This window comes from Dendropsophus ebraccatus, chromosome 10 (assembly GCF_027789765.1).
Source record: "Dendropsophus ebraccatus isolate aDenEbr1 chromosome 10, aDenEbr1.pat, whole genome shotgun sequence".
Lineage (NCBI taxonomy): Eukaryota > Metazoa > Chordata > Amphibia > Anura > Hylidae > Dendropsophus > Dendropsophus ebraccatus.
This window is the reverse complement of record NC_091463.1, coordinates 86,395,100-86,467,188: the sequence shown is the minus strand read 5'-3', so window position 1 is coordinate 86,467,188 and position 72,089 is coordinate 86,395,100. Positions and strand designations below refer to the sequence as shown.

Here is a 72,089-nt window from a genome sequence, read left to right as displayed (position 1 = left end):
ACTTTCTGTTGGTCTTCTGGGGGAATGTTGACCCAATGGGCACTAACAGACATGTACTGCCTGTCAGCAACGGCAACACAACCAGACAGTGGGCCCTGATCTGATCCCACCCACTGTCCCTGCCTAATTGCCTCAGTCGACCCTAGGCGGTCGCGGACAACCACGAAGACGTTCCCTGCACTGAACACGTGGAACACAAAACACGACAGACGGACAAAACACAATAAAGAGAAGTCGACAAGCCAGGTCAAACCACACGGGCAACGCAGTACACAATCGGCAAGCAAAGAATAGTCACAGGTCAGGCGGAGGGTCAAGAACACGAGAAGTCAAGCAGAATGGGATATAGGGCAGGGAACGCTGGGACGGAGCAGGGGAGCTGGGACTAGAAGAACTAATAGCCAGCAATTACCAGCTGGCTTTCACATTACTTTATACTGGACCAGGAGCCCGGACCAGACACTGATTGGTCCGGTCTCCTGATCCAGCAATTACTGCAGCTGCGGTGCTGCAGACCAAGTGGCAGAGCGACCTGCCACTCAGCCTGCACGAGCCGCATCAGCTGCAAGACTAGTCAGCTGACTGACTGTCACGTGAGACCGCGGCGTCCCCGGTTACTAGGGACGCCGTCGGGTCTCCGTGACGTCACTCTGCTCCGGCGGGCGGAGCTCCGGCGCGTTCTCGAGCCGGCCGCCGGAGCAGAGGCCCGGGGAAGACGCCGCAGGAGCCAGGTCAGGTGAGTTCCTGACATTACCCCCCCTCTTATGAGGGGCCTCAGGACCCTTATCCACTGGACCGGGTTTAGACGGATTCTGGGTATGAAATCGTCGGATTAACTGAGGAGCGTGTATATCTCTAACTGCCACCCATGTACGCTCCTCAGGTCCAAAACCCTTCCAGTGGACTAGGTATTGTAATGAACCCTGCACCCACCGAGAGTTTAGAATTCTCTCTACCTCATACTCCAGTTCACCCTGGACGACTAGCGGAGCAGGAGGAGGTGACGGAAACACTGGCGGTACATATTTTTTCAGCAAGGCTTTATGAAAAACCGAATGAATTCTTAAAGATGTAGGCAGTTTAAGTCTAAAAGTAACAGGATTAATGATTTCCAGAATGGTATATGGCCCGATGTATTTGGGTGCTAGTTTCCCGGACTGTACTCTTAGTTTAAGATTCTTGGTAGAGAGCCAGACTTTATCACCCACTACATATTGGTGGCCAGATATGCGTCTTTTGTTAGCATACTTTCGGTAAGATTCTTGGGCTTTAACCAAGCTCTGATGAGCTTGGGCCCAAACTGTGCACAGTTTCGAAAAAATAGCCTCAGCAGAGGGGTTTACAGACTCAGCGGAGTGAACGGATGAGTATCTGGGGTTAAAACCATAATTACAAAAAAATGGCGACATTTTGATAGAATGTTGCTCATGGTTATTGATAGCAAATTCGGCGAGGGAAATGAAATCACGCCATTTGTCTTGAGTATCTGACACAAAACACCTTAGAAATTGTTCTAGTGACTGGTTAACCCTCTCAGTCTGTCCATTGGTCTGGGGATGAAAGGCAGAAGAGAAGGACAACGAGGTACCCAATTTACCACAAAATTCTCTCCAAAACCTAGCAACAAACTGGACCCCTCTGTCGGAAACAATGTTCTCCGGTACCCCATGCAAGCGCAGAACATGATTGACAAACAGCGTGGCTAGTAAACGAGCACTAGGGAGTTTACGTAGTGGGATGAGGTGGCACATTTTAGAGAAACGGTCCACCACCACCCAAATGACTGTCTTACCCCTAGACACCGGCAAATCTGTAATGAAATCCATGGATAAATGCGTCCAGGGTCTCGTAGGAACCGGCAGGGGATGTAATAGACCCTCCGGTGGTCTACGGGGAACCTTGGACCTAGCACAGATTTCACAGGCTTCAACAAATGATTTAACATCACGAGCCCAGGTTGGCCACCAGAGGTGACGCGAGAGTAAGTACTTGGTACCTGCCACCCCCGGATGCCCTGCCAACACAGAACTATGGATCTCCTCCAACACTCGGAGACGAAGATTAGGCGGCACAAAGAGGAGAGATTCAGGTGTGTTATGGGGGGCAAGGTCTTGTGACTGCGCGATTAGTGTCACCAGGTCTGGTTGCAGGACAGACACCACCACCCCAGGCCGTAAAATCGTATCGACCTGATTTTCGGAACTGTCTTCGGGATCAAAACTGCGGGAGAGGGCGTCAGCCTTGATGTTGCGAGAACCAGGTCGATAGGTGATCTCAAAGTTGAATCTAGCAAAGAATAAGGCCCACCGGGCCTGACGTGGAGAAAGACGTTTGGCAGTATCGAGATATACTAAGTTTTTGTGGTCAGTTAATACAGTAACCTTATGCTTGGCACCTTCTAAGAAGTGCCTCCACTCATCAAATGCCATCTTAATGGCTAGTAACTCCCGATTACCAATATCGTAGTTGCGTTCTGCTTGCGAGAATTTCCTCGAGAAGTACGCAACTGGCCTGAGGTTGGTAAGGGTGTTCGATCCCTGCGACAAAACTGCTCCTACCCCTACCTCGGATGCGTCCACTTCAACAATGAATGGGCGCTCAAAATCTGGCTGAATTAACACTGGAGCCTCTGAGAAACAGTGACGAAGTGTGTCGAAGGCCTTGATAGCCTCTGTGGACCACTGTGCCAGATCCGCCCCCTTTTTGGTCAAATCAGTGAGAGGTTTGGCTATGATAGAAAAACCCTTGATGAATTTTCTATAATAATTAGCAAAACCTAAAAACCTTTGTAAGGCCTTCAGGTTGCAAGGTCGCTCCCAATTCTCAATGGCTGCTACTTTGATGGGATCCATACTAAACGAATCCGGGGTAATATTATAACCCAGAAACGAGACCTTTTGAATACCGAACTGGCACTTCGACAACTTGGCACAGAGATTATTATGTCTCAGAAGCTCCATTACCATACGAACATGCTGCAAATGAGTCGACCAGTCTGAGGAAAAAACCAGAATATCATCAAGATATACAACAAGGAAACGACCAAGGTGTTCCCGAAAAATGTCGTTAACAAAGTGTTGGAAGACCGCTGGGGCATTACACAACCCAAAGGGCATGACGAGATATTCGAAGTGACCCTCTGGGGTGTTAAATGCGGTCTTCCATTCATCACCTTCCCTGATACGAATTAAATTATACGCCCCCCTCAGGTCGATCTTCGAAAACCATTTAGCACCCACAATCTGATTGAACAAATCGGGGATTAGAGGCAACGGATGTTGATTTTTAACAGTGATTTTATTTAGTTCCCGATAGTCAATACAGGGTCGGAGACCCCCATCTTTTTTACCCACAAAAAAGAACCCTGCCCCCATGGGGGAAGAGGAGGGACGGATATGACCCTTACGTAGACTATCTTTAACGTATTCCCGCATAGCTTCCCTCTCAGGGCATGACAAGTTAAAAATGCGACCTCGCGGGTATTTGACACCAGGAACTAAATCTATGGCGCAGTCATACGGTCTGTGGGGTGGCAACACCTCTACCGCTTTCTCATCAAAGACATCAGCATAGTCTGACAAGAATTCTGGAATTTCTCCTTCCTCAGGAGCACATCCTGAGAGAGACACAGCAATACAATGAGAATCACATCCAGGCCCCCACCGGACCAGTTCCCTGCTTGACCAATCAAACACTGGATTATGTGTCTCCAACCATGATAACCCCAGAATTACATCTGATGACAAATTATGCATAAGAAGAAAATCAAGACTTTCAACATGGACCGACCCCACCTTAACTTCCAGGCACGGGGTCACATATCGTACGTCCCCCTGGGCAAAGGGAGCAGAGTCTGCTCCAGTGACATTAACAGGACGCTGGAGCAGCAGGGGACATACCTCTAAACCAGAAAAGAACACAGGATTAATAAAATTTGCGGAGGATCCAGAATCAATCTGGGCGTACCCATTGATACTTTTACCTCCCATAGATAGAGAAATAGGTAACAGTAGCTTATTTTTGGAGGGTACCTGTGCGCCTGAGAGACCCCCTCGATAATCTCTCAGGCGCTGGAGTTTTCCGGCGGTGACCTCAGCCTAGAAGGACATTGTCGGATCTGGTGTCCAGTCTTCCCGCAGTAGAAACACAGATTATTCTGTATGCGATGGGCTCTTCGAGTTTTAGCCTCAGTAGTATCTACCTGCATGGGTTCTTCAGGTGCGGACAAGACAGGAAGGGAAGGCTTGGGGTTAGGAAACAGTGACTCAGGGTTTTTTGGTAGGTCGGGGGTACCTCTCTCTCTCTGTCGGTCCCTAAGTCGCCGGTCCACTCTGATAGCTAAAGTCATGCTCTCTTCTAAGGAGTCAGGAGGGGGGTATGCCACCAACATATCTTTCAGTCGGTCACTAAGGCCTGCCCGAAACTGAAACCGGAGGGCCGAGTCATTCCACCTGGAGAGACCACTCCACTGCCTGAATTCTGAGCAGTACTCCTCCACTGGACGTCGACCCTGTCTCAACCCAGTCAACTGACGCTCAGCATTGGCTGCACTGTCTGGGTCATCATAAAGTAACCCCAAGGCCGAAAAAAATTGGTCAGAAGTCTGCAGGTCAGGGGAGTCAGGGGGCAGGGAGAATGCCCACTCTAGCGGCGGCCCTTGAAGGAGGGATATGATGATCCCGACCTTCTGAGACTCGTCTCCTGAAGAGCGGGGGCGCAATCTAAAAAATAACTTACACCCCTCCCTGAATGCACGGAACCTGCTCCTGTCCCCCGAGAACTTATCTGGGAGCTGAACGGGTGGCTCAGGAGATGCTGGGGAAGTCACCGTGAGTTGTCGGGGTGTCGTCTCTTGGTTTTGGACCCTTACAGCAAGCTCCTGAACCATAGTGTTGAGCCGCTGCATTTGGTCCACGATATTAGACATGGCCGTCCGATTGTCCATGGCGGTAAAATCTGGCTGGCTATTCTGTCAGCAACGGCAACACAACCAGACAGTGGGCCCTGATCTGATCCCACCCACTGTCCCTGCCTAATTGCCTCAGTCGACCCTAGGCGGTCGCGGACAACCACGAAGACGTTCCCTGCACTGAACACGTGGAACACAAAACACGACAGACGGACAAAACACAATAAAGAGAAGTCGACAAGCCAGGTCAAACCACACGGGCAACGCAGTACACAATAGGCAAGCAAAGAATAGTCACAGGTCAGGCGGAGGGTCAAGAACACGAGAAGTCAAGCAGAATGGGATATAGGGCAGGGAACGCTGGGACGGAGCAGGGGAGCTGGGACTAGAAGAACTAATAGCCAGCAATTACCAGCTGGCTTTCACATTACTTTATACTGGACCAGGAGCCCGGACCAGACACTGATTGGTCCGGTCTCCTGATCCAGCAATTACTGCAGCTGCGGTGCTGCAGACCAAGTGGCAGAGCGACCTGCCACTCAGCCTGCACGAGCCGCATCAGCTGCAAGACTAGTCAGCTGACTGACTGTCACGTGAGACCGCGGCGTCCCCGGTTACTAGGGACGCCGTCGGGTCTCCGTGACGTCACTCTGCTCCGGCGGGCGGAGCTCCGGCGCGTTCTCGAGCCGGCCGCCGGAGCAGAGGCCGGGGAAGACGCCGCAGGAGCCAGGTCAGGTGAGTTCCTGACACTGCCCTTGGCCATAATTAAAGGACCAGACATCAGCACTGGTGTGCACGGTCTTGGACACCAAGAATCCCAATGAGTCGCCAACATTTTTCTACACAACTGTGCAGTGATGGGACAGCTGATGGGACAGTCGGTGGGACTTTTTTTTTCTCAGACAGTGATGGGACTTTTTTTTAAACTTTTTGTTGTTGCGGCTAAATTGGGTTCTCCTATTTTTTGAACCTTATTGTGAAGATATGAACTGATTTTCCCTTAATAAATTCGATAAGCTTGAACACTGAAGTTGCTTTCATGTGTCTTGGTTAATACTCTCAGCCAGCTGTCACATTATATTTTTGATTAGGCAGCACCCAGGTATATCTGAGGAGACTAATTTAAGGTCTCACCCTAATAGGGGTGATGTCACACATCTTGATAATCACAGAAAACCAGGATACAAGGGATTATAGGAGTAATAATCACTTGTATCCTGGTCTATTCTGAGAAAAAAAGTACAATTTTGCGTCGCTGTTGTTATTTTCACCAGATTTGTAACAAACTTTCTCAAAGTTCGGTTCGGTGCCGAACCAAACTTTTTGCAAAGTTCATACCTAATCTGGTTCATTACGATTTGGTTCGCTCATCCCTACATTTAACTTAACTTATGTTAGCCACATTGAGTACTAAACAATTATTGGCCATGGACATTGAGCATTGGTATAACTCAATAGCAGTGTACAGTGCCCAGTGAGTGAATAATATGGACTGTGTCTTCACTGGTCCCAGTGAATTCCTATAGACACCCAGTTACTTGGTAAACTGGACACTTGGTTGGCAGCTACAACAAACAATCACCCAAAATCAGTCCTCCTATCCTCTCCTCTCTGTCCCTATATCACTCTGTTAGTCTCACCCTGCTCTAACTGCCTGCTGCCATCCTGCTCTCTCCTTCACACACAGCCACCTCCGTAAACAAACCTCCTCATATAGAGAGGGAAGGGGAGGTGCTGAAATCACAGAGGGGCCTGCAGCTGACTGGACGGGAACTAGATTTTATGGTTAATCCCTTTCTCCCGCCCAGTGGTGCACCAGACAGCTTGTGCATCCGCCATTTTGTTTTTTTGTGAATTTCGTAATGAATTGACGGGAATTCACTTCACAGAATCCCTACCTACATTGATGATCTGCCCTAAACGGCAGCTTCCAACACGATGACGTTCGCCACTCTCTCTAGGTGCAGGGCACATCAGTGATTAAGCAAGTTGGCAAATTACAAATAAGAACACCAATAACAGCCAAAACAAGCCAAAGGATAAAGCAGAAGAGCACTAACAAAAACAAAATCATATGTATGTATAATAGCCCAAGATGTGATCATGGGGTCTGTCATGATTGGTCCAGTATGCTTGAATCTCTGACAGGCTTAATGGACACAAAGTCACAGGGGCCAAGCAAAGGCAGATCTCTCTGGCTGCTGCCTTGCTGCCCATCAGTGACATCAGCTGTGCAGTTATGGCAAACAAGCCCCAACTGTATAATCACAGCGGAGGGGAAGATGGGAAGCATGGAGAGGTCTCAGGCAAAATCCTAGTTTCAGTCACCAGACCAGACAAGAAAAAAAAAACATGGTTCCTGATTCTATCCTGCATTAAAATGATGTGCAAGCCCGTGAACAACATCAGGACAGGGTAGCAAGGAGGTGGTAAAGAGGACAAGTATTAGTGACTCACGAACTGGAGAAAATGGAACCGCTGCACATCCCATCTATGGCTGATACTAATGCCGCTAGGCCTATATTAAAAATCAACACCAGAGTGTCTGTATATGAATTGATCAAGCCATATTGCCCCGTGTACCACCGCGCAGGTCCTCTGGTCCACACGGGTCCCTACGCTAACTCCACACCGTGTCGGTCAGCGACCGCCAACCCCGCAAAGCGTGCACGTGCAGGGAAGGGAGGCCATGGAGGGGCCCTGCAACCCCAATGTCACAGGACCAGACCCAAAAAGCCCCACCAAAACCCAGCCAGCACCACCGGCGGGGAAGGCTGCCCCCAAACGACACAAGTATGGATATGGTATTACACTTACCATTGCTGCTCTCACAGAATGGGGAAGACATAGGGTCCAGACATGTGAGAACAGGCATCTCCTGCTAATTTTGGTCATATGGGTCTTAAAAAGGAGTGCTAGCTGTTCAGAGAGGGAGAATTGCAAAACACGAACTGGAGAAAATGGAACCGCTGCACATCCCATCTATGGCTGATACTAATGCCGCTAGGCCTATATTAAAAATCAACACCAGAGTGTCTGTATATGAATTGATCAAGCCATATTGCCCCGTGTCCACCGCGCAGGTCCTCTGGTCCACACGGGTCCCTACGCTAACTCCACACCGTGTTGGTCAGCGACCGCCAACCCCGCAAAGCGTGCACGTGCAGGGAAGGGAGGCCATGGAACGGCCCTGCAACCCCAATGTCACAGGACCAGACCCAAAAAGCCCCATTCTGTGAGAGCAGCAATGGTAAGTGTAATACCATATCCATACTTGTGTCGTTTGGGGGCAGCCTTCCCCGCCGGTGGTGCTGGCTGGGTTTTGGTGGGGCTTTTTGGGTCTGGTCCTGTGACATTGGGGTTGCAGGGCCGTTCCATGGCCTCCCTTCCCTGCACGTGCACGCTTTGCGGGGTTGGCGGTCGCTGACCGACACGGTGTGGAGTTAGCGTAGGGACCCGTGTGGACCAGAGGACCTGCGCGGTGGTACACGGGGCAATATGGCTTGATCAATTCATATACAGACACTCTGGTGTTGATTTTTAATATAGGCCTAGCGGCATTAGTATCAGCCATAGATGGGATGTGCAGCCGTTCCATTCTCTCCAGTTCGTGTTTTACAGTTCTCCCTCTCTGAACAGCTCGCACTCCTTTATAAGACCCACATGACCAAAATTGGCAGGATATGCCTGTGCTCACATGTCTGGACCCTATGTCTTCCCCATTCTGTGAGAGCAGCAATGGTAAGTGTAATATCATATCCATACTTGTGTCGTTTGGGGGCAGCCTTCCCCGCCGGTGGTGCTGGCTGGGTTTTGGTGGGGCTTTTTGGGTCTGGTCCTGTGACATTGGGGTTGCACGGCCGTTCCATGGCCTCCCTTCCCTGCACGTGCACGCTTTGCGGGGTTGGCGGTCGCTGACCGACACGGTGTGGAGTTAGCATAGGGACCCGTGTGGACCAGAGGACCTGCGTGGTGGTACATGGGGCAATATGGCTTGATCAATTCATATACAGACACTCTGGTGTTGATTTTTAATATAGGCCTAGCGGCATTAGTATCAGCCATAGATGGGATGTGCAGCCGTTCCATTCTCTCCAGTTCGTGTTTTACAGTTCTCCCTCTCTGAACAGCTAGCACTCCTTTATAAGACCCACATGACCAAAATTGGCAGGATATGCCTGTGCTCACATGTCTGGACCCTATGTCTTCCCCATTCTGTGAGAGCAGCAATGGTAAGTGTAATACCATATCCATACTTGTGTCGTTTGGGGGCAGCCTTCCCCGCCGGTGGTGCTGGCTGGGTTTTGGTGGGGCTTTTTGGGTCTGGTCCTGTGACATTGGGGTTGCAGGGCCGTTCCATGGCCTCCCTTCCCTGCACGTGCACGCTTTGCGGGGTTGGCGGTCGCTGACCGACACGGTGTGGAGTTAGCGTAGGGACCTGTGTGGACCAGAGGACCTGCGCGGTGGTACACGGGGCAATATGGCTTGATCAATTCATATACAGACACTCTGGTGTTGATTTTTAATATAGGCCTAGCGGCATTAGTATCAGCCATAGATGGGATGTGCAGCCGTTCCATTCTCTCCAGTTCAAGTATTAGTGACTGTTGTCAATAGTGACAGTGGACAATATTTTACCTCACTTCCCCTTTACTTGGTGATTTATGTCAGTGAAGGGTTAAATGAGTTTTGGGGCATTTAACATTGGTGGCCTATGGCAATCTCTAGTCTCTTTTCCATCAACAGCTTTTAATGAACTTCAGTGAACTCCGCAGTCTATAGCAGTCCCAAAGATACATGGAGGGCCATAGTCCACACATAACAGCTGATTCATTCAGATGGGAGACTTAGGATACTTGTTTGTATGATTTCTGGGGGACCCAGTGGCCATAACCCCCCCCCCCCAATGATTTCTTTACTCTTTACTCTTCCTTTATTTCCACTTCTAGGAACTATACCTTTGAAGATGGGGGAGTGGAGAGGTGCCATGTTTTTCCGGATTTTTGCGTGCGGGCTTGATCCAAAGTTATTGGATGATCTGGGTAGACAATTGTCGCCCAACATTTCATATGGTAAACTTCCAAATTGATGAAATACAAATAATAATCACCATGGAGCAGAAGGCTTGAGCCATCTTCTGCTCCCCAGACAACCCCTTTAACTTCTTGAATATGATAGACCTTCAGTGTTGTGACCATTTATACCTTTACCATCAGGTAAATCACCATTTCCCTCTTATTCTACTGACATCTAGGTCAGATAGAGTTTGTTTTAAGGCTCAGAAGTGTCTTGGGTTGCTGTGATGTATCTGGACATGTTATACAGCATTTATCTGGACAGTGTGTAGCATGGTATATCTGGCTCCTGGAAAAGCAAATATTAAGGAGGTATATGACAATTTTTGATAGTTTTGGATCCCATATTACTCAGGGAACAGTTCACAGGCCTCTAACTGTCCTATATACTAGCTATAAAGAAGAACTGTAAAGAGGCATCACTAGATGTTTATGCGGAAGATATTAATAAAATAATAACTATAAATGTTACAGCCAGATAAAAAAAAAATGAAAACAAGTGTAATGAATGGTAATAGATGATGGGATTAAGGGATTAATTATAGTCATATAATATAATATATAAGGCATCAATGCCCCCCTCCTGTTGCTGTGATATACAGTAACATCCATGGACAGAAATGGAGCACAGTTATATGGTAAGTGACTTTTTCAGTGTTTGGGACATAACATTTAGGCTATGATCACACATAGTATTTCATCAGTATTTTGGTCAGTATTTGTAGCTAAAATCAGGGGTGGACCTGACAGGGCAAAATTATAATGGAAAGTTTGCAGTTTATGTGTTTTCAACCCATTCCTGGTTTTAGATGAAAAATACTAACCATAATACTGTATGTGAGCAAAGCCATATACTATAAAAAGCTAAAGAAAAGAACGTTTTCCCAGGTGTGAATCGAAATGAATTTGGACCTTACATGTTTTGTGATATTTTACAGAAATTACTCAGTTTCATGTCCATGCCTGTTCAGACCTCAGACCGACAAAGACTGAGCTTTTGGCTATGATTCAATTCCTGAATTGTATGTTTCCTTTGCACCACCCTGAACTGTTTCTTATGCTTATACTTGCTGTGTGGTGATTAACAGGTTTCCACAGCACCAATATGGTTAATCTGTTAGAAATTGTCAGCAGAAAAAGACCAACGGGTCCATCTAGTCTGCCCTTTCAGAATTTCCTTTCTTATCATCTTAGGATAGATATATGTTTAACCCAGGTATGTTAAAATTATGTTATTGTAGATTTACCTATCTCATCTGCAGTTTAGACTAAGTGGTGATAGACAGTTCCTTTAACCACTCACCTCTACTCCCTTCCAGTCTGTGTTCTCTGTGGTCTGGATGTCAGAGGGCTGGTCCAATCACTCCCTGGACCGGCACTCTAACATCTCATAAGAAGTTCACTTGTGCTCTTGGAGTTACTTGTGATAGTCTCTTGTAGCTTCAGCTGGCTTTTTTTTTATATTGCATTGGATTGCTTGCTCTTCTGACCTCTTGTCTTTCTGACCTTCTTTTTTTGATTGTGGGCCTGTTTTTCTGACCTCCGCTTTTGCCTGCTGTTCTTGCACCGGTATGCTACGTCCAGTTTTACCTGCATCTGCCTGCATTCTTTATTGTGTTTGTGCATCTTGTCTCTGTGTTTCACTTACCCAGTATAGGGACGGCCACCCAGTTATGTCTTGTGGCCTAGCAAAAGACTGGCAAGTAGGCAGGGACAGTCTTTTGGGCTAGCGCTAGGACTCGCACTATTGTATCTATCTGTCCATGTATTCCATCCAGGTCCTGGGTTCCATATCACTAAGTTCAGAGTTCAGACTTAGTAGGGAGAATGAAAACTGCCACAATATGTTTAACATTAATAAAATAAGGGTCCATTCACACGTACAGGATCTGAAGATATGAAATTGTGTTCAGTCTTTTAGTGACTTTGATATCTGCAACATCAAATCTGCTGAAGATTCTGTATGTGTGAATAAACCCTTAAACAATAAGTAATTTTTGGATAATACATGCCCTCTAAGCAAATACAGTATCTTGGAAAAGGGTTAGGTAAGGTTCAGTAGGGAACAGTTTTTAATGAAAAATCATTATGTGGTCTTTCTATAGGAAATCTACCAGTTAGAAGAAAAAAAAAACACAAAAAAATGCTTTCAGCTTCCAGTGAAAAGTGTCAGAGTTTTTTCTGCAAGTTGTAACACAGCTATCTAACAGTGCCAGTAGTTTGTGAATTGCAGCTGACAGATTGCATTTTCTATGTTTCTGTAAGTAATATTACAGCCAGCTATGTTATAAAGGTTTTCATGGAGTGAAGCCAATATGGTGGAGGCTCTTGAGATGCCCATATACCTTAGACTAAAATCAGTTAGACCAACCATTTTTGGTAGGTTGTGCTGACTGTTTAAGTGTATGGCAGCCTTTTGACTCTCTCCGATGGAGAGAAGGGGTGGCTGGGTTACTGTCTGATCGTATATTTTTGGAGGAGATAAGCCAGTGTCAAAGGTGTCTGCTTTGGCTTACCCCTTCCCTCCTCATACAGGAATGTTAGGTCATGCTGAATGTTCAGTGTGACCTAAGGTTGGAGGTTAACAATTGGCCAAACAATTGTCCATGGTGTATAGCCACCTTTACATGATAGAGATCTTGCTGTCTAAAATTTGTTTGTTTAAGTAACTTGATATAATAGCACTTTTTATTCATACCAGTGAGAAACATGACGGGAAACCAAACAGTGACATATTTTATCATAAAGGGAATTTCTGATGTTCCTGAGCTTCAGGCTCCGATATTTGTTCTGGTTTTACTCATTTATCTCATTGTTCTTATCGGGAACACAAGTCTTCTTCTCCTGGTCTGCCTGGACTCTCATCTTCACACTCCCATGTATTTTTTCCTTGCTAATTTATCTGCAGTGGACACAACGTCTGCGAATGTCACCCTACATAAGATTCTTCTAACATTTATCACTGGAGATAACACAATGCACTTCCTAACCTGTATAACACAATTCTATATGTTTTCAGTCTTACAAGCACAGGAACTTTTCATATTGATGGCCATGAGCTATGATAGGTATGTAGCTATTTGTTGGCCCCTGAATTATAAGATTATTATGAACTATAAGATATGTCTTCTCTTAGCCTCATTTTGTTGGATATTTGGTTTTATACAATGCATTCCCCAGGCCTTGATTGTATCCAAGATCTCTTGTTTTTTCACAAATGTCATTGACCACTTCTGTTGTGACCTTATCCCGCTCATGGCAATTGCCTGTGGTGATCTCAAAATGTTGGAAATACTAACCAATACAGAAGGCCTTATCGTATATTTCATTATTCCGTTTCTTCTCATTTTAACATCTTATATCTTTATTATTAGGGCCATAATGAAGATAACTTCCAGTATTGGTAGAAGAAAAGCCTTCTACACATGTTCCTCACATCTTACAGTCATCGTATTGCTTTATACTACATTGATCTTTCAATATCTTATACCAATTAACTGCCCAGGCTCAAAGAAATGGCTTTCTTTATTTAACATGGCGATTCTCCCTGTGCTCAACCCCCTTATATACAGCCTCAGGAATAAAGACATCAAAATGGCTTTTAGGAAGAGAATCGGGAAATGTAAAATGAACACATTCTGTTATCTAGAGGGCAATGTCATCGGAGTGAAAAAGCAAACTTAACTTGATATCTGTTGTTAACCCATTTGAAGACTTGGAAATTTTCTGGTTCAATTATTTTTATTAACATTTTTACAAAGTAAATGCAAGATATTAAATACATTTATAATAATATGTATAGAATTTAAATACATTGAGGGACATTTACCAAGGAGTCTAATGTGTGCAACTATTCAAATGGGGATTGGTGTGTATTTTGTTCCAATATCTTGTGATATTAATCTTGAGATAGTAAATGTTTCTAAGCAAAAAGTTGCAAAAAAGGTCGCACAAAAAGTAGCAAAAATTGCGCAAGCATATTCACCTGGTACTGACCAGAAGAAGCTCTGCACCTGTTTGTGCGACTTTTTAATAAGTCGCAAATGATAAGTTGGGCGCTAATCCCGGATTATGCAAACTTTTGGGTGAATACTCAAAACAAGAAGATTAAAAAGAAGTTGCATCTAAAAAATATTCGCCTATAAAATACTGGTTTATAAATAGAACTTAATGCTTGTCTAAGTAAATAGACAAAGCTCGCACTTAAAACAACTTTTACAACATAACATTCAACAACAACATATTTAGTAAAAAAAAAAAAAGTAGCAAATATAATTGTGAAATTAGAATCAGGTGGAAAACAAACAAAAATGTGGTTAATTAATTTGGTCAAACGTTCCACTGATCTCCATGTTGGACCATGGCAATAAAATAAAAGATGTATAAGTGGGCCCAATATGTAAGAACGTGGGAAAAATATAGGTGTAGGTTCTTCTACTGTTCCCAGAGGGGGTACCTTTGTCTTACTGTACTAGACTCCCTTTCACTCCTAAACCTGAGTTTTCTCTTGGGTTCCATATTCTTTGGAAGGTAGAAAATGAATTATTACCCAGTGCGATAGTTTGTTCATAAACATATGAGGTATTAATTGCTGTCATTACTTGCAAGATAGAAGGGGTAGTCGCCGATTTCCAGTATCTGGCTAATACAGCTAAAATTGCAGGATAAAATTCTTATGGAAGAGTGTACATTTTTTAGCCCTATAAACAATAGAACCAGGTGGGGAGACCATGATACCCGTAGTGGTAGTATTTTTGAGATCAGTTGTCTACAATTTTCCCAATACCCCAATATAATTGGACAATACCATAAAATATGTGGGAGGGTTCCCACACAGCCTCAATTTCTCCAGCATCAGTTTCAGGCAGTGGGGGTATATTGTCGCTTGATGATCTGGGCACTACAAGACAAGTTTGTGTATATTATATGAAATGTATAAGACCAATCAGTTATAGAAACTTGTTCTTTAAGGTTGTTTTCCCAATTATATAAAGGGTAAGTTTTAACACATGTGACCAAGTCTCCCATGGATTTATAAATGGGTTTAAGACCCTCGTCCAGCGTATAAGAACAGTAATGCTCTATTGGCCAATAGATCTGAGGGGGAAATCCCCTGAATGATCTGACAAACTTTTAAATAGACGCAAAAGTCTGTCTTAGGTAAGGAATATCTACCCTGAAGATCTCTAAATGGTTGTATGACGCCGCCTAATAATATTTGACTTACTGTGGTTATTCCATTGGCAATCCATCCAGCTGAATCTAAGTTGGATGATAGATGTTGGTCAAACGAAAGTGGCAAAGAATGTTTTGACATTTGACTACAGTCCGAGCTAAATTTATGAAAGTAAAGCCAGGCCTTCAAGGAAGCCGTAACCACTGGGTTTTTAACTGGGTTGGAGGTATTTTCTAAAAGGGGGTTAATAACAAATCATGTAGAGATCATGGCATTGTAGATAGGGACTCGATTTGAATCCATGGTTTTATTATGTCATTTGTCAACCACTTACGGAGTAAAGAAACCAGTGTAGCTACATAATAGTATCACAAGTTTGGTATTCCTAGTACTCCCACTGACCTGTGTTTCGTCAAAAGGGAAAGGGATAAAGGTGGCTTTCCATAATTCCATATGATCCGAGACATTGAGAGAAAAAGGACATGGGCAAGGACATATAGGCAATACATGGAAGAGATAAAGCAATTCAGGGAGGCAAATTTTTTTAAAAGATGTTATCTTACCCACCCATGCTATTTCATATACTCATATTAAGGCAATCTTTATCTAAAGTTGAGATGAAGTGGAAATAGCTTTTGTGATACAAATTGTTAATCGGATATGCCAAGTTTATACCCAAGTATTTAACGGATTTGTCCTGCCAATCCAAGGAGTAAGATTGTTTAAGAGCATCAATAGTGGCTATAGGGAGATTTAGAGGTAATAGCTGGGATTTAGATTTATTCAGATGGTAATATGATAAAAGTCCAAAATTATTAGTAAGAAACATCACATAAGGCATGGAAATTAGTGGGTTAGTCATTGTGATGGTTTGTCTGCATAGAGACAGATAAGATGAGAATAAGAGCCTATTCGAATGCCTGAAATAAAAGGGTGGTTCCTAAAAGCCTGAGCTAAGTGTTCAATGGAAAATTAGGGGGGAAAGGAGACAGCCCTGACGTGTACCATTTGTCATGGGAAAGGGGTCGGACATGGCACCGTTAGAAAAGACCCTAGCGGAGGGGGAAAGATATAATGCTGATATAGCAGTTAGAATAAGGTCTCCAAATCCCAGCTGCTTCAACACCGAGAAGGCGTAGACCCAATTAATACGGTCAAGCGCCTTTTCAGTGTTGAGTGCCAGCGTCAATGCAGATGTTTAGGATCGTTCAATGTGATGGTACGAATTTAACAAGCGTCTAGAGTTATCGCAACCCTGATGTCCTTTATTAAATCCTGTTTGATCGGGATTGATTACTGAAAGGAGTATAGGGGCTAGGCATGCAGCAAGAAATTTGGCAAAGATTTTTAGGTCGGAATTAAGAAGGGACATAGGTCGATAATTTAGTGGGAAGTCGGGGGATTTACCTGGTTTTGGAAGTGTAATTATTAGAGCCTGTGTATTCTCTTCTGGTATAAGCCCAGTATTCATTATCTGTTGAAAGAAAAGGGTTAGGGGAGGGTTCAGAATTTGGGAGAATTTCTTATAGTTGTAGTTTGTGAACCCATCTGGGCCAGGTGCTTTATGATCAGGGAAAGTTTTACAAACAAAGCTCTTAGCTCTACTCGAAGTTAGTTGATCTGCCTGAAGACTTGGAAAGCCCCAAGGACAAGATTATCTTTTGATTTTGCCTCTTTACATTCTGGTGGTCATTTTTCAGAAATCAATAAATATCAATAGTACAAGCGATTTTAAGAAACTCAGCAAAGAAATTCAGCAAAAGAGTTTCATTCTGTACTCAAAAAGCTGTTTTCCGATCTTCCCCTTAACTTCAGAAGAAGCAGGATTTCTGTGTCCATTATGCTCTTAGAAAACAGGGACAAAAATAGGCAAATTGTCAGGAAATGGCAATCAGGGAGTCAGATGGATGTAAGTGAAGTAGGCAGAAGCTCAAAAATCAGAGACATCCATTTCCCTCTAGCTGTCAGATGCTATTGTTGGGCCGCTCGTGATTGACTCACACAGTTCTAGCAGTTTCAGGGTGGGGATGGGGGTTTAGGGTGGATTCCTATTTGCTTTAATAAATTTGCCACAGGATGTAACTAATCTGACCTGAAATTTAGAATGCAAAACCTGACCTGATTTTTAAAACACAAAAACCATCAAAAAAATTGACAATTAGGGCTGATATGGTTCCCTAAACCGCTGTATACATCTGAGCAGCCCGCGGCACGCACCAGCCGATTGAGCTGATTGGTTCCCTTTAAATTTGTTGGTTATAGCGGTTTTAATGGGAAATTTTAACTTTTGGGTTTTAAACCATAAGATGGGACGTAAGTCAGTTTTCAGAGATTTTTGTGGTGCCCAACACTAGTGGATGTGGGGAAACAAGAAACCAACAGGAAAAAACTAGTAAAAAAACATTATTCTGATCACAGAAACACGTTAGAAAATGAGGACCTAGGTCAAGTAGTAGACCATGTGACCAGACAATGTGCTTAACCCCTTAAGGACAGAGCCAATTTAAATTTTTGCGCTTTCGTTTTTTTCCTCCTTGTGCTCAAAAGTCCATACCGCTTGCATTTTTTCATCTAGAGACCCACATAAGCCCTTATTTTTGCGCCACTAATTGTACTTTGCAATGTCAGGCTTAATTTTTGCATAAAATACGCTGAAAAAAAAAAACAGAGAAAAATTATATGTGTGGTGAAATTGAAAAGAAAATAGATTTTTTTTTATTTAGGGAAGTTTTGTGTTTACGCTGTTCGCTCTAGGGTAAAACTTACTTGTTATGCTTGTTTCTCAAGTTAGTACGCTTACAAGGATATCTAACTTTTGTAACTTTTATTTTATTTGATGCCTTTTAAAAAACTAAAACCTTTTTTAAAAAATATATGTTCCTTAAAATCGCTCTATTCCGATCCGTATAACACTTTTATCCTTTGGTCTAATTGGGATGTTATTTTTTGCGCCATGATATGTTCTATCAGTATCTTGATTGCATATATGCAACTTTTTGATTACTTTTTATTACAATTTTTCTGGATTTGATATGACAAAACAACGTGCACTTTTGCACTTTGGTGGGTTTTTGCACTTAGGCCGTTTACTGGGCGAGATCAAGAATATGATAATTTAATAGTTGAATCCATAGTACCATCAGGAGCACTTGCCCGCCAACATTGTGTGATTCGGCCTGCTCGCTACATTAATTACCATTCGTCGGCTTGGAGTGATGGGGGTGGGGCAGTGCTCCTAATGGTGCCCCGGGCTGTGGATTCAACTACTAACTGCACGGGAACAACGCTGAGGAGAAAGGTAGGAGACATACCTTCCTCCTCGGTGCCCCATACGCATTAGGGGGCAATCAGATTAGATTCTTCTAACCTGCTGATAGCTCCCATTAAATGAACTTCGCTACATTCCGCAGTCTATGGCAGTTCCATAGATACATGGAAGGGAATTGCGCACACATAAACGCTGCTCTATTAAGATGCTAACATTACTTTCTTTACTATCCTAGTTCACTAGTACTGTTAGGGTCCTTTTACACGCACAGATAAATCGCTTAATCGCTTAAATGTTTTTTTTTCCTTTAAACAATAGGCATTTAGTTGAAAAGATAAATTGCTATGAAAGTCGTTAATGCGATCTGTATACATTCTGTGAATATTTGTTATTGTGTTCGTATCTGTATACAGTGATTGATGAGTGTTTACACTGAATGACTCGAGAAGGATAAACAATGATTTTGAAGTCAGCAGAAGAGATACCATCAATGACATACGAACAAATTTTCATTTGTAGTTTGATTGTTGCTGCGTTTACAACAGAAGATTATTATCTTAAATTACTATTATCTTATTATAATTATTATCTTATTACAGTGGTACCTTTGTTTAAGAGTAACTTGGTTTAAGAGCTCACACAAAATTGTGACTTAGTTAAAGAGCATTGCTTTGGTTTGAGAGCTTGCTGTATTGGGTGGGAGGGTGAATGGGGGAGGGGCATGGTCTGCATAGCGGGGTCTACAGCTCAGTACTCTGACCCAGGACGTCTCCCTCACCTTCTGTATCATAGCATATCTACTTCAGGCTGGGGCTTACATCAGAGGACAGGACTGTGGAGGTAATCTCTCCATAGCTGTAACCCCTCTCTCCCCGGACAGAGAGTGCTGCATGTATGTGCCCACATCCGCCCTGCTCATTCCCTCATGCTCCCTGCAGTCTCTGTCTGCCCTTGTGTTTCCCATCCTCTCCATTACTGTACAGTAACTTATAATATCACATATTCTGCTGTTTCTGAATGTTTGTTTTATTTGTTTCACATGTTATTCAGAATAATAAATCACTTTTTGGGGTGTGGAACCAATTGTCAGCATAACAGTGATTTCTTATGGGAAAATTTGCTTTGGTTTAAGAGTGGATTTGGATTACAAGCACGGTTTTATTTTAAATTCAAATGATTTAACAATTATTTGTTTTGCAGGATAATCAGCCAGTGTAAAAGTCCCTTTAGTATTAAGGAGTTATCTAGGAAGCAGAAGATGGCTAAAGCCTCCTGGTGCTTCCTGGGAGGGGGGAGGCACAGGTGTGCTCTGATTTATCTGGCCAAAGTATTAAACATTTATCTGGACACTATGTGGCATGGTCTATCTGGCTCCTGGGTGAGCAAATATTTGGGAGGTAAAAGATAATATTTGATGGTGTTTTGACTACCAAATTACTGTAGTAAGAACAATTCATAGACCTCTATCTGCCCCATATACTGGTTACAAAGACTACAAGGAAGGCAACATCAGATGTTTTTGCAGGAGATATTATTAACATAATAACTATAAATGTTACAGTCAAATTAGAAAAATAACTAGATTTGCATTTCCAGGGAAATACATAGTGCTTGAAAAGAGCGCCCCTTTACCAGTGACTTCCATTTAACTTTAATCCTGGGTGCCGTCCCTTTAAGAGCGACTTGGGTCCCATCCCTTTAAGAGCAACTTGGCTCCCGTCCCTTTAAGAGCGACATGGGTCCCTTTAGGAGCGACCTGGGTCACTTTAAAAACGACGTGGGTCCCTTCACTCTTGAAGGGACCCAGGTCACTCTTAACGGAAACCCAGGTCGCTCTTAAAGGGACCCAGGTCGCTCTTAAAGGTACCTAGATCACTCTTAAAGGGTCCCAGGTCGCTCTTAAAGGTACCCAGGTCGCTCTTAAAGGGACCCAGGTCTCTCTTAATGGAACCCATTTCGCTCTTAAAGGGACCCAGATCACTCTTAAAGGGACCAATTTCACTCTAAAAGGGCCCCAGGTTGCTCTTAAAGGGCCCCCGTTGCACTTAAAGGGACCCAAATGGCTTTTAAAGGGACCCAGGTCGCTCTTAAAGGGACCCATTTCGCTCTTAAAGGGACCCAGATCGCTCTTAAAGGGACCAATTTCACGCTTAAAGGGACCCATTTCACTCTTAAAGGGACCCAGTTCGCTCTTAAAAGGACCCATTTTGCTCTTAAAGGGACATATTTCGCTCTAAAAGGGACATATTTCGCTCTTAAAGGGACCCAGGTCGCTCTTAAAGGGACCCAGGTCGCTCTTAAAGGGACCCAGGTCGCTCTTAAAGGGACCCAGGTCGCTCTTAAAGGGACCAATTTCACTCTTGAAGGGACCAATTTCACGCTTAAAGGGACAAATTTCGCTCTTAAAGGGACCCAGGTCGCTCTTAAAGGGACCCATGTTGCTCTTAAAGGGACATATTTCGCTCTTAAAGGGACATATTTTGCTCTTAAAGGGACATATTTCGCTCTTAAAGGGACATATTTTGCTCTTAAAGGGACCCAGGTCGCTCTTAAAGGGACCCATTTTGCTCTAGAAGGGACCCATTTCGCTCTTAAAGGGACCCAGATCGCTCTTAAAGGGACCCATTTTGCTCTTAAAGGGACATATTTCGCTCTTAAAGGGACCCAGGTCGCTCTTAAAGGGACCCATTTTGCTCTAGAAGGGACCCATTTCGCTCTTAAAGGGACCCAGATCGCTCTTAAAGGGACCCATTTTGCTCTTAAAGGGACATATTTTGCTCTTAAAGGGACCCAGGTCGCTCTTAAAGGGATATATTTCGCTCTTAAAGGGACATATTTCGCTCTTAAAGGGACCAATTTCGCTGTTAAATGGACCAATTTCACTCTTAAAGGGACCAATTTCGCTCTTAAAGGGACCAATTTCGCTCTTAAAGGGACCCAGGTCGCTCTTAAAGGAACATATTTTGCTCTTAAAGGGACCCAGGTCGCTCTTAAAGGGACATATTTTGCTCTAGAAGGGACCCAGGTTGCTCTTAAAGGGACCAATTTCGCTCCTAAAGGGACCTTGGTCGCTCTTGAAGGGACATATTTCGCTCTTAAAAGGACCCAGGTCGCTCTTAAAAGGACCCAGGTCGCTCTTAAAAGGACCCAGGTCGTTCTTAAAAGGGACCCGGGCGCTCTTAAAGGGACCCAGGTCGCTCTAGCGACATGGGTCTCTTTAAGAGCGACATGGGTCCCATACCTTTTGGAGTGTCCCGTCCGTTTAAGAGCAACTTGGGTCCGGTCCCTTTAAGAGCGACTTGGATCCCTTTAAGAGCTACATGGGACCCTTTAAGAGCGACATAGCTCCCGTCCCTTTAAGAACAACTTGGGTCCCTTTAAGAGCGACATGGCTCCCGTCCCTTTAAGAGAGAATTGGGTCCCTTTAAGAGCGACTTGCGTTCCTTTAAGGGTGACCTGGGTCCCTTTAAGAGCGATCTGAGTACTTATAATGGTAAAGATCATTGCTCGGTTACCATGACAATCTTACTCATGTCGGGGAGACAAAATCGTTAAGGACCTTCCATATATTACATCTTCTATTGGCCAATAGTGGACATGTGACAGTGGATAGTGTGATACATTGCATGACAAGACCTTAGAGTTCCTATTGGCTGCTATATTTCAGCTATTTGCATATGTGCTGTGATAGGCTGTTAGCGGTTAGAGTGTGGCCATTATTTGCAATGGGCCATTATTTTCTATGGGAAATTTGGGGTCGTTTAACGTAAATTTCTTAAAAACGACAAATCCGATCGAAACGTCGTCATGCAAACGTATCAAGTAGTAGACCATGTGACCAGACAATGTGCTTAACCCCTTAAGGACAGAGCCAATTTAAATTTTTGCGCTTTCGTTTTTTTCCTCCTTGTGCTCAAAAGTCCATACCGCTTGCATTTTTTCATCTAGAGACCCACATAAGCCCTTATTTTTGCGCCACTAATTGTACTTTGCAATGTCAGGCTTAATTTTTGCATAAAATACGCTGAAAAAAAAAAACAGAGAAAAATTATATGTGTGGTGAAATTGATACATTGCATGACGAGACCTTAGAGTTCCTATTGGCTGCTATATTTCAGCTATTTGCATATGTGCTGTGATTGGCTGTTAGCGGTTAGAGTGTGGCCATTATTTGCAATGGGCCATTATTTTCTATGGCAAATTTGGGGTCGTTTAACGTAAATTTCTTAAAAACGACAAATCCGATCGAAACGAAAAATAGATAGCACACCACACACCGCCGAGGGCTTCGAAACACAGTTTGAACGGAGTGTGTGCACAAAGCGGTTCGGGCTGTATTACGCGCAGAAAAATGGCTGGAAGAAGAAACGGAAGAAGAAGAAGAGGAAGAAGAAGAAGAAGAATATGGATTACAATATAGTGCTTTTCAAGCACTATAAAAACTAATTTAAGGAAGGATAATGGACCATGGAAGAGCAAAGGGATTAATTATGGTCATATACTATAATATATAAGCTCCCAATATCATTGCTCCCAGTTGTTACTGTGATATAATATCCATGGACAGAAATGCAGCACAGTTGTATGGTAAGTGACTGTTTCAGTGTTTGGGACATAACATTTGTACAGTTGAAGAAGAATAAGGATTTTAAGAGTTGACTGCAACTCGAGCATGCTTGAGTGCAACCGTTTGGCATTTGAATAACGGTGGATGAAGAAGCTGGATTCAGTCCTAGGAAGTCCTGGAAATGTGGATACAATCTATGGCCGGGTTCACACTACATATAACACCAGCCGTTCTATTACCCAGTCGGGTCACAAAACAGCCGGTGTTACTGAAGATTATGTGGGCCGTTACTGCAGTACTCTTCAGATGATCTTCATTTCTTCTGAATTCGGATGTGGGTGCACCCGTGTGTGTGCCCGCATCTGAATTCATTGCTGCCCACAATGTTCTGTGCGGCTGCTATTCAATGAATAGCGGCCGCACAAAACTAACATGTCAGTTTTTCGTGCGGTCAGATGGGATCCCGGCAGGAGCGTATACTATGTGTATACGCTCCGGGCGGGATTCCTTTCATTCCAATACAATATATGTTTTGCATAAATCATGGCTGTTGAAAATTGCAACAACGGACATGATTTTTGCAAAACATACCTTGTGTGAACACCTCTAGTTTTGATGTTTGTACAGGTGTCAAGCCAAATAATTTGGGTCCCACATTTTTTGTGATATTTAGCAAAAATTACTCAGCGAGACACCCACCTTAGTTAAATGTAGATAGAAAAATGAGAGAAAACATCACCCAAAAAATCTTGAAAAATATGTTTAACATTCAAAGTTGATTAAGACTCCATTCACACCTATAAGATATTCAGTAGATTTGATGTTGTGTTCAGTCAATTAGTTAAATTGAAATCTGCAGCATCAAATCTGATACAGATCCCGTGAGTGTGAATGGACCCTGAAATAATATGTCATTTTTTATGATACATTTCCTCTAAGCATATATCGCATAAAAAGGCTTACTTTGTATTACTGAATGAAGAGAAAGGGGAGGAGACATGGCTGAAACATTTAAATATGAAAAAGGGTTAAATAGGAGAGAAGTGTTTTTAATGTGAAAGGATTATGTGGTCTTTTTTGGAATCTGTCATCTGCAATTCACTTCCCAAACAAATGGCACTGTTAGATAGCTGTTTGGATAAGGAGACACATAGTACCTTTCATATGAGTCTGTGCTTCCAGAACACAGAAAACTTTCACAGCTCCTTATTTGTTGCAAGCTGTATCACAACTATCTAACAGGGCCAGTAGTTTGAAATGTAAAATTTTATCTGACTGATTCCATTCTCTCTGTTTCTGTAAGTAATATTATGATTACAGTAATATTATAAAAGTTTGTGACAAGCTGCCAGGGATAAAGTCTGTAGAAGATTGTATGGAGTCAAGATGATGTGGTGGAGCCTTTAAAGATGCCCATACACCAAAGGGGGCATTTACACATTTCACAACTACGATCCGTGCACTGGAATCTGTGCACTGGACAGGAATTCGGAACTCACTGCATCAAGCTCTGAATTAGTTTAAATCTTCAAGCTACCATATTGATCTTCGTCAGATCCATCAATTATGGATCTAATGAGAAGGTGATTTTAAAAAGCTTATCCCGATACAACTATGCCTCCCATCATATCGTGCTGCAAGATGTTCAGCGCCTTGACATCCTGGAATCCTTGCATATTGGAACCTCCTGCGGTAATCCTCTACTGATTCTCACACCAGGTCTCCCGCAATCCAGGATGGGCAGCAGATGGCTACTTTATCCTAACACTTGGCGGTGTCGGGCTCGGAGCATGACCGCCAGAGGTAATCCCATTTATTCTTATAGCTTGCGGTCTCACGCGATGTGCACTTGTCGGTGCTCTCTCCCAGTGAGAAACATGTCGGGAAACCAAACAGTGACATATTTCATCATAAAGGGAATATCTGATGTTCCTGAGCTCCAGACTCCGATATTTATTCTGGTTTTATTCATTTATCTCATTATTCTTTTCGGGAATATGAGTCTTCTTCTCCTGATCTGCCTGGACTCTCATCTTCACACTCCCATGTATTTCTTTCTGGCTAATCTATCTATAGTGGACATGACGTCTTCCACTGTCACCCTACATAAGATCCTTCTAACGTTCATCACTGGAGATAACACAATGGACTTTCTGGCCTGTATAATACAACTCTATATGTTTTCAGTCTTACAAGCACAGGAGCTTTTCATATTGACAGCCATGAGCTATGATCGATATGTAGCTATTTGTAAGCCCCTGAGTTATAAGATTTCTTGGCCTCAGTTTCTTGGATATTTGGTTTTATTCAATATGTTCACTTTATCTGGTTTGTATCCAAGATCTCTTGTTTTTTCACAAATGTCATTGACCACTTTTGCTGTGACGTTGTCCCCTTGATGGCAATTGCCTGCAGCGACATCACAGTATTGGAAATACTAACCAATACAGAAGGGCTTATCATATATTTAATTATTCCATTTCTTCTCATTTTAACATCTTATATCTTTATAATTCGGTCCATAATGAAGATAACTTCCCGTATTGGTAGAAGAAAAGCCTTCTACACGTGTTCCTCACATCTTACAGTCATTGTGTTGCTTTACTCCACATTGATTGTTCAGTATCTTATACCAGATAATGTCTCCGGCTCCAAGAAATGTCTTTCCTTATTTAACATGGCGATTCTCCCTGTGCTCAACCCCATTATATATAGTCTCAGGAATAAGGACATCAAAACGGCTTTTAGAAGGCGAATCGGGAAATGTAACTTGAAGTAAATCTAACTTGATTTCTGTTAGCCCATTTGAAGACTATAAATTATAAGCCCTGAAGACATGATTATCTTTTAATTTTGCCTCCTTGCATTCTGGTGATCATTTTTATCATTTTTATTTCTTATTTTTGGTCAACATAGATTTTTCAAAAATAAATTGTGCTTCATGTGTAGTTCTTGCTACAGATTTTAAGTAGTAAATTTATAGTAAAAAAAAATCTGCTGTTCCACTGATCATTATAACTGATCTCATTAATTGTGTTCATATGATATAATGCACATTATATTATAAACATAATAAAGCTATTACATGGCCATGATGTTTTTTTATTTATTGTAAAAATGTGAATATGTGTTTGTTTATTTATTTTACAGACGTTATTAAGAATTATTTCTTATTTTATATTTTTCTTTCACTATGTAAGGCAATGATATATTTTCTTTCCGTTTCTTATTTTTTAAAATGACATCTGTCAATTTGCATTTTGGGCACCCGTCATTACGATGACAGCTGTTGGTACATTACTCTATAGCACTGCAGCGCTGGGGTCCTGGGTACAAATCCCACCATGGGCAACATCTGAAAAGAGTTTGTATGTTTTCTCTCTGGTTGCGTGGGTTTCCTCTGAGTACCCCAGTATCCTCCCACACCGTCAAAAAAAACCCCCAAAAACATACAGATAGACAAATTTATATTTTGAGACCTAATGGGAACAGGGACCAAAATTGACAAACTATGTAATGTGGCCACTATAAAACCATTATTATTGTTAGTTCAGTCCCTTTTGGGTTAGGTGTTTTTTCCGAAGGTCCATTGATTTTAATAGCAAAGATGGTGAAAGGACAGTGAAAAAAAAAACTGTAAGTAAAAAATCTAAATATAATATCCGTTGTTTGGAGAAAAAAAAAACATCCACAAATGATTGTCAAAAACATTAATTTGATGTCTGCGTAAACAATGCCTGTTATTTAATACACTATGGAGGAGACTTTTCAAAGGGTGTAAAGTATACACGGGTGTAAACTGCCCATAGCAACCAATCACAGCTCAGCTTTCAGCTCTGGTAAAATGACAGAGGAGCTGTGATTGGTCCACAATCAAATGACATCAACTGCCTGGTTCTACCTCTCGGCCTGGAAACTAGGAGCTTGTGAATCCTGTCATGCTTGACAAAGAGTGGGAACTCTCAAAACATTGCACACTAGCAGCATTTTTGGTCTGGCTGAAAACCCACTTACATCCCTGATGAACCCCCTTTTCCCTACCAGGAAGGGGGAAATGTGTTGGATGACTACAGGAGAAGCCAAATCTTTGTTCTAAACACCAGTCTGAAAATCAGTCAACTTGATAAGTGCACATTGCACATTGTTGCAGTTACTCACATAACCTAAGCAGAAACTACCTTCTGTGACCTATCCCTACCTATAGGAGTGACTGTACAACTGAACCAAACAGACTGCCTCTCTTGTCTAGGAATAGGGAAAGCTTGCTGCTTGGTACAGGGACGCTCTACCCAAGCTGCTCCTTAGTGTTAGGCAGGGCTAAATAGCTCCTCTTATCTTGGACAAACACTCTTTCCTATCCTACCTCTCTTGTCTGTGTAAGTTATCAGCAGAGATAGTGGAAGGAAGCAAGTATGACCCATTCTGCTCTCCAGGTAACCCATTTATTACCTTTACTAACCTAGACCATTAAGGAAATCACCATGACTCTCATTATTTATAATTCTACAGATATCTAGGTAATTTAAATTTTGTTTTGAGGCACCGACATTTCCTGGGCTGCTGTGATTTATCTGGGCATGATATACAGCATTTATCTGGACACTGTGTGGCATGGTATATCCAACTTATAGATAAACAAATATTTAGGATGTAAATAACATTTATCTGATGGTGTTTTGGATTCCAAATGATAGTAGGCCTCTATCTGCCCCATATACTTGCTACAAAGACTTCAAGGAAGAGACGTAATGAGACATCTCTAGATGTTTATACAGACGATATTAATAACATAGTAACTATAAATGTTTCAGTTAATTCAGGAAAATAAAAACAAGAGTAATGAGTCCTAATGGACCATGGAAGAGCAAAGGGATTAATTATAGTCCTAAAATATACTATATAAAGCCTCAGTGCTCCCAATTGTTACCGTGATGTGACATCTACGGACACAAATTCAGTACAATTGTACGGTAAGTGGCTTAGTGTTTGGGATTTATCATTTGTACTGTATACAGCTAAAAATAAAAGTTTTAGAACAGCGTATAGATGTTAATACAAATGTATTTAGATCCTTCATTTTTTGTAATATTTTACAGATATTACTAAGGGGGAAACTCAACTTTTAGTTTTAGTCTAAGAATGAAAACTTTCAGGATTATTTTAAATATAGATAGAAAAATGAAAAATTAGGGGGGGGGGGGGAATCACCCAAAAAAGTTTGAAAATATATTTGACATTAAAATTCGACTAAGGGTCCATTCACACATACAATTATCCAATGCGTAATTTTTTTTTATTCCCTATAAGCATACATCTTATGAAAGAGGGCTTACTTACGTTATAGTCCGATAGAAAAAAAGAAGGGGGAGGGGACATGGCTTCAACATTTAAATATGAAAAAGGGTGAAATAAGAGTTTTTAATGAGAAAGGATAATGTGTTTTTTTTAAGGGAATCTGTCACCTGCAATTCACTTCCCACTGTTAGATAGCTGTTAGTACAAGGATATATAAAGTACCTTTGGTATATATGTCTGGGCTTCAAGAACACAGAAAATGCTCTCAACATCATCATTTTTTTATGTTTATGTAAGTTATATTACAGTCAGTTACATTTTAAAAGTTTGTCACAAGATACCAGGGATGAAGTCTGTGGAAGGTTTCATGGGACTAAGATGATGTAGTGGAGCCTTTAGAGATACCCTCACACCTTTGATTATAGTTAGATAGACTTAACAACTTTGGTAGGTTGTACTGACGCTATAAAGGGTATAAAGGCCTTCCCAACGAATTATGTCAATGGAGAGAAGGGTTTAATAAGTTAGAATAGTTAGATTCGATTAGAAGTTCCTGACCCTATATTTCTGGGTGAGATATGCCGGTGTCAGAGCTGTCTGCTGTCGCTTACCTCTCCAATGCTCATACGTGAATGTTAGGCCACGTTGAATGTTCATGTAAGTGGGGAGGTTGGGTGTAATAACTATTGGCCAAACAGTTATCAATGGTGAATAGCCAATTTTACATGGTGATGACAATGTCTACAATTTTTTTGTTCTAAGTAATTTCTTAGCACTATTTTTTATTCATACCAGTGAAAAACATGACGAGAAACCAAACAGTGACATATTTCATCATAAACGGGATATCTGATGATCCTGAGCTCCAGGCTCCGATCTTTGTTTTGGTTTTACTTGTTTACCTTATTGTTCTTGTCGGGAATACGAGTCTTCTTCTCCTGGTCTGCCTGGACTCTCATCTTCACACTCCCATGTATTTCTTCCTTGCTAACTTGTCTGCAGTGGACATGACGTCTTCCACTGTCACCCTACATAAGATCCTTCTAACATTCATCACTGGAGATAACACAATGCACTTCATTGCCTGCATAATACAATTCTATATGTTTTCAGTCTTACAAGCACAGGAACTTTTCATATTGGTGGCCATGAGCTATGATAGGTATGTAGCTATTTGTAGGCCACTGAATTATACATCTATTATGAACTATAAGATATGTCTTCTCTTGGCCTCATTTTGTTGGATATTTGGTTTCATACAATGCATTCCCCAAGTCTGGATTGTATCCAAGATCTCTTGTTTTTTCACAAATGTCATTGACCACTTCTGCTGTGACCTTGTCCCCATCATGGCAATTGCCTGCAGTGACATCACGATGTTAGAAATACTAACCAATACAGAAGCGCTTATTGTATATTTCATTATACCATTTCTTCTCATTTTAACATCTTATATCTTTATTATTAGGGCCATAATGGAGATAACGTCCAGTATTGGTAGAAGAAAAGCCTTCTACACGTGTTCCTCACATCTCACAGTCATCGTGTTGCTTTATGCCACATTGATCTTTCAATATCTTATACCAATTAACGACTCAGGCTCAAAGAAATGGTTTTCTTTATTTAATATGGCAATTTTGCCTGTGCTCAACCCCCTTATATACAGCCTTAGGAATAGAGACATCAAAACGGCTTTTAGAAGAAGAATCGGGAAATGTAAAATGAACACATTCTACTGTATAGAGGGCAATGTCATCGGAATGAAGAAGCAAATCTAATTTGATTTCTGTTAACCCATTTAAAGACTTTAAACTTAATTCACTTAGAACATCATTTGGTTTTGCTTCTTTGCATTCTGGTGATTATTATTATTTAATTTTTTTTTTTGGTCATGAATAACTTTTTTAAAAAAATGAGTTGTGCTTTAGGTGTTGGTCTTGGTACATCTCTGTAACTGTTCAATTTTCCAAAAATTCTGCTGTTCCACTGATCCTTATAACTAATCTCATTAATTGACTGTAAATGGTATTACGGTGATGGTGATATCAAATATAACACCCAAACAGAACAGATGCAAGTCATATACAAGGAGCTTGCACTCTAAATACAAAATGTACAATGTAATGTGCAATGTGCAATGTACTTTTATTTAAATCAATCCAATATAGAAAAGAAAGAATTGCAACTCACCATTGGATGTGTCTTTGGAAATCTTTATTCATACAGACAGAAAAAGCAGTGACAAAGTGCGGACTTACATGGGCAGATGCTAAAAATATGCTGTGACAAGCCGGTTTCGCGCATTCCGCTCTTCCTCGGACTGCCTTCTCATTATGACAGCACACTACTTAAGTATACAACATAGATCATCATGACGTAGTGAAACACGTGAACATATAAAATATCTAACAATATATAAAAATAATATAATTTTACCATTCAAACATGATACATTGCAGTTACAAAATTAAACTAGGAAGCTTCTATCATCTCTTTTATTTAAACCTCCTGGTCCCTCTGCCTCTGTGTGGATAATCCATGTAATTTCAGCCTTTATCAGAGTCCTATCTCTATCCTATTCCATTCCCACGCCACACTCTATGAATGCCGGGAAATCTTAGGATAGAGGTATCCCCATTCTGCACATCCCTTATATGTTGAATTAATTTCAGTGCTCCCACCCCCTACTTTATTTAGTAAAAATGTTCTCTAATGCAAAGCATTCTCTTCGCTATACCTATATAAAATTGCCACATGAGCAAAAAAGGGAGTAGACAAGATAAGTGGATTTACAGCATATGACATCTTCTATCTTTACCGTAATTCCGTTTCTCGTAATACCGACTAGTATTTCAGCTGAATGCTATATTTGGTCTGTTTTCTGTCCAACTGCCCAATATTGTGTCACCCTCAAGCAAATAACAATGGCAGAGAATGACACTATGGATTTGAGAAGCCATAGGTTAAAGTTTAAAGGTAAATGCACACCCTTAATCTTTCTTATTTTTTTACCTTTTCTTTCGTCTACTAGCATTAACTAACAGCCAATCCCTATCCTTTGCTGCTGCTTCATTGCAAGCCTCATCCAACAACACTGCAGGATATCCCCTCTGCAGTAGCGGTTGCCTGAGATCCTCCGCCTGTCACAGACAGTACTCCGATGTGTTGTTTATGCACCGCAATCTAAGAAATTGGAACAGCTTTTTTGGTGGCTTCAGTGTGATCCGAACCCGAACGATTGGCATTTGATTAGTGGCGGCTGCTGTCTGGAAAACATGGATACAGCCAATTTCTATATCCATGTTTCCCACATAGCCTTAGGGCTTTATCCAACTTTAGCATCCACCGCTAATCAAATGCCTCACGCGCTCGACTCCCTCCCCCTACCCCCAGGGAGTTTGTGATGATGATACCTGTCAAGGCTTCAACCATGGGCTGAGAAGAGAATGTCCGGGATGAGCGTGGATCGGAGGCCATGGTGGTGCAATGAGTGGAGGGCGCCAGCCGTGGTTTTGGGATGCGGAGAGCGGAGTGAGGCCACTGTCCCAGTGGAGACAGCATAGTAAAGCCTCACATATAAAATTTATAAAGCTATTACTTTTACCCAATCGCAGAAACAGCTTGCGGATACTTTCAATGCCAAGATTCAGGAATTTGCGTATATAGCGATTCTACGTCAATTGACACTAGGAAGAATTCCTCCCCAAATTTGCGATCTCCCCAGGCTGCTCAAAAACGTATTCATATCTTTGACTAAAGATGGTACATCCTTTTACAATGGGCTAAGTAGACAATCAATTTATTGTAAAAGAGGAACTAATAAAGAACCTACCTCTGAAACTATTGGACGACCTGGGAAATCTCAAAGCATTTTATGGATCTTCAACAGGGAGTACTAGCGAGGTGCCATGTAAGATGTAGGCAAAAGTTTACATGCAGAATGATTCGAAAGTATACCTTTTTCCACCTGCTTTCTCAAAAACATCTGTAACTTAGAATACATTTTATCTGTCGGATCAGAGGCCAGCTTACGGTAATTTGTGACATTCCCTAATTGACTCATAGATTCTCTGGTATAGTATTCCCTCGTCAAAAGCATGATTCCTTCCCCTTGGTCTACTCCTTTTAATATGATGTTATGTAGGGATGGTCCGAACCTGCCGAGGTTCGGGTTCGTATGAACCCGAACGCTCGGTAGCAGATTCCCGCTATCTGCCCGCTTCATGGAGTGGGCGGATACAGTTGGAGGAACGCCTGGAAAACTGGGAAACAGCCTATGGCTATGGCTGTATCCCAGTTTTCCAGGCGGTCCTCCCGCTGGATCCGCCTGCTGCACGGAGCGGGCAGACAGGGGGAATCATTACCGAGGGTTCGGGTTCGTACGAACCCGAACCGAACTCGGTTCGGACCATCCCTAATGTTATCATGTTTGTTTTTTTAATTTTCTCAAACTTATCCTCCACCCCATCATCACAAGTCAATGTATTACTTTGATCACCTGCCAATTCCATCAGTCGCAATGCTGTTCCTCTCAAACTCACTATCTTAATCTGAAGCGATGAAACCTAGAGGTCCAATATCAATAGGGACTTCACTACCCTTTTTTCCATGCTATCAGAATTATTATTTTTTGAAACGAGAAAAAAACTTTTGCAAATTCAATTTACGAACAGATTTATAGAGATCTGCTTCTCACTCTGTGATATCAAAGGCCTGAGGAAAACAAAAATTCAGGCAATTCAATAATACAGACAAGCTAGATCCATCAAGTACATAGTCAGTGAGATTCACAACATTAACAGATTTGGGTTCTTCTTCTTGCAATCCATTTAGTGCTTCCACTACACGCTTATTCTTTTGCTTTTCATGTCTCCATACATCCTTCTTCTTTCTTCCTCCCTTCGGATTTTCCACCTAAAGGGTGCTGATGTAACTCTCCACTAGGTGGCTTTGATGTAGATGGCATCAAGGTGTCTTGTGTCAGACCCGATTTAGACACACTCGAATCAGAGTCAGTAGTCCAATGCTCGCTCCGAGGACTAGAGATGAGTGAGTAGTTAAATATTCTAAAGTTTAAAATTTGATTTGAACACGATGTTCCACTATTCGATCAAATATTGAACCCCATTAAAGTATATGGGGAAGAAATGGTCGTGACTTGGTAGAGTTTAGGTTTCCAAGTCCACAATGGTGTTAAGGATGTGATATTTTGTATATTTTGTGAAGCCATTACAATATGGCACTGACCTTCTAAACAAATAGAGATATTTACATTCCTTACAGCTTACGTTAGTAAACATTAGTGCTATGTAACTAACTCCTTTTATACCATAGCCAATGAAGTACTGACACGAGCCTCAGTAGAAGTATATACGCCCCCAGGGTATATAAACTGGCTGCTATCTTTGAATAAAGGAGATCCACCTTAATCATCAATGTGTCAGGGTGTTTGATTCTCAGTACGCACTATAAACTTATAACTTGTAATTTGGAGCAGAAAGTCAATATGACAGCACTCTTTATTTGCATCCATAACAATGGTAACTCAGATAATGATTCAAAAACCTCTGGAATGCAGCTGAGACAGCAGGGAAGGCATGCCTGGGTGCATCTAACAAGCATGTATTACGCCACTATCACAGTCTGTCTACAACACACTCCAAACACCATATTACAGTACCTCTATTTAACCTCTAATTGTCATAGTGCAGACGTGTCAAACTCAGGCCCTCCAGCTGTTTTAAAACTTCAATTTGCATAATGCCTGGACAGCCAAAGCTGAAGCTTTGGCTGTCAAGGCATGATGGGACTTGTAGTTTTGCAACAGCTGGTGGGCCTGAGTTTGACATCCCTGTCATAGTGTGTGTAATGTGGTCAGACACGTCCTCTTTAAAACTGGCTTCCGACAAAGTGAGTGACCCGACCTGGCCCGATGTCATGTCTAGAGATGAGCAAACTTTTCGGATTTCTTTGAATTTCATAGTTTAAAGCATCTATATGATATGGGGGTAGTGCATTTGGTTGAATTTAGGGCTCTACATGTCAGTAACATCATTATCTTTTCAATATCTCAAAGTCCATTTTTTTAGACTTCAAAATTCACCATTACAGGGTCTATGCAGGACATTCACCATTACAGGGTCTATGCAGGAAAAAGGTCACAAATGCAGTAAAGGGGCAGCAGTAGTCATTGGAGGCCAGTGGAGGTCCAGCAATAGTCATTTGAGGTCAGTACAGGAGCAGCAGTAGTCAACATGGAGGCCAGGCAGGAGCAGCAGTAGCCAACATGGAGGACAGGCAGGAGCAGCAGGGGCCAACATGGAGGCCAGGAAGGAGCAGCAGTAGCCAACATGCAGGCCAGGCAAGATACGCAGTAGCCAACATGGAGGGCAGGCAGGATACGCAGTAGCCAACATGGAGGCCAGGCAGGAGCAACAGTAGTCAACATGGAGGGCAGGCAGGATCAGCAGTAGCCAACATGTAGGCCAGGCAGGAGCACCTGCACCAGGTATTTTTGTCGGATGTGATATACACACTTTCAGTCAGAAGGGTCCAAGTATGGAAACTGGGTATATAGCACTTTTTTAAAGATATAATGCTATACACCTGAACCAGGTATTTTAGTCTCTCAGGATAAGACAGATGTGATATACAGACTTTCAATCAGAAGGGTCTAAGTATGGAAATTGGGTATATATATATATATATATATAATATATATATATATATATATATATATATATATATGCAAACAGTCTGTTGTAGGCCAGCTCACCTGCAGTGGTCTTGCCTTTGGTGCACGGTAAGACCCGGAGCCAGGGTCACAGCATACAAAAAAGGAAAAGTCCAGCACTAAAATGGCAAATCCCATAAAGCTTAGTCTTTATTGTAATTCTTCACATCAGGTACAGTGAATAAAAAAAGTTTACGCGTTTCAGCGCTTCTCGCGCCTTGTTCACAACTTAAACACACTGGATGCAAACCCCATATCTCTATTTAAGGGGTGGTATCCAGGGCCGGACTGGGACTTAAAATCAGCCCTGGCAATCAAACCCCAGCAGCCCACATACCATATCATGGATAGCGTAATTCCCTGTAGCAAATTCTGCTTCATTTAGCCGTGTCCCCACTACTCCCTTAAACATGTGAACCCCACCATCAGCAACTAAAAATAATGCTATCACATAATCTGCTGTGGATTTGATGCAGCATATTTATGTATATATTTAAACTGATTAAATCGCAAGCATCAAATCTGCATTGGATTAGGTATGAACGTGCCCTTAAAGGGAACCTGTGGGGTCTATACCAGGTACACAGCTGTAGATCCCAGCGTACAGATCAGGGACTGGACCTTTAGTCCATTGTAAACCTCTAAAATCATTCTTTCCATTACCAGCTGAAGTGTCACAGAGGTGGAGTCACAGCAGCACCTTCTGCCCGCCCCTTCCTGCTCTGACTGATGGACGTATAGGGTGCTGCTGCTGCTGCGGCTGCTGTTGTGAAACTTTAGTTGGTAATGAAAAAGACAATTACAAAAGTTTACACTGGACTAAAGGTCCTGTCAGTGATAAATCCCTCACACCTGTCTTCTGAGATCTACAGCCCTAGACCTGGTACGGACCTCACAGATTCCCTGTAAAGGAGAAAAACATGGCCACCTTCTTCCAGAAACAGTGTTACACTCTTCTTCAGTTTGTGTGAGGTATTGCAGCTCAGTTCCATTGAAGTGAATGGAGCCAAGCTGTAATACCACACACAGTCTGAGGACAGGGGTGGTGCTGTTTTTGGACAAAAGTTACTATATTTTTTAAATCCCTTTTATCCTGACTATGTCTGCACATCATATAATGGCGGTATAAACAGTAAGGTTTTAATTATTAAAATGTGTCTGCTGGTTGTGATCTCATGTGTAATCAAAGCTACATAATAAGCTGCTAGATAGCCATTTCTTACTGGATATCTATCTATCTATCTATCTATCTATCTACTATCTATCACCTATCTATCTATCTATAAGCAGGAGAAAGCCGCACATCCAAAGGTGCATGAAGCGGGTGCTGCACGGAGTCAATCCCTTGGCTCGGGGATCCCCAGAAGTATGTCGAGATATTCCGCAGCACACCAGCATTCGTGAAAAAGGTGATTTATTACAAAAAGTACAAAAAATACAGGCGATGCATCTCCTGTATTTTTTGTAATAAATCACCTTTTTCACGAATGCTGGTGTGCTGCGGAATATCTCGACATCTATCTATCTATCTCCTATCTATCTATCTATCTATCTATCTATCTATCTATCTATCTATCTAGAATTTCCTGTGCATGATACTGTCATTGTTAATAACACCAGTAAGCAAATATTATCCCCATACTGTACACGTTACTGCCATACTGTCACTAAGCAATCCCACCAATATTTAATATACTACCAGTATATAAGTAACAAATAATATCACCACACCATGAGCACTGCCATTACCACCACATAATGACTAATATCGCTACACTGTGACTGAACACAATCCACTATATACAACACTAATATTACCAATAATACCAGAATACACAGGACGAGTAATACCATCTCACCATGCCCACTACTCTCAGCATACGGTGACTGGATAATACCACTATATTGTCACCAAATAACAGCCACCATATAAAGACCAATATTCTTCCAAAGCAGTGGCCATAGAACACAGGTGTCACACTCCGGCCCTCCATCTGTTACATCACTACAAATCCCATCATGCCTGGACAGATAAACCATGATGGGAATTGTATTTTTGCAACACCTGGAGGGCCGGAGTGTGACACCCCTGATACAGAGGTAGATCCCAGCTGTATAAAGGTTCTGCAGACCTTATAAGTGATTATAGTGCAGTTACATCCTGTCACTCACAGTAGGCATCTTCTCTGCATGACGAGACGTCCACTTTTCCTTTTCTTCTCCATCTATCTCCGGCCATCATGAAGGCTTCTCTGGCCAGGACTCCTCTCCACGGGATCTGTCAGACAGACATTTTAGGCTTCTTGCTCCAGCAACATCCTCATCTATACATCCCCCATACAGAATAGCCCCCCCTGCTGTACATCCCCCCATATAGAATAGCCCCCCGTGCACCCCCCATATAGAATGGCGCCCCTGCTGTGCATCCCCCCATATAGAATAGCCCCCACGTGCATCCCCCCATATAGAATAGCCCCCCTGCTGTGCATCCCCCCATATAGAATGGCCCCCCCTGCATGCCCCCCGTGCATCCCCCCCATATAGAATAGCCCCCCCTTGCATCCCCCCCAACATAGAATAGCCTCCCCTGCATCCCCCAATATAGAATAGCCCCCTGCATCCCACCATATAGAATAGCCCCCTGCTGTGCATCCCCCCAATATAGAATAGCCTCCCCTGCATCCCCCAATATAGAATAGCCACCTGCATCCCCCAATATAGAATAGCCCCCCGTGCATTCCCCCCATATAGAATAGCCCCCCGTGCATCCCCCAATATAGAATAGCCCCCCTGCATCCCTCCAATATAGAATAGCCCCCCTTGCATCCCCCCAATATAGAATAGCCCTCCTGCATCCCCCGATATAGAATAGCCCCCTGCTGTGCATCCCCCAATATAGAATAGCCTCCCCTGCATCCCCCAATATAGAAAAGCCCCCTGCATCCCCCTAATATAGAATAGCCCCCCCTGCATCCCCCAATATAGAATAGCCCGACCTGCTTCCCAATATAGAATACCCCCCCCCTGCATCCCCCAATATAGAATAACTCCCCTGCATCCCCCAATATAGAATAGCCCCCTGCTGTGCATCCCCCCAATATAGAATAGCCTCCCCTGCTGTGCATCCCCCCAATATAGAATAGCCTCCCCTGCTGTGCATCCCCCCAATATAGAATAGCCTCCCCCTGCATCCCCCAATGTAGAATAGCCCCACTGCATCCCCCAATGTAGAATAGCCCCCCCTGCATCCCCCCCAATGTAGAATAGCCTCCCCTGCATCCCCCAATATAGAATAGCCACCTGCATCCCCCAATATAGAATAGCCCCCCATGCATTCCCCCCATATAGAATAGCCCCCCGTGCATTCCTTCCATATAGAATAGCCCCCCTGCATCCCTCCAATATAGAATAGCCCCCCTTGCATCCCCCCAATATAGAATAGCCCTCCTGCATCCCCCGATATAGAATAGCCCCCTGCTGTGCATCCCCCAATATAGAATAGCCTCCCCTGCATCCCCCAATATAGAAAAGCCCCCTGCATCCCCCTAATATAGAATAGCCCCCCCTGCATCCCCCAATATAGAATAGCCCCCCCTGCATCCCCCCAATATAGAATACCCCCCCCTGCATCCCCCAATATAGAATAACTCCCCTGCATCCCCCAATATAGAATAGCCCCCTGCTGTGCATCCCCCCAATATAGAATAGCCTCCCCTGCTGTGCATCCCCCCAATATAGAATAGCCTCCCCTGCTGTGCATCCCCCCAATATAGAATAGCCTCCCCCTGTATCCCCCAATGTAGAATAGCCCCACTGCATCCCCAAATGTAGAATAGCCCCCCCTGCATCCCCCCCAATGTAGAATAGCCCCCCTGCATCCCCCCAATATAAAATAGCCCCCCTGCATCCCCCCAATATAGAATAGCCCCCCTGCTTTACCCCAATATAGAATAGCATCCCCCTGCATCCCCCAATGTAGAATAGCCCCCCTGCATCCCCCCAATGTAGAATAGCCCCCCCTGCATCCCCCCAATATACAATAGCCCCCTTGCATCCCCCCAATATAGAATAGCCTCCCCCTGCATCCCCCCAATGTAGAATAGCCTCCTGCTGTGCATCCACATAAATCCCCCCCCCCCCCAATGGCCACATGTGAAGGGGTAAAAAAAAAAAACACACAATTTCACCTGTCAACTCGCTCCTGGCAGCTTCTTCCTCCCGGATCTTCGGTCACTGCACCTGCCTCCTGCTGCAGCGTCTCTCTTCTCTCTCCTGCCAGGTCCTCAGCGGCGCGTCACGGAAGTGACGTCAGCCGCTGGGGGCCTGGCAGAGGTGCCTGCAGACGTGCCTGCGTGCCGGCCCTGACACCTTCCGGGTACGAAGCCCGGCCGGCCACAGGAGTGACTGGCAGGGCTGGGGGCCAATGGCTCCCTGGCTCTGTCAGTCAGAGCGCGGCCGCTGCAGACTGTGAGCATTCATCTTGAACGCTCACAGTTAAAGGGCCAGGTCACCGGCCCTCTGCAGAGGCTGAATGAATAGCGCAGCGGCCGGCTGCGCTATTCTTGCAGCCACTGCTGAGGGCCGGTGCACATGGGGGCCAGGACCGGCGGCCCCCGGACTGGTAATCCTGGCAGCCCAGCGGGCATTTGCCCGCTTTGCCAGATTACCAATCCGGGCCTGGTGGTATCATACATCTCATGTTGCACAATCAATTAAAAACACTTGATATCACATGTTTAAAACCCTTTGTAACTTCAAGGTAGAATAAGAATAAGAGTTCTTGTTCCCAATCTAAAAATCCAAAAGGATTCTCTATTCAGCAGCTTTGACGTAAAGAACCCCCCCTTTTTAAGGGGAAAATTTTTTCAATGCCCATAATTTTAAGGGGCTGTACATTGCCGGCATGAACCTCTCTAAAGTGTCTAGTTAGAGATGATACATCTCTAACTAGATCCTTGAAAGTGTATCCGATTGTTCTAACAGTAAATCCCTACTTCCCTTTGAGGCTTCTGGTGCTTTCCTCAGCTGTCTATATCTCAACCATGTGATCCTATTTTTTCCTGCTATTTTACTTAGTTTCTCCAATTTTTTGATGCTTCCATCCTTACAAAATTTAGTTGGTCAATTCGATACTTCAATATTTGAACTTCTCTATCTTCTAAAGTTCCAGCAAGTTGGCATTCGTAGTGTGCTTCAATACTGTTAAAGCTCTATGCCACTGTACTGATAGGGAAGGGGGAGATATTCTAAGGGTGGTATTACACGGGCCGATGAGGGCCCGATAATACCTGTAAACGAGCAGCGATCTGCTAGATCGTTGCTCGTTTACTTGGCCTATTACACAGCCCGATAATCGTTAAACAAGGGCTGCAGGGACATCGTCACCTATGTCCTTGCAGCCTTTGTTTAAACTGTATACATACCTAATCCATGGTCCAGGGTTCCTCTTCTTCTTAACTTCTCCCCGGGTCCGCGCACTTCAGCTTCACAGTGGCTTGTCTCTGCTGACAGGCCGCTCGGCCAATCGCTGGCTGCGGCGGTTCCGGCCAGCTGACACAGGCCGCTGAGAAGCCGCAGCGCACGGGACCCAGTAAGAAGCTCTGAGGAAGAGGAACCCTGGACCATGGATTAGGTATGTATTCTTCTTTGCTAATCGTCAGCGTCGGCCGCGCACCGCTATTACACGTAGCGGTGCACGGTTGGCGCCTGACGATTATAGGTCTGAACTTATATCAACGATCAGCCGATGACAAAGATCATCGGCGGATCGTTGTCTTTAGTACACGGAACGATAATTGGCCGAATCGGGCCGATTCGGCCGATTATCGTTCCGTGTAATAGTACCCTAAATTGCAGTAGGTCGGGAGCATCTCTGTAACACTTTTTACAGAAGAATAAAATTCTACCTTCTGGAATCACATACTGAAAATATACCAGGTATATGAGTATATGAAAAGTACCAGGTGTCTCCTTGTTCTAACAGCTATCTGATTACAGCTGACAGAATCACTTTATTGTTATTAATTTTTATTGTTTTTGTAAGCAATATTAAAAGCAGTTACAGTGTAAGGACGGTGAAAAAAGAAAAACTGTGTATGAACAACTAAAAAATTACATCCACTGTTTGCAAAAGTTGTCTGAAAATAACTGTCGTGATCATTATTTCGGATGTCTGACATCCCGTTGACTTCAATGCATTACATTGAAGTCAATTGAATCGCAGCAATAACGGACATCTTTTTAAATAGAAAAGGCGGATGCCTTTTCTCTGTTTTTGACGTTGTGTGAACATGGAATGACGTTTGTAGAAGGTTTCTTAGGAGATACCCATACACTATAGATTAAAGTTGGCAATTAACTTCGGAGGGTTGTGACGACTGTCTAAACCCAGGCTTACGACCTTTTGACTTTTCCTAACAGATGACAGCGGTGGAAAAAAGGGTCGACTGTGTTAGATTCTTGCCAGAACTATCTGCTGTGGCTTCCCCCCCCCTCTCCCCCCCTTCATACAGGAAACATGAATGTTACGCCACGCTGAATATACATGTAAGTACGGAGGTCTGGAGTCGGCCAAACAATTTTCGTTGGTGTTTGGCTAATTTTAAATGGTACAGATTTCATAGTTCATAATATGTTTGCTTTAAGTAAATTCATAGCACTTTTTTCACCCTAGTGAGAAACATGGAGTTAAATGAAACACTTACATTCTTTATCATTAAGGGAATATCTGATGTTCCTGAGCTCCAGGCTCCAATATTTGTTCTGGTTTTACTCATTTATCTCATTGTTCTTGTCGGAAATATGACTCTTCTTCTCCTGGTCTTCATGGACTCTCATCTTCACACTCCCATGTATTTCTTCCTTGCTAATCTGTCTATAGTGGACATGACGTCTTCCACCGTCACTCTACATAAGATCCTTCTAACGTTCATCACTGGAGAGAACGCAATGACCTACCTGGCCTGTATAATACAATTTTATATGTTTTCAGTCTTACAAGCACATGAACTTTACATACTGACAGCTATGAGTTATGATCGATATGTAGCTATTTGTAGGCCCCTTAATTACAAGATTATTATGAGCTATAAGAAATGTCTTCTCTTGGCCTCATTTTGTTGGATATTTGGTTTCATACAATGTGTTCCTTTCATCTGGATTGTAGCCAAGATCTCTTGTTTTTTCACAAATGTCATTGACCACTTCTGCTGTGACCTTGTCCCCATCATAACAATTGCCTGCAATGATCTTACAATTTTGGTAACACTAACCAATACAGAAGGGCTTATAGTTTATATCATTATTCCTTTTCTTCTCATTTTAACATCTTATATCTTTATAATTAGGTCCATAATGAAGATACGTTCCAGTATGGGTAGAAGAAAAGCCTTCTACACGTGTTCCTCACATCTTACAGTCATTGTGTTGCTTTATACCATGTTGACCTTTCAATATTTTATACCAGTTAATGTCTCAGGCTCAAAGAAATTGTTTTCTTTATTTAACATGGCGATTCTCCCTGTTCTTAACCCACTTATATACAGTCTCAGGAATAAAGACATCAAAACAGCATTTAGAAGAAGAATCGGGAAATGTGCAGTAAACACATTCTGCTGTATAGCAGCCAATGTTATAGGAGGGAAGAAACAAATCTAACTTGATTTCTAATAATTCCTTGAATGCTAGAAATTTTAAGTCTTAAGAGCATAAATATCTTTTGATTTTGCCTCTTTGCATCCTGGCCAGTAATTTATTTATTTTTTTTGGTCAACATAGACGCGGAATTTTTTTTTTTTATTATTTAATACAAAATAAGTTGCCTTTTATGCAGCTACTGCTTCTCCTGCCTGGCCTCCATGTTGGCTACCGCTGCTCCTGCCTGGCCTCCATGTTAGCTACTGCTGCTCCTGCCTGACCTTTATGTTGACTACTGTTGCTCCTGCCTGGCCTCCATGCTGGCTACTGCTGCTCCTGCCTGGCCTCCTTGCTGGCTTCTGCTGCTCCTGCCTGGCCTCCATGTTGGCTACTGCTGCTCCTGCCTGGCCTCCATGTTGACTACTATTGCTGATGCCTGTCCTCCATGTTGAGTACTGCTGCTCCGGTACTGGCCTCAAATGACTATTACTGGACCTCCACTAGCCTCCAATGACTACTGTTGCTCCTTCACTGCATTTGTGACCTTTTTCCTGCATAGACCCAGTAATGGTGAATTTCCTGCATAGACCCTGTGATGGTGAATATTGTCTAAAAAAAAAAAAAAATTGACTTTGAGATAAAAGATAATGATTAGAGATGAGCGATCCGGGTTTGGGTTCGAGTCGAACCCGAACGTTCGGTATTTAATAAGCTGTTGCTGCTGAACTTGGATAAAGCTCTAAGGTTGTCTGGAAAACATGGATACAGCCTAAGACTATATCCATGATTTCCACATAGCCTTAGGGCTTTATCCAACTTCAGCAGCCACCGCTAATCAAATGCCGAAAGTTCGGGTTCGGATCAACTTGAGCATTCTCGAGGTTCGCTCATCTCTAATAATGATGTTACTGACATGTAGAGCCCTAAATTCAACCAAATACACTACCCCCGTATCATATAGATGCTTTAAACTATGAAATCCGAAGAAATCCGAAACTTGGTACAACCGAACCTTCCAAAAAAAGTGTAGTAAGGTGTGCAGATGGAAAATGGATGGAAAAAAAAGATGCATCTGTGTGCATCTGTTTTGATCTGTTTTTCCATTGAATTCCATTAAAAAAAAAAAAAAAAAACAGATCAAAATGAATCAGTTTTTTTAAAGTACACAAAAACATGGTCGACCACATTTTTGTGTCCATTTAAAAAAGTGGATCCATTTCGATCATTTTTTTTTATATATATATAATGGAATTCAATGGAAAAACTGATCAAAACGGATGCACACACATGCATTCATTTTTTTCCATCCGTTCTTTGCAAAAAAACAGATGACAAAAAAACGGATTGCAAAAACGTAGTGTGAACCCAGCCTAAGCTTTTACCTACACCATGCTCCCACCCCCTCCCATCAGCAGAAAAGGTCAGCGGGAGGAAGTACAACCTTCTCTGCTTTCCGCATAACCCCTTTATAAACTTTACTACCATAGAAAATTAAGGAAATCATCACTTGCTTATTCTACAGACATCTAAGTTAGATAAAGTTTGCTTTGAGACATAGAAAATTCTTGGGCTGCTGATTTATCTAGGCATGGTATACAGCATTTATCTGGACACTGTATGACATGTTGTATCTGGTTCCTGAGCAAATATTTGGGATGTAAATGGCAATGTGCAGATGATGGTGCCCCATATACTAGCTACAAAGAGTACAAGGGTAAGATGTAATGAGGCATCCCCAGATGTTTATAAAGAATATATTAATAACATAATAACTATAAATGTTACAGTCAATTAACAAAAAAATAACAAGTGTTATAAATCCTCATGGACAACGGAAGAGCAAAGGGATTAATTATAGTCATAAAATATACTATATAAGGCCCCAGTGCTCCCAATTGTTACTGTGATATTACATCTACAGACAGAAAATCAGCACAGCTGTATGGTAAGTGACTGTTTTAGCATTTGGGACGTAACATTGAAGCTGCATACGGCTTAAAAAAAGTTATAGATTAATATGTAAGGATGTGATTATAAATGAAATTAGAGCTTACTTTCTTGAGATATTTTGCTGGTATTCCTTTTAGAGAATGAAAATTGGATTTCAGGATTATTTTAAATAAAAACTTGATTAAAACAATATGTAACTTGTTGATAATACACTCCCTTTAAGTATACAACTTATGAGAATAGGCTTACTTTATACTTAATCGATAAAGTTAAACATTTGAATTTCTAAAAAAGGTTTAAATGATAATGCGATTATGTGGTCTTTTAGCCTTTGTTCACACATAGTATTTCCGCCATTTTCTTTCAACCAAATTCTGGAGTGGAAATGACAGGGCAAAATTATAATGGAAAGATTTGCACAGTTTCTGTGTTTTCAGGCCACTCCTGGTTTTGGTTAAAAAAATACTGACCAAAATACTATGTGTGAACATAGCCTTATAGCAAATCTGTTAGCTGCAATTCACTACCCAAACTGCTGATATCTGCTGTACTGAAGAACATAGAAAAATACTTTTGTTTTTTAGTAAAAAGTCTCAAAGAGGCTTTTCTAAGCTCCTGAACGTCAGCTTATGGATCTTATAGCACAGACATGTAAATCTGGCCTAACACCTCATCCCCTCCCCTCCCTGAACATGCTTTGAACTTAGCTTACAGAGACAGTAAGATGTAATAATAATAATAATAATAATAATAATAAACTATAGGGAAATGTGTCAGATAGTCAAATGTAGTAATAATAATAATAATAATAATAATAATAATAATAATAATAATAATAATAATAATAATAATAATATAATTAAACTATAGGGGAAAGTGTCAGACAGTCAGATGTAGTAATAATAATAATAATTATTATTATGATTATTATTAATAATACATTTTTTCCTATGTTCTGGATGCACAAATAGATAAATGAAAGGTACCAAGTTTCTCCTTGTCCTAACATCTATGTAACAGTGTCAGCAGTTTATAATGTGAAATGCATCTGACAAATCCACTTTAATGTCATCAATTTTCAATGTTTCTGTAAGTAATATTACAGCCAATGACATTATGAGACTATGTTCCCACTACTGGATTTTATCGAGGAATGACGTCAGTCTCTTGATATTGATGGCAGCAAATATTGTTAATGACCATTATTTGTGGCCAACATTATCAATAGACGGCCCTCTTTTGCTGTTAAATGACAGTCTGTGGGAACATAGCCTAAAATTTTGCCACAAGATGCCAAGGATGATGTTTGTAGAAGGTTTTATGGGAGATGCCCATATACCTTAGACCAGGGTTTTTTCAACTCCAGTCCTCAAGTACCCCCAACAGGTCATGATTTGAGGATATCCTTAGTGTTTCACAGGTGATATAGTTATAGTAAGTGCATTGGCTGCTGTATTTAAGTGGTATCCTCAATTCATGACCAGTTGCGGGTACTTGAGGACTTGAAATGAGAAGCACTGTTTTAGACTAAAGGCGGCTAGACCAATCAATCTTGGCAGGTTGTGCTGACTTAAATCTTGTTTATGGCTTCTCGACTCTCCACAACAGCAATGGAGGAAAGGGTTGTCTGTGTTAGATATGTACTGCCTTACCCTATTCTGCTGTACAGGAAACATGAATTTTAGGGCACACTGAATGTTCATGTAAGTAGGAAGGACATGAGTAGTTATTTCCCCCAAACAATTCTCAACAACGTATGACCACCCCTATATGAGAGAGATCTCATAGTCTACAATTTGTTTGCTTTAAGTAACTTTATAGCACTTTTTACTCATACCAGTGAGAAACATGGAGCCAAACGAAACAGTGACATATTTCATCATGAAGGGGCTATCTGATGCTCCTGAGCTCCAGGCTCCAATATTTGTTCTGGTTTTACTCATTTATCTCTTTGTTCTTGTTGGGAATACGAGTCTTCTTCTCCTGGTCTGCCTGGACTCTCATCTTCACACTCCCATGTATTTCTTCCTTGCTAACTTGTCTGTAGTGGACATGACGTCTTCCACCGTCACCCTACATAAGATCCTTCTAACGTTCATCACTGGAGATAACACTGTTCTCTATCTGGCCTGTATAATACAATTCTATATGTTTTCAGTCTTACAAGCACATGAAATTTTCATATTGACGGCCATGGGCTACGATCGATATGTAGCTATTTGTAAGCCCCTGAATTATAAGATTATTATGGACTATAAGATATGTCTTCTCTTGGCCTCATTTTGTTGGCTATTTGGTTTTATACAATATGTTCCTTTCATCTGGTTTGTATCCAAGATCTCTTGTTATTTTACAAATGTCATTGACCACTTCTGCTGTGACCTTGTGCCTTTAATGGCAATTGCCTGCAGTGATCTCACAATGTTGGTAACACTAACCAATACAGAAGCACTTACCATATATTTTATTATTCCATTTATTCTCATATTAACATCTTATATCTTTATAATTAGGTCCATAATGAAGATACGTTCCAGTATTGGTAGAAGAAAAGCCTTCTACACGTGTTCCTCACATCTTACAGTCATCGTGTTGCTTTACACCACGTTGATCATTCAATATCTTATACCGGTTAATGTTTCAGGCTCAAAGAAATGGTTTTCCTTATTTAACATGGGGATTGTCCCTGTGCTCAACCCCCTTATATACAGCCTCAGGAATAGGGATATCAAATCAGCTTTTAGAAGGAGAATCGGGAAATGTAAAATAAACACATTCTGTTGTATAGCGGGCAATGTCATCGAAGTGAAGAAGAAAATCTAATTTGATTTTGAAGACTGAAAGTTTTAAGTCTTGAGGCTATGAGTATCATTTAAATTTGTCTCTTTGCATCTGGCTGACATTTTTATTTGTTTGGTCAACATAAACGTAGCAATTTATTTATTTATTTTTTCTAAATATTTAGCTCTTTATTTAAATATTTTGGTACATATGTATTACAGTTTAATTTATAATCAAATTTATTTATAATAATAAAATATATATATTCCACTGTTCCACTAATCTTTAGAAATGACCTTACTGTACATGTTGTTATGGCGAATACCAAACAGGCGTACATGGTTTACTTAGACTGAACAAACGTAATTTATTTAAAAATAAAAATACACTTTTTACTGTTATTAAAGGGGTTATCAAGGAAAATCACGTGATCGGAGAAGTTTCCGGGGCTGCAGGGGACATGACAGTAATGTATACTTACCTGTCCAGCTCCACCGCAGCTGCTAGTTCCCGGGCTGCCCACTCTCTGCCACTGTCAACATTTCCACAATATCCAATAAAATTTTTCTCCCACCAGAAATGGAGCCTCAGCATAGACATTATAGAATCTATTTTGAGCAGCCATTTTTGGTGGGAGCAACACTTCAGCGGATGTTGTGGAAACACATTGTGGGTGGCCATTGGAAGAACTGACAGCTGCGTTGGAGCAGACAGGTAAGTATACATTGCTGTCATGGGCAACATTACTGATTATGTGTTTTTCCTGGACAACCCCTTTTGTATTATTGCTTATTTTACATTTTAGTTCACAAGTGTAATAGTCGCATACATTTTCATGAATTGTATGTGTATATGAGTATTACATTGTTCTTTCAGGCTATGTCTCTAATTGTCAGTTTGTTTCCAATGAATTCAGCTTATGAGTGACAGAATGCAGCACTGGAGCAAAACATGCTTAAAAGAAGCAGATCATCCCTTTGTGCGCCTTTCTCTCTACAGCTGCCATGGAGGGAAGAAGAGGTATCTGGTAAGTGAAGAAAAAAGCATTTTTCTGTAATATTATACACTCTGTCACAAAAAAAATGCACCCAGAAGAAAATCATCTACTATCACAAAACAAATGATTACAAATTCAGAACTAAATATTGTTTTATTAAGAAGCTATGGTATGCAAAAAGGTTACAAATCAGTAAGAAGTAAAGCCACTTCTGGCAGCTACACCAGCTGAATTGCGGAGTGGCATCGAATCAGAAGATTTTGCCATAATCTTGTCAACTGGGCAATTAATTCACCAGTATTCCGGGATGACTGTGGTTGCCTTCCAAGCATATCCCAGACGTGCTCTATTGGTAAGAGGTCTGGTGACCTGGCAGGCCATGGGAGTACGTCATACCCATTTGTTATTGGCCGCACATCTCCTGTTTGCACAGAAAGATGTGTGTTCAATAGCGATAGATTTAACACAGGCTAGCATTCTTTGGCAGCTGTCATTGCAGTGACAGACGTTGGTTCATTATTCAAGCCAAGGTTTGAGATTTTTTTTTAAATTGTCTTTTTATTAAAGTTTTTAGTATAAACAAAGTAAAACACAGATATAGAGAAGAAATGTAGCAAGAATATGCACATACACAATCAACAGACTGTCCTATGACAGAAATAAAATCACCCGCTCACGAAAAAAGGTTTGAGATTTTAACACCCTTTTGGGTGTTGCTATTTTAAAAGTTCCATTCAATTTTGTGTAAATTATGGTGAAAGAAATCTACGAGTAAACAACTTAAAATAATGCCCACTGTTCTCTAAATAATGGCCGTAAATTAATGACATGAACATTAATTTGGCAGCCGATATGACCAACTGCTGTTATTCGACACCATGTGTGAACTGACGACGGGTTTTTTTTAATTAAAATTGTTATTAGTGTGTGAACCTAGGCTTAGGCAGTTTCACACTGGACGGTTCAGGGAAGAAAAAGAGTGCTGCACCTCACACCTATGGCTGATACTAGTACCTCTCGGCTGCATAAAAAACATCAGAATTCTGTATGTGAATTGATCAAGCCACACTGCCCCATGTACCTCGTGCAGGTATCTGATACACATGGGTCCCTACACTAAGTCCACACTGTGCCAGTCAGCGACCACCACCCCCGCAGGCGTGCAAAGTCAGGGAAGGGAGGCTATGGAATGGCCCTGCAACCTCCATGCCACAGGACCAGACCCAAGAATGCCACACCAAAACCCAGCCAGCACCACCGGCGGAGGAAGCTGCCCCCAAACAGCACAAGTCTGGATAAGGTATTGCACTCACCATAGCTATCAAAGATAGAATGGGACAGACAGGAGGGATTAAAACCATGGGCACTCAGGTGTCTCCTGCTAATTGCGGTCATGTGGGTCTAACCAGGAGGAGTGCAAAACAGTTCTCCCTCTCTGAACAGCTCGCACTCCTTTATAAGACCCACATGACCAATATTAGCAGGATATGCCTGTGCTCACATGTTCGGACCTTATGTCTTCCCCATTCTGTGAGAGCATCAATGGTAAGTGTAATACCATATCCATACTTGTGTCGTTTGGGGGCAGCCTTTCCCGCCGGTGGTGCTGGCCGGGTTTTGGTGGGGCTTTTTGGGTCTGGTCCTGTGACATTGGGGTTGCGGAGCCGTTCCATGGCCTCCCTTCCCTGCACGTGCATGCTTTGTCGCTGACCGACACGGTGTGGAGTTAGCGTAGGGACCTGTGTGGACCAGAGGACCTGCGCGGTGGTACACGGGGCAATATGGCTTGATCAATTCATATACAGACACTCTGGTGTTGATTTTTAATATAGGCCAAGCGGCATTAGTGTCAGCCATAGATGGGATGTGCAGTCGTTCCATTCTGTCCTGTTCGAGTTTCACACTGGAGTTTCTCTGTTGCGACACTGCAGCATTTTCACAGAAATTTTGAAGTACTGCAAGAAAATGCAATGTGTGAACACGGCCCCAAAGTCTCACAAATTATGCCTAATATCTGTGATCAGATTATCTGTGTACAATAGATACAGCTAAAAGTGACCATACAACTTAGACTTATGTCAGCTGAGCCACCACTCATTGGTAGATATATGGGGCCCCTGTGCACAACCACCGACAGATGAGGTTGGTGTGACTGACAATCGCTAATTCGACAGTTATTGAAGGTGTATATAAGCCTTAAACGGGTTGTAAAGGAAAAATGCATAATTATGAATACTGACGGAACTGCAGGGGACATGTCAAATGTATATTTGTCTGTCCTGTTTTAACGGAACTGTCCTTTCCCGTGCTGCCATCATTTTGAAAACATCCTATGATGTGACCAAGGAACACAGGACAAGTGAAGCCCTAATGCTGGCACTCGCCTCGCTGTCCCTTCCTTTTAGAGGGATCAGCTCCTTAGCAAGCCGGCCCCAACTTTAGGACCACCAGGACCACCAGAAAAAGATCACTGTACTGGGTTAAGTGGTACACAAGACAAAGACAGGACAAAACAAACACAGTAAATTCAGGGTGAATAACTATCGTCCGTCACTGTAAAAAATATTCAGGATATTCAGGAAGTCAAATCAAATTCAGGAAAACCAGGGAATAATAATCAACGCTAGCTTAGTCCCACTCAAAAAGGCAGTAGTCTTATGGAGTCTGGAGCCCCAGGGTGTGATTAGGGCAGAGACCCCAGCCCCTTAACCCCTTCACAGAGCTGACTGGCGGTGTCAGCCACCAGTAAGCATAATGGCAAACACATAGCACCCGGGCCATCTGGCCGGAGGTGGTGCAAAATGCTAGGGCCCCATTACCAGTGACGCCGCCGGCACAGGCATGAAGCCGGCAGTGCACTAAGGTGAGAACCCCCATTAAAGAGGGGACTTCCGACCCTCACTAGGGTCTGGCAGGGTACAGTAAATTTAATCTTTTAACCAAGCCAGGAGCGTGGAGGTCCCTAGCTATCACCTAAGTTCGCTCCTCTAGAATGAGGCAACTGTAATCTGAATGAAACTGGGTTTTTTCCATCATCAATTGTAAAGGTACCTACAGTATGTAATGAGGAGTGAACTTGGCTGAGGGAATTACTGGACAGGGGGAATGGTTGTAGTGAACCCTCAGGTAGTAACCAACAGGGCTGTGGAGTAGGTAAGCCGCAGCTCCGACTCCCGACTCCGACTCCTGCTCCTTCATAAATGGCCAGTCATATATCAGGGGAGTTATTTATCACACTGGCTCCTAGGGCATGATCCTAGGGCAATTTCTGAGGGAATAAGGAAAGATATAAAGCAGCTTCTCCTGTGTGTGCAGTGGATGCAGCCAGTCTCCAGCCTCCATGTCCTGAACAACTCACAACTAGACTAGAAAGAGCAGGTGGTCTTTTAATTTCTAACTAAATATTCACCATACACACAGATACACTGCTAACAATGCCAGATACCTGTAATATAGCGGTCAGCCATAGTGATATACAGGGGGTCACACATAGTGATATAGAGGGGTCAGCCATAGTGATATAGAGGGGTCACTGTGGGTGTTGGCGCACGCCATAGCACACACACACACACACACACACACACACAATCTGCTTCAGCGATAGCATACACACACAACCTGCTGCAGCCATAGCATACACACACAACCTGCTGCAGCCATAGCACACACTCACACAGCCTGCTGCAGCCATAGCATACACACACAGCCTGCTGCAACCATAGCACACAAACACACACACAGCCTGCTGCAGCCATAGCACACACACACACACAGCCTGCTGCAGCCATAGCATACACACACACCCTGCTGCAGCCATAGAACACTGAAGAAAAACACCACAATGAGGACAGAGGTTACTGCTACACTACTTATGTCTTCTCCTCCTCCTCCTCTATATTACACATGATATGACCATGTTACACTGCTGCTCATATACAGTCATCCAGCATCCAGGAATAGAACAGCACAGATCTCCCCCCACACAATGGACTCTTCCAGCTCAGAAACAAACTGACAAATAGTGGCTGACAACTTTTCCCCAACCACCCCTATCTAATAAGGCCAGTGTCCTATTAGAATGTTTCTCATAATATGTATTGATGAGCAAAACTTAATTCTAAATTGTTTTAAGATTTTTTTTAACCGACTCTGACTCCACAGCCCTGGTAACCAAGGGGTTTTCACCCTGGCACAGGTCTCACATGTCTTAACAAATTCTTGGACACCTTGTTGCCACCAGCAGGAACGTGACAGCAAGTACTGTAGCTGGTGCACACTAGACCAGGATGACCAGATAACTAGGAAGAATGTATTTTCTTAAACACTTCTATTCTAAGGTTAACAGGTACAAAAAGTTTATCAGTTGGCAAATTCACAGGCGGAATGTTCTGTGGCCCCAGAATGGACGACCTCAAATCGGCAGACAAACAAGCAAAAAAAAGAAACTAAACAAAAAAAACAAAGAAACTAACTGGGGGATTATATGTCATCCTGAAGCTGCTTAATAGGGATACAGACCTCCTGCTCAGGAGCCCACCAATAGGTAGGGCCCACCGGGGTATTCCCATGCTCCCCTGTGGGCCAGTCCGAGCCTGATTGCAGCGCAGGCCAAGTGCGTTACACACCACATGTGCTCGGAGGGAGAAGAGGAGAGCCGCCGATACGGGGGAGCGTGTGGCAGGTCTTTGTTTTTATTTATTTGTTTTGGATAGTTCACACAACACCACCGAGGACAGACCCTTCCACACCGCCACCACTGAGAAGCCCAGCCCCTCTGACCCCAGCCAGTAAAGACACCCAACCCTCATGGTAACCTCAGAAGAACGGAACCTGATTTTATCTTCTCTGAAGGGAGTGGAATCCGCTCCAGGCACCAAAAATGTAGAATATAAAGAAACCAATTTTGGGCCTAAGGACAAAGCAACTGACACTCGCATAAAATTCTAGGCAGTGCTTCAGTCTACCATTGCTTTGCAAGAGAAAGAATTATCATCAGAAAATAAAGTTACCGGTAACAGAAATTTTTTCAACAGAATTATGAGGTACCTTTGTGCCTGAGTGACTCTCCTAAAAGTCACCCAGGCACCGGCGTTTCCTGTCTGCTGGCTCGGTCTAGACGCAGTCCTTGACAAAGTGTCCTGGTTTCCTGCAGTACAAACACAATGTGTTCTCCGACTGGTATTTTCTTTTGGGCGGCAGCTGAAGTACAGTGCAATATCATAGGCTTCTCTTCAGGCACTCAGGGAGCAGAAGACATGGCATCTTTCGAAGGAGGAGGAGAAGATCTAACATACTGATTTGGCTTGAGAAGGACTGTGGTCACCCCATGTTTCTCCTTACGTCTTTCCTTTAATCTCCTATATATGTAAACAGCTAGGCCATAAGGTCACTGAGGAAATCAGGTATGGGGTGACTGACCATGGTGTCCTTTATAGCATCTGACAAACCTTGGCAAAAAAACAGTCTTTAGTAGGGAGTCTGGCCACCCTGTCACAGAACACCATTGGCGGAATTTGGAGATATGAGACAGTAACTGCAACTCTCTCTGCGTCGGAGGAATAAGGGTTAAAATGAAAAAAACAAGTGACAAGACTCCCAGAAAGTCTAAAACCCAGGAACACAGGACAAGTGAATCTCTAATGCTGGCTAATGCTATGCTATTACTTTACTCTACATTGATCTTTCAATATCTTATACCGGTTAATGTCCCCGGCTTAAAGAAATGGTTTTCTTTATTTAACATGGCGATTGTCCCCTTACTTAACCCACTTATATACAGCCTTAAGAATAAAGATGTCAAGACAGCTTTTAGAAGGAGAATCTGGAAATGTAAAGCAAACACATTCTGTTGTATAGTGGCCAATGTGATCGGAGTGAAGAAGCAAATCTAATCTTATTTAAGTTACTTTTCTTTAACCCTTTAAGGACGGAGACAGTTTTCATTTTTGTGCTTTGTTTTTTTCTTCCTCGTGTTTAAAAGGCCACTGCGCTTGCATATTTTCCCCTACAGACCCACATGAGCCCTTTTTTTGTGACACCAATTATATTTTGCAAGTACATACATAATTTTTCTATAAAATATGCTGCAAAAAAAATATATATATGTGCACTGAAATTGGAAAAAAGGTGCAATTCCTTTTATTTTGAGGGGTTTTGTGTTTACGCCGTTCACCCTATGGTAAAACTGACGTGTTATCTTTTGCATTCTGGCAATCATTAATTTATTTTTCTATTTTTTGCAAAATGAGTTGCCCTTCATGTAAATGTTATATTATATAAGTATATATTCTGTTGTTCCACTGCTCAATAAATATAAACATTAAGGGTGCGTTCACACCTACAGGATCTGCAGCTGATTTTCTGCAGCAGATTTCAGTTAAATAACTGAACACAGCATCAAATCTGATGCTGTGTTCAGTTATTGAACTGAAATCTGCTGCAGAAAATCAGCTGCAGATCCTGTAGGTGTGAACGCACCATAATTCAGGATACATGTTGTTATGTGATGTAGATAACAAATATGTGAAGATTTTTCTTTGGGACTAAATAAACATTTTTTAAGTGCATTTGTGTGTGTGTTTTATTTTACATTTTTCTTTCATAGTGTAACACACACATACATCGCCATGTGTGGTGCCCCATCATGGGTGTTTCTTGTACCACACCTGTCACAAAAGCCTTTCACTCAAAGTGAGGTATTTATTGGTTTTACCATCAGATGTCAGTGTTTTGTATGTGAACCTGTATATATTGCACAGCTGTAGTGAAGAAAGGGTTACTGCTTCTTCTGTATTGTTTATGGAGATATTTCTTTCTCTTCTGCCTGTCCCTATTCTCCTTTCTCTTTGCACACAATCTTCTCTACCACTCACAGGGGCTCTTACACACCCTTGTAGGAAGTAGTCTCTCGGTGGGAGGAAGTGTAGCGTCAGACTCCTTCAGATTCTCATTGGAGGAGGACACACACAAAGTAGGCAACCCTGCTGTAGTTAAGCCAGGGCCTGGCTCTGCCAGGACCCCTGTCCGGGACAGTCCAGCTGTGTTAGTAAGTCGAGACACGTATATGAATCAGCCAGAGAGAATCCGTTTCTTCAGTCTATCTCTTATATACATTATGCAGTGTTAGACGCTACAACGAGGACAAGTTGGAGAATAACTCAGCCCACGCCGAGAACCATTCTACACAGTGCAGGGCAGTATCCAAGCTACAGAGGAACTGACCTGGATAGAGCAAAGCTACCGTAATGAAGGTCTACTTTTTCTATTTCACAGCTCAGGTGACACCGTGAAATTTCGGACACTTAGCTTCACCCAGGAAACCCTGACTAAGGCTTGTGTCACCCTAGTAGGACGAGTACCATGACACTGTAGGGCAGAAGGTGGTCAGACATAGTCTAAACACAGGCTCAAGTATCTCTGAAGTATTCTTCTCTCTAAAGTACCGGCAGAGCACACAACTACCTTGGGTTGAGACTCCCTTGACAAACTCTCCTCTTCTCCTTACTGCTAAAATCTAAACTCTACCAGTACCGCTACCACTACTTCTATTATATCAGCACTTACAAGTATCTCCCAGCACAGATTCAGTGAAGCACTAAAGCTTGTATCCATATAAGCTATTTTCTGCTAAAGTGTTCTGTATTTACAAGAGACTGTTTAGTAAAGCTGTTATATTTTTTCTACTGCGACTCATCATTACCACATTATTATCATTATCAGACACATAGCATATAGTTTTCTTTTCAATGCCAGATTCCACATGCTAAAAACAGTAATAGCACACCCGTTCTGGGACATTACACTAGTGCGCCCCACACCATCCGTAACAGTGAGGGCTCCACAGTGCTTCTCCTACCTGTCAACTTCTGTGTCCACAATCGGGCCTGATGCTCCTACTACTCTGTTCCGAGCTTCCTGAGGAGATTGCAAATAAACAAATATGTGAGCACACACCCAACCATGGTGAAGCTCGCAATGCAAGTTGCTAGTCTTCCAGTCCCTCCCTTTCCATTTAGTGGAGGTGGAGAGTGCTGAGCAGGCATTACTTCTTCAAAAAAAGCAGAACTAGCCCTGCACACCTACATGTAACAGCAGCTTGGCCAGTCTTTGGATCTCTGCTAATTAGAAATGAGCGAACCTCGAGCATGCTCGAGTCGATCCGAACCCGAACTTTCTGCATTTGATTAGCGGTGGCTGCTGAACGTGGATAAAGCCCTAAGGCTATGTGGAAAACATGGATATAGTCATTGGCTGTATCCATGTTTTCCAGACAACCTCAGAGCTTTATCCAACTTCAGCAGCCCCCGCTAATCAAATGCCGAACGTTCGGGTTCGGATGGACTCGAACCCGGTTCGCTTATCTCTACTGCTAATGTACACTTCATCGCCAATGTGCAGAGCTCCAACTGTGGGCAAGGCAGTTTATGTCCATCACAGGGCACTAGAACAACATCCTTCTGGCCCAAGGATTGCAGTAACCTGCCTTGTCCTTCCTCTTCCATCCATCCACAGTTCCACCTTCATACCACCGATGCCAGGCCCAGCATTATCACATGGTTCCACACCTGGTAAGCCTGGGAGAACGCCACCATGCCAGAGAGAAACTGATGAGCTCTATCAGATAAAAGATATCCTCCTGGCTGTTTCCCCACTAACTAAAAGTCCTTTACTGGACTAAAGCAGCTAATGAAAATGTCCAGGCAAACTGCACACACTTCAGCAACTCTTAACGTGCAAGAAATGCCCTCCGTAAGCTGCGATGTTCTGACCAGTTGGAAATAATCGCTATATATGTTGGATGCCCCTGAGCATCGCTTCAGCTGAGTAAACTAACTAATTTTAATGCTTAAATGGGTTATCTGGTTAGGTAAAATATATGATGACTAACAATTCATTCCATAGATGTCATTACCTTATCTGTCTCCTTCTCTTGAGCATTCTGCTTTCTGCTAAAGACATAGAAAACTGTATCTGAGCTGTTCAGTCCATTTCTGCTCTCAACCCCCCCCCCCCCCCTCCAGACAGCTCATGTAAGCAAGTCAGTTGGCAGTTTTTTTACTGCAACTTTGAAGTTTCTTTGTAATGCTGGGAGGGTTAGGGTTAATGTACACATCTGTGGCTCTGCTGACTGGCCATCCTATGTTTTCAACAAGCTGACTGCGCCAGTTTGAATCTTAAATTCACATTATAGTCTGCAATTTTATTGCAGTATAGATTATTTTCTTTCGTATTAAAATGTGATTGATCTTGGCCTGGTGTGTTCCTCTATGACATTGGATGGTCAGAGGAGTGAAAGCCCTAACACACAGATTGCTTCGGGGCACTATCACTGCCACGTCCACTCCTCCCGCTGTGTACTGCGGGCAGATGCCAGAGACCACATGCAGGGGCTCGATTCCACCATCTCTTCAGCCCCCTTTGAATGCCTCACCTGACCACGATCCTTCCTGCTTCTCCTCTGGCTGGCCCACGTTCCCGCCTCCTAGGGCATGTATGCTGCGTGCTCGTGATTTAATGGGCAAGTATGCTCTTAATTGGTTGCGTACCCATCACCTTTCACTATAAGGCCATGTTCACATGTGGTATGAGATCGTCCGGCTGTGACCAGGCAGAAAGTGGGTTCCGATGAGCAGAAGGCTTGAGCCCTCTTTGGCTCCCAAGATAACCCCTTTAACTTGAATATAATGGACTTCAAGCCTTGTGACCATTAATATCTTTACTGACCTAGTCCATCAGGGAAATCACCATCTTTCTCTTACTCTACAGATACATTTTGCTTTGAGGCACAAAAATTTTGTGGGCTGCTCTTATTTATCTGGGCCTGGTATACAGCATTTATCTGGACACTGTGTGGCATAGTTTATTTGGCTCCTGGATGAACAAATATTTTGGAGGTAAATGGCAATACGGTGTTTTGGATCCCAAATTACAGTAGTGGTAACATTGTGTAGGCCCCTAACTGCCCCCTATACTAGCTATATAGACTAAAAGAAAGACGTAATGCCGCATCACCAGATGTTTGAACAGGAGATATTAATAAACTAATAACTATAAATGTTACAGAATTCAGAAACAAAAACAAGTGTAATGAATCCTAATGGAGCATGCAAGAGCAAAGGGATTAATTATAGTCAGACAATATACTATATAAGGCCTCAGTGCTTCCAATTGTTACTGTGATATTACATCTACAGACAGAAAATCAGCACAGTTGTATGGTAAGTGACTGTTTCAATGTTTGGGACATAACATTTACACCGTATACAGCTTAAAAAAAAGTTTTGTTTGTACAGAAAAAGGCTTACTCTGCACTGAATATATAATTTCTTAGAAAAAAAAGAGAAGGAGACATGGCCAAAACATTTAAGTATGAAAAAGGGTACGGAGAGAAGTGTTTTAAAAGGGTTTTTTAAAAGTAAATCTTTCAGCTGTAATTCATGTTTCAACCTGCTGACACTGTTACATGCTGTTAGGACAAGGAGACACATGGTACCTTTAAGATATGTCTGTGCTTCCAGAACCTAGAAACATGCTTAAATTCTCCACTGAAAAGTGTCAGATCATTTCTTAAGCTCCTGGTCTTCTAATGGCTTTGAAGGTGTTATTCAGCACTACAAAAATATGACCACTTTCTTACAGAGACAGCACCATTCTTGTCTCCAGTTTGGGTGCAGGTTTTGTTACTCAGTTCCATTGAAGTGAATGAAGCTTAATTGCAAACTACCCCTGAATTGGAGACAAAAGTTGTGCTGTCTCTGGAGGTGGCCATGTTTTTGTAGTGCTGGCTAACCAGCTGACTGTCAACCAAGCATAGCAGGGATTGGAAGGGGAGGTATTACAGCCCTTAGCAGATCAGAAGCTTGTGAAAGCTTCTATGACAGTTTGCAATGGAGGCTTCAAGCAGTTTTATGTTCTGGAAGCACAGACAGATATATGAAAGGTACAATGTGTCTCCTTGTCCTAACATCTATCTAACATGAATCATGAACATGAATTTCAGACAGATACAGTATAATGTCTTCAGTTATCTATGTTTCTATAAGTAATATTGCAGACATTTACATTATAAAAGATAACAGCGATAGAGAAAAGAGTTGGCTGTGTTAGATATCTACCTTCTGACCCTATTTTTCTAGGTGAGATAAGTTGTGCCAGAGCTGTCTGCTGTGGCTTACCCTTCCTCTACCCATACAAGAAACATGAAACGGGAAGGTTAGGAATGATAATTGTCGGCCAAACAGTTGTCGATGGTGTATGGTTACCTTTACACGGTAGAGACCTCATAGTCTATAATTTGTTTGCTGTAAAGTGTAACTGTCATTTCAGGTAACTTTTCAGGGTAAGCTGCCCTGTGTATGTACATGAGGAGTAGGACTATATCTGGCCATTCTTTATCTAGTACAGTATATGCCATTTTTCCCCTGGTTACCCCACACAAACTCCACCTCTGAGTCTGCTTTCCATATGTGTGGATACAGACTAACCTTTGCGCTGGCTCCTATACACTATATACAAACAAGTTCATGCAATCCTAACTTACTGAAGCAAACTTTCAGAAGTTCCAAGACCAGCAGTGAGCAGTCTAGTCTGCAAGTTGCACAGGCTGTTTCTCTTCTCTTTCTCATCTCCCTCGGACCCTCCCCCTCCACAGGCTTTCATGGGCAGTGCAAATCCATCTTCCACTTTCCCTAATAAAACCTACTTCAGACTATCTCATTTTTACTTGTACTATTGATTTCTGCAAAGTTGTTTGAAATGACGGATACACTTTAAGTAACTTCATAGCACTTTTAATTCATACCAGTGAGAAACATGAAGTCAAATCAAACAATAACATATTTCATCATAAAGGGGATATCTGATGTTCCTGAGCTTCAGGCTCCCATATTCACTCTGGTTTTACTTGTTTATCTAATTATTCTTGTCGGAAATATGAGTCTTCTTCTCCTGGTCTGCCTGGACTCTCATCTTCACACTCCCATGTATTTCTTCCTTGCTAATCTGTCTATAGTGGACATGACGTCTTCTACTCTCACCCTACATAAGATTCTTCTAATGTTCATCACCGGAGATAACACAGTGCTCTACCTGGCCTGTATAATACAATTCTATATGTTTTCAGTCTTACAAGCACATGAAGTATTTATATTGACAGCCATGAGCTATGATCGATATGTAGCTATTTGTAGGCCCCTGAATTATAACATTATTATGAACTATAGGATATGTTGTCTCTTGGCCTCATTTGGTTGGATACTAGGTTTTCTACATTTTGTTCCCCAAACCTGGATTGTCTTCAGGATCTCTTGTTTTTTCTCCAATGTCATTAACCACTTCTGCTGTGACCTTGTCCCTCTCATGGAAATCGCCTGCAGTGACATCACAATATTGGAATTACTAACCAATACAGAAGGACTTACCGTATATTTCATTATTCCATTCCTTCTAATATTAACATCTTATATCTTTATAATTAGGTCCATAATGAAGATCCGTTCCAGTATTGGTAGGAGAAAAGCCTTCTACACGTGCTCCTCACATCTTACAGTCATTGTGTTGCTTTACTCTACATTGATCTTTCAATATCTTATACCGGTTAATGTCCCCGGCTTAAAGAAATGGTTTTCTTTATTTAACATGGCGATTGTCCCCTTGCTCAACCCACTTATATACAGCCTTAAGAATAAAGATGTCAAGACAGCTTTTAGAAGGAGAATCTGGAAATGTAAAGCAAACAAATTCTGTTGTATAGCGGCCAATGTCATTGGAGTGAACAAGCAAATCTAAACTGATTTAAGCTACTTTCTTTAAGAAATTATTTTCTTTATTTTTTAAGAACTTAAAAATTAAAGAAAACTAAAGGAGGGCAAAATGTATTTTTTTAGTATGTTATCACGTAAGGAAAATTAAGCAAATTCCTAATATACACTAAATATTTGAAATGCACATATAGTTCTATTTCCCTCAATTTAGTACATATGATAGTCTAAAAAAAAGTGATGTCACATTTCGGGTGTATGTACCTAAAGTGTCCAGCAGGGAGCACAGTATATATAGAAGCCTATGTTGTGGAATCACTGCATTCTCCTACTCTCCCTCCCGGTGCTTTGTGATCAGCCTGCTGCCCAGTGCTTTGCGCTCTCCCACTCTCCTCCCTCCCGTCCCGTGCTGAGCGGTGCTTCGCAATCTCTCCCCTACCTCCTGTCCTGTGCTGCCCGGTGCTTTGCGATCTCCATCCCTCCTGTCCCGTGCTGCCCAATGCTTTGTGATCTCTCCCCTCCCTCCCTGTGCTGTGCGATCTCCCTCCTGGCCCATGCTTCCCGGTGCCATGCAATGGGGTGAGCGCTCCTTATCTGTCGTTCACCCCCATGCACGGTAATGGGCGTGAAAAAATTACAAAGCACCGAGCAGAGCGGGACAGGAGGGAGGAAGGTCACAGAGCACTGGGCAGCAAGGGACTTGAGGGAGATCGCAAAGCATCGGGCAGCACAGGACAAGAGGGAGGGGAGAGATTGCAAAGAACCGGGCAGCATGGAACGGGAGGGAGGGAGAGAGGGAGATCGCAAACCACTGGGCAGCAGGCAGATTGCAAAGCACCGGAAGGGAGGGAGGAAGAGGGGGAGGGAGGGAGGAAGGGGGGGGGAGGGAGGGAGGAAGGGGGGGGGGGGGGGAGGGAGGGAGGGAGGGAGGGAGGGAAGGAGATTGCACTTTTTCTACTACATAGACTTCTATATTTACTACGCCCCTGTTGGACACTTAAGCTGCATACACCTAAGTCGTGACATCACTTTTTTTTTTAGAGAAATTGAAGACTGCCTCATGCACTAAATTGAGCGAAATAGCACTATATGTTCATTTTCCAGAATTAGTGTATGTTAGGAATTTGTCTAACTTTCCTTATGTAATAACATATTAAAAAATATATTTTGCCCAGAGTTCTCCTTCAAGCCTTTGAGACATGAATTTATTTTTATTATATGCTTTGCTGATGGAGATAACAAATATGTCAACATTATTCAATAAATCAATAATTAATAAATAACCTTTTTTGTGTAAAAATGTGCATTTGTGTGTGTGTGTGTGTGTTTGTGTTTTAACAGCTTGATAAATCTCCCAGATAGTTTTCTTTTTAATGCCAGACTCCACATGCTAAAAACAGTAATGGCACACTCGTTCTGGGACATTACACCAGCGCCCCACACCATCTGCAACAGTCAGGGCTCCAGAGTGCTTCTCCTACCAATCCCCTTATGTGTCCTGTTGCTCCTATTACTCTGTTCATCGCTCCCTGTGGAGATTGCAAAGAACCGAATGTATGTGAGCACACACCCATTGAAGCTGTTAATGCAAGTTGCTAGTCCTCCAGTCCCTCCCTTTCCATTTTTTGGAGGTGGAGAGTGCTGAGCAGGTATTACTTCTCCAAAAAATCAGTATTAGCCCTGCATATCTACATGTAGCAGCAGCTGGGCCAGTCGTGCAATTCAGCGCCGATGTGCAGAGCTCCAACTGTGGGCAAGGGCAGTCCATCCATGTTGTTCCAGTGTCCATCACAGGACACTGGAACAACATCCCAGGGATTGCAGTAACTTGCTTTGTCCTTACTCTCCCATCCACCTTCATACCACTGATGCCAGGCCCAGCATTATCACATGGTTGCACACCTGGTAATCCTGGGAGAACGCCACAACGACAGAGAGAACCTGATGTGCTCAGTTAGTTTTCCCACTAACTAAAAACAAGAACATAGTCACCGACAATGGTAGGAACATTTTGTTGGCACTGCATCAGGGAGGGCTGACGGAAGCTGCGATGTTCTGACCAGGTGGAAATCATCGCTGCATTTGTTGGACGCCCCTAAGCATTGCTTAAGCTGAGTAAACTAACTGAAAATATATGATGACTAAACAATCATTCTATTTTCATTACCCTATCTGTCTCCTTCCCTCAGTTTTCAGCATACTGCTTTCTGCTAAAGACATAGTAAACTGTATCTGAGCTGTTGAGTCCATCTTTGCTCTCAACCCCATCCTCTACCCTACCTTCCAGACTGCTCATGTAAGCAAGTCCCTGGCAGGCTTTTTCTGCAACTTTGTAGCTCCTTTGTAATGCTGGGAGGGTAAGGGCTAATGCACACATCTGCGGCTGTGTCAGTACACTAGTGCAAACTTTCCAACAGTATCTGAGCTCCCTACATCATAATTAATTATAATTATAACGTGGTAAGGTGATTTAATACTTTATTATTTTATACTACCTTCATGAGCCATCGGCCGCGCATCCCTATTACATGTAGTAAAGCATGCCCGACTCCCGTTGATTTTAAATCTGGACCTAAAGAAACGATCAGTTGATGATCGTTTTATCGGCTGATTGTTCTCTCTATTACATGGTGCAATAATGAGCCGTATTAGGCCGATTTGGCTGATCATTGCTCCGTGTAATAGGGCCCTTAGCCTATATGAAGAGAGGATGTAAGGTGACACAATCAGAGGAGAATAGTCCATGACTGTGTGAGGAGACTCCAACTCTTGCTAAGAATCCTGAAAAAACTTAAGTTTGACATTTGCTTCTGCTAAAATTTCTACGCAGGGCATCTTCCTTAGGCTATGTTCACACTATGTATGTGTGCGGCTGTATTTTTTATGCGGCTGGAAATGTGCGGCTGAAACTACGGCCGTGGGAAAAAATAGACATGCGGCTGAAAACATACGGTCATTTACTTGGAAATCTGGTTCAACTAAAAATAACAAATAAAATCTTAAGAAAGTGATGCAAACACCTCTGGATGCATCTGGGAAAGCAGGGAACACAGTTTACATGAATTGCTATTAACGGGGTTTGCGATCCTCTGCAGTATGCCGATGCCTCTCATGGTTAATATAGTTAATTAATAAAACACATTTTCGTTGTAATAAAGTCCCTTTCATTGTTCAATAATTTAATTTAAACGAATCCATCATTTTGCAATTAAATATACTGTTAAAAAATATATATATATAAATAAATGTATATTTATATATATATTTATTTTTTGACAGTATATTTAATTGCACAATAATGGATTCGTTTAAATTAAATTATTGAACAACGAAACTGATTTTATTACAACGAAAATGTGTTTTATTAATTAAATATTAATTAGTACAGGAAGCTCCAGTAAGCCGTTAATTCATATTGCCGGCAATAGAGCATTCTGTACTAATCATCACTTTACTTTAATGAAAAGATCAAATGTTTCTTCTAATTATGTTATCACAATAGCATTATTAGAAGAAACATTTAGAATTATATGTGCGCTCAGCTGATTGGCTGATCGGCTGAGCGCACATATAATTAGCGGGTCCGCAGCACAGTGACTTCATTGTGCTGCGGACCAGCGAAGAGGACATATGGGGGTGAGTATACAGATCTCCCCACCCCCTCCCCTGCACTGCACCCCTCCCAGCAAGGAAGGGGGGGTCAGTTAACCCCTTCCTTGCTGGGATGGGTGCAGTCTGACATCAGTCTGGCCCCCAACGGGTTAAGGGGGATGAAATACATCCTCCCTTAACCCCTTGGGGGCCAGACTGTAAGCAGCGATCTGTAAAGATGCTGCATACTGTAAGGAGCACAACACCGCTCACAATGATGGGTGTTGTGCTCCTGTTTGTGTGTTTTTTGTGTGTTTCTCCCTTTTTGTTTTTCAGATATCGGTATCCTGTGGATTACGTCGGATTACGTGGACTACGTCGATGACCAGCGGTTGTTTGGTGTTTTTTTTTATAAAATGGTCAATGAGGGGTGTCGGGGTGTTTTTATTTGAATTAAAAAAAAATTTCACTTGTGTGTTGTCTTTATTTCTTTACTTTATAGACTTAGTAGTGGAAGCCGTCTAATAGACGGAATCCATTACTAAGTCGGGGCCTAGTGTTAGCCGGTATAAAATGGCTAACACTAACCCCCGATTATTACCCCAGTACCCAATGCCACCAGGGGTACTGGGAAGAGCCGGGTGCCAGTGGTCCCGGAGCATCAAAATTGGCGCTCCTGGACTAGGCGGCAGCAGGCTGGTAAGATTTAGGCTGGGGAGGGCCTAAACCAATGGCTCTTCCCACCCTGGTGTTACCAGGCTGCTGTCGTTTGTTTTTTATCCTGGCTGGTTATAAAAATAGGGGGGACCCTATGAGTTTTTTTTTTTAAATAAATAAATAATAAAAAAAAGCGCATAGGGTCCCCCCTATTTTTATAACCAGCCGGGTTAAAAACCAAGCGACAGCAGCCTGGTAACACCAGGGTGGGAAGAGCAAGGAAGGGGGGTCACTTAACCCCTTCTTTGCTGGGATGGGTGCAGTCTAACATCAGTCTGGCCCCCAAGGGGTTAAGGGGGATGAAATACATCCTCCCTTAACCCCTTGGGGGCCAGACTGTAAGCAGCGATCTGTAAAGATGCTGCATACTGTAAGGAGCACAACACAGTTCACAATGATGGGTTTTGTGCTCCTGTTTGTGTGTTTTTTTGTGTGTTTCTCCCTTTTTGTTTTTCAGATATCGGTATCCTGTGGATTACGTCGGATTCCGTGGACTACGTCGATGACCAGCGGTTGTTTGGTGTTTTTTTTTTATAAAATGGTCAATGAGGGGTGTGGGGGTGTTTTAATTTGAATTAAAAAAAATTTCACTTGTGTGTTGCCTTTATTTCTTTACTTTATAGACTCTAATAGACGGAATCCATTACTAAGTCGGGGCCTAGTGTTAGCCGGTATAAAATGGCTAACACTAACCCCCCATTATTACCCCAGTACCCAATGCCACCAGGGGTACTGGGAAGAGCCGGGTGCCAGTGGTCCCGGAGCGTCAGAATTGGCGCTCCTGGACTGGGCGGCAGCAGGCTGGTAAGATTTAGGCTGGAGAGGGCCTAAACCAATGGCTCTTCCCACCCTGGTGTTACGTTACCAGGCTGCTGTCGTTTGGTTTTTATCCTGGCTGGTTATAAAAATAGGGGGGACCCTATGCGGTTTTTTTTAAATAAATAAATAATAAAAAAAAACGCATAGGGTCCCCCCTATTTTTATAACCAGCCGGGTTAAAAACCAAGCGACAGCAGCCTGGTAACACCAGGGTGGGAAGAGCCATTGTTTTAGGCCCTCCCCAGCCTAAATCTTACCAGCCTGCTGCCGCCTGGTCCAGGAGCGCCGATTTTGACGCTCCGGGACCACTGGCACCCGGCTCTTCCCAGTACCCCTGGTGGCATTGGGTACTGGGGTAATAATGGGAGGTTAGTGTTAGCCATTTTATACCGGCTAACACTAGGCCCCGACTTAGTAATGGATTCCATCTATTAGACGGCTTCCACTACTAAGTCTATTAAGTAAAGAAATAAAGACAACACACAAGTGAAATTTTTTTTTATTCAAATAAAAACACCCCCACACCCCTCATTGACCATTTTATTTAAAAAAAAAACACCAAACAACCGCTGGTCATCGACGTAGTCCACCAAATTTGACGTAATCCACAGGATACCGATATCTGAAAAACAAAAAGGGAGAAACACACAAAAAACACACAAACAGGAGCACAACACCCATCATTGTGGGCGGTGTTGTGCTCCTTACAGTATGCAGCATCTTTACAGATCGCTGCTTACAGTCTGGCCCCCAAGGGGTTAAGGGAGGATGTATTGCATCCCCCTTAACCCCTTGGGGGCCAGACTGATGTCAGACTGCACCCATCCCAGCAAGGAAGGGGTTAAGTGACCCCCCTTTCTTGCTGGGATGGGTGCAGTGCAGGGGAGGGGGTGGGGAGAGCTCTATACTCACCCCAACGTGTCCTCTTCGCTGGTCCGCAGCATAATGAAGTCACTGTGCTGCGGACCCGCTAATTATATGTGCGCTCAGCTGAGCGCACATATAATTCTAAATGTTTCTTCTAATAATGCTATTGTGATAACATAATTAGAAGAAAAGAAAAGAAAGTGTTGATTAGTACAGAATGCTCTATTGCCGGCAATATGAATTAACGGCTTACTGGAGCTTCCTGTACTAATTAATATTTAATTAATAAAACACATTTTCGTTGTAATAAAATCAGTTTCGTTGTTCAATAATTTAATTTAAACGAATCCATTATTGTGCAATTAAATATACTGTCAAAAAATAAATATATATATAAATATACATTTATTTATATATATATTTATTTTAACAGTATATTTAATTGCACAATGATGGATTCGTTAGAATGAAATTATTGAACAACGAAAGGGACTTTATTACAAAGAAAATGTGTTTTATTAATTTAATATATTAACTATTAGAGGCATCGGCATTCGGCATCATTGCCGGCTATTTTTGAAGTACTCCGTACGGACCGCCTGTCAATCCCAGCCGCAAACAATGGTCTTGTTCATTTTTTACGGGTCCGTTTATGATAGGGCCGTAGATTCATACATAGTGTGCACTGTGCAGCCGTATATCGTATACTTTCCAGCGTACGCATGAACCGTAAAACTCCGGCCGATGATTTACCGCCCGCAATACAGCCGCACAGATACATAGTGTGAACCTAGCCTTAAACTGCACACCCTGATCTCCTAGTGGGCTGGAAATAAGTAAGGAGTATTCAGTTTTGTATACCATTAAAAAGTAAAGCAGTACTGGAGAGACAAATGGTTTGTGTCTGCCATGACATATTTTAATGAAAAAGTCATGGTAGAGTCAGGATATAAGTACTTCCTACTCTCCAAATGCACATTTTTCTGGTTCAACATACAAATCATAATTTAATATCTGTAATACCTGGTTGGGTGCCAAACATGCATGACCCATAGCTGCAAAAAAAAAAAAAAAAAAAAACAGCTACATAGCATTAGGAGGTAGGTAGAAGTGCCACTCTTGTGGTGAACTCTGCAGGAGCCACATAATAGTCCCTACTTGTTGTACCTCATTCCCAAAGAAATATAGACAAACTTACAATTCTTGAGGATGGCAAAAAAAAAAAAATCCTTTCTATACACTAGGCCAGGAGTTGGATAGAAAAATCCAGTGAAATGGCATAAGTTGCTCTGGTGAGATGAAACGGAAGGCTCCTGATGCTTTACATGCTCTGCAACAGTATTCCCAAATAATGATGTCAGAATTTAGAGTTTGATACCAATACCAACTTTGTTTTCCAATGCTTGATACCAATTCAATACTGAATAAATTATATATATATATATATATATATATATATATATATATATATAAACACAATGGGGGTTGTGGTCATGTAACACACACTTCAACTATCAGGGGGATGATGGAGATTGTAGTCATGTAATACACTTCAGCTTTCAGGGGGATGATGGGGACTGTAGTCATGTAACACACACCAGCTATCAGGGGGATGATGGGGATTGCAGTCATGTAATACACGTCAGCTATTTGGGAATGGTGGGGGTTGTAGTCATGTAACACACTTCAGCTATCAGGGGGATGATAGGGAGTGTAGTCATGTAACACTTTAGCTATCTGGGGATGATGGGAGTTATAGTTATTTAACACACAACAGCTATCATGGGGATGATAGGGTTTGTAGTCATGTAATACACTTCAGCTATCAGGGGGATCATGGGGACTGTAGTAAAATAACACACACTTCAGCTATTGGGATGATGAGGGTTGTAGTTGCCCTTTTCCTGCTTTCAGGGCATGGTGACCTGGATTTTGGTGGCAGGGTAATCTGCAGGTTACAGCACCCTCTCCCCTATCAGAGCACAGTTGACCTCCTGTTCATTTCCCCACTGATGTCTGCCTCGGGAGTTATCTGAGGGCTCCAGCCTGCCGCTCCTCCTCATAGTCCTGCCGTTTCCCCCTCACAATGCAGCCAGATGTAGTGGCCGTATCTCCTCCTCACCTCCCCACTTCCAGCCTTCTCCTCCATCCTCCTCTACCGGACCCCCACTCTCCCTCTTTAGCCTCCTCACCTCCCTACCTCCAGTATCAACCAAGAAAAAACCCATATAGACTAAAATACATCATTTTAAATCATATATCATCTTTATTTAATGTTTCCCAAATCACCCATAAAAAGCATATACACTTTAGACCAGTGATTCTCAAACTGTGAGGCGGGCCTCACCAGTGAGGCACCTCCTAGTTGTTGGTGAGGCTCAGCTGAGGAGCCAGTTTTCACAAAGTAGCTATGATCTGCACAGTCCTTTTGCTGTTTGCAAAAATCTCCATTTTAGCAACATTATTAACTTATTTTGTACTTGCTTTCTTAGTATATAGAGCTTGGGAGACGGGTGAAAGGTAGCTCTAGCATTATTTTTAGCTCTTAAATTGACTTTCCACACAGATAGTGAGGCCCAGGCATCCTCTTTATCTGTTGGGTGAGGCTCCAGTAGAGAAAGTTTGAGAAGCACTGCTTCAGACAATTAAAATCAAGAAAAAAACCTAAAAGTGGAGGGGCTATTCTAAGATTTCATGTAACATCACATTCATCATGTCAGGCAATTTTCCAATTCATAAGTGTAATGCACAAACACTGTGTGACCCGTAAATCATCACTGTAATAAATATAAAGTGCTAGTGCATGATCACTCAAAGGCACAATTTCCTAGGTATGGGACATGTGAGAAAAGTTCTCAACACTGTCCCCCCACATCTGCCCTTACCAAGTCAGTACCAACAAAAACACCAATGCAGGCCCTCCACCTCACCCTCCAACGCGTTTTGCTAGACCTTTTTTAAAGAGCGGTGAGGCAGGAGTGAGAGGAGGCTCTTCTTATACCCAATGCCATTACATCCAGCCAATTATCAATAACTCTGAAGTCTCACCTGTTGGGCGGTCCGGCGTCGTGCACATGCTCCCCCACGGAGCCAACTCACGGAGGCACATCCCAGAGGGCGCCAGAAGTGCGCACCCGATCGCACAACCTCGGTGGCCATCTTGGATGTGGGCAATGTGGCATAGAGGTCCTTACTACCTGAAACCATGACAAATTACACTTGGGACCCGACTTATGCAAAATGTGATATCCGGACATGATTATTCTGTAATTACCATTACATTGTGGACATGATTATACAAACCACAATACCTAAACACAATACATACATACATAATTTGCATATATATAATTTACAATACACAATTTAATAAAAGTATGTTTTTATATTTGTAACATAATTTAGTGTGTATGTGTAAGTGATATTTAAACCAAATAAACTAAAATATGTGTGAATTAATTCTATGATAAACTTATGGAGAATCCTTAATGTGTTAAAAAAACTGTTGTTTGAGATTTTAGATCAGGCTCTAAAGGAAGGTATAATCACTAGAAAGGTATATGAAGGTCTGAAAGTGGAAAATCTACAAATTCTTACCCTGTACCTTTTACTAAAGGTTCATAAGAACATCATTAACCCTCCGGGCAGGCCAATTGTTTTTGGTAGGAAGGGGGGGGGGTGAACCAGTATGCTGTTTTTTGGATTTCTACCTGAAACCATGTGTGATGGATTTACCATCTTATATCAGAGATTCAGGGGAAGTACCCAATGGGGCTAGGGAGTATGTCCTTGGGATTAGCACACTATGCGATCCAGGTGCTGCCCACCACATCACTAATTTCTATCACTGTCACGTGACTGAACTCTTTTCGGTCTCGTGACAGTAGAGAGTTCAGCACAGGTAGACAGGCTCATTATGGCAGACATTGACGGACAAATCACGTGACTAGCACAGCTAAGTCACAACTATGGGCGGTCACTCATATACGCAGCTGCAATAACTTCTCCCAGCCGCCGACTTGCTGACAGCTCGATACGCATTTACATATGGACGGCTAGATCATGTGATCCATGACATAGGCATGCTCTGACTGTGACCCTGGGACGTAACTGTTAACCTTAGTGCCGCCCGCTGCAGCGCGCAGCCGCAGTCCTCACTTCCGCCTGCCGACTCCTGGGTGGAATGTCAATCATGTTTAGGAATGCTTCTTTATCAGGTTTATATACCGGCTCATTCACACTATGTACCCACTCCTGACGAGGCCGCCGGGGAGCGGCGATATGCGTGGGGTATCTGGTTCTCTGCTACATTGGGACTAGACATTCTAAGGTGGTATGATGGTAATGATATCATGCACCATGCCTATTTATTGTATGATTTTTTGATTTATTACTTTAGTCCACTCATAGCCCATTGAGCTTACATGTGTAGCAGTGAGCAACCTTCGGTATCTAAGGAGGATGCCGTTGTTTGGATTTTAGATGTTTTTAATTTGTTTGTAGCCGGAATCAATAAAGCTATTTTTGTATCATACTCCAGGTGTGCGCCTCACTTTTATACCCTATGTTTCCCTTTCCTTCCTCAATTCCTACATGTATAGGGTGTCCAAGTTGGACACGTGGCTCGAACTGTCCTTGGAGGTGCTGGCCTGCCCTGCCGCAAGCGTTCTGTCAGAGCAGCCGGGGGCATCATCACTGATAAGCACAGACGCCTGTCAACTGCCAGTGCTGACCGGCTGACACTCACCAAAATGAACAGCCAGTGGATAGACCTAGTAGATTATGCTTCTTTATTGTAGTGTAGCAAACATATGGTACAAGGACGCGTTTCAGCCAAGCATGGCCTTCATCAGCTTAGGGGTGTACACCCCTAAGCTGATGAAGGCCATGCTTGGCCGAAACGCGTCCTTGTACCATATGTTTGCTACACTACAATAAAGAAGCATAATCT

The 72,089-nt window shown here is 42.5% G+C and overlaps 2 protein-coding genes across 2 annotated transcripts; both read left to right on the top strand.

Moving 5' to 3' along the window:
• The first annotated feature begins 12,693 nt into the window (after positions 1–12,693).
• On the top strand, positions 12,694–30,068 carry LOC138766494 (olfactory receptor 5B12-like). The gene is made up of 4 exons (XM_069944084.1): positions 12,694–13,052; positions 24,551–24,687; positions 29,086–29,452; positions 29,759–30,068. The coding sequence occupies exons 1-4, from the start codon at positions 12,694–12,696 to the stop codon at positions 30,066–30,068; spliced, it is 1,173 nt and encodes a 390-aa protein (XP_069800185.1).
• A 16,388-nt stretch (positions 30,069–46,456) lies between these two features.
• Positions 46,457–61,172, top strand: LOC138766492 (olfactory receptor 5B12-like). Its single transcript, XM_069944083.1, has 4 exons — positions 46,457–47,031; positions 47,122–47,239; positions 47,967–48,103; positions 60,863–61,172. Exons 1-4 carry the CDS (start codon positions 46,457–46,459, stop codon positions 61,170–61,172), a joined length of 1,140 nt encoding a protein of 379 aa, XP_069800184.1.
• Positions 61,173–72,089: the final 10,917 nt, after the last annotated feature.

What these genes read in the sequence shown, in the direction of transcription:
- LOC138766494 (XM_069944084.1), top strand. Translation starts at nt 12,694, where the DNA reads ATGACGGGAAACCAAACAGTGACATATTTTATCATAAAGGGAATTTCT. An exon ending in ATGGCCATGAGCTATGATAG is followed by an intron (nt 13,053 to 24,550) that starts GTATGTAGCTAT and finishes GATCTTCGTCAG; the next exon opens with ATCCATCAATTATGGATCTA. An exon ending in GTGGCCATGAGCTATGATAG is followed by an intron (nt 29,453 to 29,758) that starts GTATGTAGCTAT and finishes CTTTATTATTAG; the next exon opens with GGCCATAATGGAGATAACGT.
- LOC138766492 (XM_069944083.1), top strand. Translation starts at nt 46,457, where the DNA reads ATGGAGCCAAACGAAACAGTGACATATTTCATCATGAAGGGGCTATCT. An exon ending in TCATTCAATATCTTATACCG is followed by an intron (nt 47,240 to 47,966) that starts GTTAATGTTTCA and finishes TTCTCCCACCAG; the next exon opens with AAATGGAGCCTCAGCATAGA. An exon ending in AGCTGCGTTGGAGCAGACAG is followed by an intron (nt 48,104 to 60,862) that starts GTAAGTATACAT and finishes CTTTATAATTAG; the next exon opens with GTCCATAATGAAGATCCGTT.